The 72,089-nt window shown below is 44.7% G+C and overlaps 2 long non-coding RNA genes and 2 pseudogenes across 2 annotated transcripts; 2 read left to right on the top strand and 2 right to left on the bottom strand.

The window, feature by feature from the left end:
* Positions 1–213: 213 nt before the first annotated feature.
* On the bottom strand, positions 214–18,157 carry LOC116537115. The gene is made up of 3 exons (XR_004262958.1): positions 18,072–18,157; positions 6,996–6,999; positions 214–225 (listed from the first exon to the last, which is right to left on the bottom strand). It is a non-coding gene; the product is annotated as an uncharacterized LOC116537115 (long non-coding RNA).
* A 17,259-nt stretch (positions 18,158–35,416) lies between these two features.
* On the top strand, positions 35,417–51,532 carry LOC116537114. The gene is made up of 4 exons (XR_004262957.1): positions 35,417–35,428; positions 44,450–44,455; positions 48,379–48,382; positions 51,352–51,532. It is a non-coding gene; the product is annotated as an uncharacterized LOC116537114 (long non-coding RNA).
* Positions 51,533–65,690: 14,158 nt separating this feature from the next.
* LOC116536978 lies at positions 65,691–67,160 on the bottom strand (annotated as a pseudogene).
* A 3,058-nt stretch (positions 67,161–70,218) lies between these two features.
* On the top strand, positions 70,219–71,688 carry LOC116536977 (annotated as a pseudogene).
* Positions 71,689–72,089: the final 401 nt, after the last annotated feature.

Genomic DNA, 72,089 nt, shown 5'->3' with positions numbered 1-72,089 from the left:
TATGGCAGTGAAGACATACAGAGAGACCAGTGGAATGGAATACAGAGTGCAGAAGGAAACCCTTACACATACGGTCAAATGAGTTCAATAAGGATGCCAAGACTTTTCAATCAGGGAAGGGACAGTCTTTCAACAAATGGTGTGGGAAAACTAGATATCCACAGGCAAAAGAATGAACTTAAAGCCTTACCTTATATCATGTTTAAAAAACAAACAAAAAAACACCTCAATGAATCAAAGGCCCAAGTGTAAGATCTAAAATTATACAACTCTTGTTTTTTTGAGATGGAGTTTCACTCTCTCGCCCAGGCTGGAGTGCAGTGGCATGATCTCGGCTCACTGCAACCTCCGGCTCCCGGGTTCAAGCAACTCTCTGCCTCAGCCTGCCAAGTAGCTGGGATTACAGGCACCCACCACCATGCCTAGCTAATTTTTGTATTTTTAGTAGAGACAGGGCATCTTGATCAGACTGGTCTTGAACTTCTGACCTCATGATTCACCCACTTCGGCCTCCCAAAGTGCTGGGATTATAGGCGTGAGCCACCATTCCAAGCCAACAACTCTTAAAACATAGAAGGAGAGCTTCCTTTGGCAGTGATTTCTTGGATGTGACACCAAAGGCCCAAACAACAAAAGGAAAATTAGACAAATTGGATTGCATCAAAGGATACTATTAACAGAGTGAAAAGGCAACCTGCAGAATGACAGGACAGAAGTGCAAATTACATGTGACAGAGTTCCCATCTAGAATACATAAAGAACTCTCACAATGCAACAACAAAAACCCAACTAACGAAGTTCAGAAATATGCAAAGGATGTGAATAGACAGTCCTCCAAATAAGAGATGCAAATGGCCAATCATCACTTAAAAAGATTCTCGCCATCACTAATTATTAGGGAAACAAACCAAAACCACACGGAGAGGCTGGGCATGCTGGCTCATGCCTGTAATCCCAGCACTCCGAAAGGCAGGAGTTTGAGACCAGCCTGGCTGACATGGTAACACTATGAATCTACTAAAAATAGAAAAATTAGCTGGGTGTGGTGGCACGTGCCTGAAGTCCCAGATGCTGAGGAGATTGAGGCAGAAGAATTGCTTGAACCTGGGAGGTGGAGGTTGCAGTGAGCCAGGATTGGACCACTGCACTCTAGCCGGCTGACAGAGTGAAACTCCATGTCAAAAAAAGAAGACAACCTACATGGAGAGGCCACCTCAGACTCATTAGGGTGGCTGTAATCAATACAGAAAATAACAAGTGTTAGTGAGGATGCTGAGCAGTTGAAACCCTTGTGTACTCTTACTGGGAGTTTAAATGGAGCTGCAGCTATGGAAAACAGTATGGCAATTCATCAAAAAGGTAAAAATAGGCCAGGCATGGTGGCTTACACTTGTAATCCCAGAACTTTGCAAGGTCAGGGCAGGTGAATCACTTGAGGCCAGGAGTTTGATACCAGCCAGGCCAACATGGTGAAACCCTATCTCTACTAAAAAACACAAAAATTAGCCAGGTTTGGTGGTGCAGGCTGTAATTCCAGCTACTCAGGAGGCTGAGGGATAAGAATCACTTGAACCCAGGAGACAGAGGCTGCAGTCAGCCAAGATTGCACCACTGCATTCAAACCTGGGTGACAGAGTAAGACTCTGTCTCAAAACAAAAAATTACCATATAATCCAGCACTTCCACTTCTGGGTGTGTACTCCCTACAATTCAAAGGGCCTCACACATTTATACACTGACGTTCATAGCAGCGTTGTTGAGAGCAAATTCTGATGTGTGTGAGAAATCACATTGTTTGCTGAGAAATCCTATAGAGAGTGGTGGCAAGGAAAACCTAGTCAGCCCCCAAAGCAGAAAACTGCTCAAAATACTATAAAACAGTAACCAATATAAATATATCTCATGCCAGATGAATTAGTTCTTTGAACACAGTATATATGACCCTTTCCTTTGTTCCCTTGTAAAGAGCACTTTCTAATTTGTCTTTAACCTATCTATAGTAAACACACACTAGCTGCCTGGTTAGTTTACTGTTAACCAACGAAAGGACACAGAGCATCCGCTTGTAAAAGTTGTCACTGGAAAGTCAAGAATAAACACGTAGGTCAGAGTTTGCTCTGGACTTTCAGCTGGAAACGCTGTGAGACCCCTGGTACTCCACTCTGAACCCACCTTTGTTCTCTATCTCTGTTTCTTAATTCCTTCAGCACCACGTGGGTTGGGGGTCTCCATGACTGAGCTGGTCTCCTTATTCACAGCAGCCAAAAAGACACCAGCAACCCAAGTGCCCACTGACAGATAAACAAATGTGGTCTCTCTGTACAAACATTATTCAGCCTTAAAAAGGAAGGAAATTCTGACACATGCTAACACATGGAGGAAACTTGAGGACGTTATGCAAAGTGAAATAAGCCAGTCACAAAAAGAGAAATACTGTATGATTCCACTTATGTGAAAGACCTAGAGTAATCAGATTCACAGAGACAGAAAGTAGAGTGGAGGCAGCCAGGAGCTGGGAGAGAGCAGTAATGGCTTATTTAATGGGGAGAGAGTTTCAGTTTGGCAGGATTTAGTGAGTTCCAGAGTTTGGCTGCACAAAAATATGAATGTACTTACACTGAAGTATGTACTTTAAAATGGTTATGGTAAATTTTTTGTGTTTTACCACATTTAAAATTTTTGACATTGGAAATGTATATTTATTGAGCACCTCTGTGCTGGGCATGATGATACGATTATGAACACCATAGTTATAAAAAACACTCTTAGGGAGGTACAATTCTAAGTGTAAAAACTAGCACAGACAGACAATAATAGACACAGACCTACAGGACTCAGATAGGAGGCTTATTAGACAGAGATTATAGATTTCAGAAGGGAACTAGAAATTATTAAAATTACTAAATTTACTAAAATAACTAAATTTGTTGTTCGGTAATTAATTTAGCCAATTAGCTAATTTACTAATTACTGAAAATTACATACTGAAAAAGAACCAGAATGTAGTAGAAAGAGATGGCAGAAAAGGCCACCTAAAGCCCATCTTTTAGACAGTTCTCTTAGCAGATGAGGGATGGAAGGGCACTTCCTGGCCAGGCGTGATGGCTCATGCCTGTAGTCCCAGCTACTCAGGAGGCTGAGGCAGAGAATCACTTGAACCCATCAGGCAGAGGTTGCAGTGAGCTGATACTGTACCACTGCACTCCAGCCTGGGCAACAGAGCAAGACTCGATCTCACAGAAATTAACAGCAGGGTGCAGTGGCTCATGCCTGTAATCCCAGCACTTTGGCAGGCCGATCACTTGAGGTCAAGAGTTGGAGACCAGCCTGGCCATACCCATCTCTATTAAAAATACAAAAATTAGCTGAGTGTGGTGGCAGACATCTGTAATCTCAGCTGCTCAGGAGGCTGAGGCAGAATTGCTTGATCCCAGAGGCAGAGGTTGCAGTGAGCCACTGCACTCCAGCCTGCATGACAGGGTGAGACTCCATCTCAAAAAAATTAAATAAATCCCATCTTTTAAGCAGTTCTCCTAGCAGATGAGGGGTACAAGAACTCTTCCTTACCCTGGTAGCTCTGAGTGTTCAGTCTGTGCCCTCGACTACCACACGTGATGGGGAAAGAGTAGAGCAGCCTCCACTGCAAGCTGTACTGAAGATCCCACCCACACAGTGAGAGTTCCCTTTAGCCTGCACTTTGGGTTGGATGCATCCTGAGCTCTCAATGCATCATGTGCTAAGGTTCCACCCTCCCCTGGGCTGGGAAGTATGTCTTGGTCTTCTGTCTCCAGGGTGCTGGTGACAGAGCCTGACATGGAGTGAGTGCTCCATAGATGCTTGTTCAATTTCCTAGGAACTCAGCAGGCTGGGCCTAACACCACTGCCTGCAAAGACCTGGCAGGTGTAGGGACTCATCAACCCATCCCTGCTGCTCTTACAGAAAGGGGAGAGGGAGATGGGTGGGAGTGGATGGAAAGTTGTCCTTTTAATAAGGAGGGCCAGGGGCTGTAATAGGAGCCCCGGCATAATTTATTTCAGAAAACAGCAGGGGCCCCCTCCTCTGGGGGCCATAGCCTGGCCTTACTTCTCTCTTCTTTACAGTTTGAGATTTTGTCTAAGCCAGCCCTAGGCTGCCCAAGACTTCAAACTCCTTCACCTTCTACTCTAATTCCAGCTCCTTGATAAGAGCAAGATTCTTGGCTGGGATAGAATAACCAGCATGGAATGCTGGGAAACTCAGAATGGCATGTGCTTCAAATGCAGGGAAGAAGAGCTATTTGCCATTGGGCTCAAAATACTTCTGAGGACGTGAAACTCTCCCACTGGTCTGGGTAATTCCCCTCCCTTCCTCCACATCTCCACTGTAAACCAAGAGACAGCATGGCCAGCGTGTCCCAGCCCTGCAGAGAGAGCTCTATCCGGCTCCTGTTCATGCCCAAGGTATTTATTCACTTATTCAACAGCCATGTGGGAAGCCACCACTTCAGAACGCTGACTGTGTGGAGGGGGACAGGAAGCCATGTTCTCAGCTGCCTGGTCCTAGCATTCCCTGCCTGATCCAGGGATCTCCTGAGGCAGGAAGTTCTTTGAGGGGAACTGATAGCTCTTCAGAAGCCCAGGCAGAGAGCTGCTCTCTTTGAGATAGACACACTGAGACTGAATGCTTTAGAGGGCCTCTGTTTTGGTAGGGGCACCTGAGAATTCAGGCCCCCATGCTAGAGCATTCAAAGTTTTTAAAATTTCTTTTGGAACATAACCTTTTTCTTTGAGTTTTCAACTGAAAAATAAAGCTAGCAGAATCCAAGAATATGTCTCTGGATTGCTGGGGCTGATCATCCATCCACTCAGGAAATGGGGAGACGTGGGCAGCTACGGAATCTTCTCACCAATAGAGGGTGCCCTTGAGCCCTCTTTGGGCTGAGACTTTGGTAGGAGATTGTAGGGTCCAGATTCCAGAGCAAAGGGTCAGGTGTCAGCCACGGGGACTGAGGCAAGCTGAAGGCCAGACACCAGACTTGGCTGTCCCTGACCTCCCCACCCATGAATCCCAGGTGCACAGCAGGTGCTAGATGAAGTTCAGAAGAAAGAACTCCAGGGTAAATGGGAATGAGAAGGTTGGTCCTCCATATTCCCATGCTGGAGGGAAGAGAAGGGAGGGTGGCTGGGATCTGAGTGTTTGCTATGGTTACAGCCTAAAGACCCCAAGCCCAGGCACTGCTCCCAGTGCCTTGAAAGATGTTTGATCTTAAGCCTTACAATAGTATAATGAGGAATGGATGATCTCCTTAATGAGGGAAGAAACAAAGGCTCAGAGTTGAGGGGATTCCCCCAAGGTCATATAACCTACAAATGGCCAGGACAGTGCTGATGCGGGCCTGTCTGCCTCCCAATGCTGCCCAAGCTCAATCACCCCCCACCACTTCTGCTTTTGCAATAATAGCCTTATGCCACATATTCTACCAGTTACTTTATGAAAGGAAGTCAAGTAAACTTTAGCCATATCCCCAGCCACAACAGGTAGCTCCTGTTCAAAATACCCTGTAAATCAGGTCATGCAAGATCAGATATGCATCCACAGCTGTGACAGGTGCTGTGCTAGCCACTGTTTTGGGGAACTCAGCCTAGGAATATGAGTGAAAAGACAACTCACAAAGAAAAGAAAATCACTGGCATGCAGGGGGCCCTGAACAATTCAGAGTCAGAGGCAACTAGAGTGTGCAGCCACCTGACCTTCTGGTTTCCCAATATGCTTAATGGATCCATGATGTGGGGTCCACAAAGGAAATGCAGAAGCCTTCCCTTCCTGCCTCCCACACTCTGTGGGTCAAGTATTTACCAAAAACACAGCAGTGGACTGGACACCAGCTGAGATACAAAGAGGGAAAAACAGTTCTCCCTTCTCAAGGCAGGTTGGACAATATCAATATTGTGCAGTTAGGATGTGAGGGTGGAGTGTGTGTGCATGCCCAGAATTTAAAGACAAACAGATGGGAGAGGGAATGATTCCAGCAGAAAGGCCAATAAATATTCACATCTACAACGTACACTGAACTGCAGCCTAGACAACATAGCAAGGCTCTGTCTCTATGAAAAATTTAAAAATTAGCCAGGTGTGGTGGCACATACCTGTAGTGTCAGCCACCCAGGAGGCTGAGGCGGGAGGATCACTTGAGCCCAGGAGTTTAAAATTACAATACACTGTCATCACATCACTGCACTCCAGCCTGGGCATCAGAGCAAGGCCCTATCTCCCCAAAAAACCAAGACATTTACATAAAAATCAATGTATAAAAATCCAAAATAAAATATTAGCAAATAAACCCCACTGGGGCTTAAAAAAAACTTACCTAAACCAAGAGAGACTTGTACAGTGTGCAAAGGATGGCTCAAAATTAAATCTTTACATTTTATTTATATTAATATGTTGAAAATCATAATCATCATAGATGTTGAAAAGGCATTTGACAAAATTCACTACAAAATTTAAAAAAGAAACTTATCAAATTAGAAAGAGTGATACTTCCTTAAGTTACACACAATAAAGGAAATTAAACCCAGACACACACCCATCAAGCCAAAGCCCAGCATCATTTGTAAGGCATGGAAGCAATAGAAGCTTCCATCAACCTTCGGAACAAAAGAATGCCCTCTGTTACCACTATTATTTTGGAGGCCCTAGCTGATGCAACTAGGCAAGGAAAGTAAGACATTAACGAAAAAAGTAGAAGGTGAAATAGTTATATTTACTCTGAAAAGTGAGGCAGACAGATTTTGCTAAGGAGTTAGGTACAAAGGAACATACTAAACAGCCTTCCTTTTTCTTAATTTTTAAACTATAGAGATGGGGCCGGGCACAGCTCATGCCTGTAATCCCAGCAATTTGGAAGACCAAGGCAAGTGGATTGCTTGAGGACAGGAGTTTGATACTAGCCTGGCCAACATGGGAAAACCCCAACTCTACTAATAATACAAAAGTCAGCCAGGTGTGGTGAAACACACCTGTCATACCAGGTACTCGGGATGCTGAGGCATGAGAATTGCTTGAACCTGGGAGGTGGAGGTTGCAGTGAGCTGGAACTGCACTACTGCATTCCAGCCTGGGCGACAGAGCAAGATCCTGTCTCAAATAAATAAATAAATAGATAGATAGATGATAGATAGATAGATAGATAGATAGATAGATAGATAGATAGATAGATAGAGATGGGGTCTTATTATGCTACCCAGGCTGGTCTCAAACTCCTGGGCTCAAGCAATCCACCTGCCCCAGGCTCCCAAAGTGCTAGGATGACAGACCTCTGATAGTCTTCCTATGTACAAAACAAGCAGTTAGAAAAGAGAAGAAAATATCCCATTTGCAACAGCACACACCCAAAAAAACAAAACTCTCAGAAATAAATATGCAAAAATATGCACACACCATCCATATGAAGAAATCTTTCAATGAAACACTTTGAATGCAAAGAAAGCCATGCTGCACATGTTATTGAGAAAGGTCCAACATTAAAAAGACGTCACGGCCAGATGTGGTGGCTCACACCTGTAATCCCAGCGCTTTGGAAGGCCGAGGTGGGCGGATCACAAGGTCAGGAGTTTAAGACCAGCCTGAGCAGCATAGTAAAACCCTGTTTCTACTAAAAATACAAAAAAATTAGCTGAGCATGGTGACCTGCATCTGGAGTTCCAGCTACTCAAGAGCTGAGGCAGGAGAATTGCTTGATCCAGCAGGCAGAGGTTGCAGTGGGCAGAGATTGCGCCACTGTACTCCAGACTGGGTGACAGAGTGAGACTCCATCTCAGAAAACAAAAAGATGTTACTATCAAGTAAGGGTGTGTGGAAATGGAGCCTTTACACATGCTGGGGGAACATAAGACAGCATGGCCACTCCAAAAGAGTTTGGCAGTTTCTTAAAAGGTAAATATAAATTTACCTTATGGAGTTGGATGTTGTGGCTCAGACCCGTAATCCCAGCATTTTGGGACGCCAAGGTGGGTAGATCACCTGAAGTCAGGAGTTCGAGACCAAACTTGGCCAACATGGTGAAACCCCATCTCTTCTAAAAATACAAAAAAGTAGTCAATGTGGTGGGGGTGCCTGTAATCCCAGCTACACAGGAGGCTGAGGCAGGAGAATAGCTTGAAAGTGGAAGGCGGAGGTTGCAGTGAGCTGAGATCACGCCTCTGCACTTCAGCCTCAGTGACAGAGCCAGACTCTATCTCAAAAAAACAAGCAAACAAAATGGTGTGGTGGCACACGCCTGTAATCCCGGCTACTCGGGTGGCTGAGGCAGGAGAATGACTTGGCCCTGGGAAGTGTAGGTTGCAGTGAGTCAAGATCATGCCACTGCACTCCAGCTTGGGCAACTGAGTGAGACTATCTCCAAACAAACAAATAAATAAAGTGTCAACATCAGTGGTTCTTTGTATACTCACAGAATGGTGCATCAATCACCACAATCTATTTTAGGACATTTTCATTTCCCCGACAAGGAACCCTGCTATCCTTGGTCATCACCCCTCCCAATTCTTCCTTCCACCCCCAGCACTAGGTAACCAGTAATCTGCTCCCTGTCTCTCTGGATTTCCCCATCTGGGCATTTCATATAAATGGGATGATACCGTATGTGGCCCTTGCTGACTGGCTGCTTGGGCTTGGCATAAAGCGTCAGGCTCACCCACATGTGGCCCATGTCTGTGCTTCATTCCTTTTCGCTGCCTTATTGCCCAAGTGGTGTCATAAGCACTACAGGTGAACTGTGAAAAGTTAGGGTGTGTGTTGTAATCCCTAGAACAATTGCTAAAGAAAGCATATATAACTAAAAATATAGAGCAAAACGATACAGCAAAAAAGCCACTAGAGTTGAAAGGATATGCGAAGAATCACTCCATTTATCCAAAAGAAGGCAGGAAAGAAGGAACAATAAACAAAAGAGAAACAGGCCAGGCACGCTGGCTCACTACTAAAAATACACACACACACACAAATTAGTGAGGCACAGTGGTGCACACCTGTAATCCCAGCTACTTGGGAGGCTGAGGCAGGAGAATCGCCTTAATCTGGGAGGCGGAGATTGCAGTGAGCCAAGATCACGTCACTGCACTCCAGCCTGAGAGACAGAGCAAGAATGCCTCAAAAAGAAAAAAAATAAAAAAAGAACACAAATGGCATAAGTTAGAAATTCCGTTGAACTGTAAGTGAACTAAACATTCCAAATGAAAGTGAGATAGTGAGAATGAATTTTAAGAAACAGAAAAAAAACATGACCCACCTATCTAATGTGTAGAAGAGGCACCCTTTAAATACAAAAACACAGCTAAGATGAAAACAGCAGGATGAAAAAAGGTATCTATGTAAACATTAGTTATAAGAAAGCTCTATTAACATTAGATAAATAGATAAGTAATATGTGGGCTTCCTATTTCTTTGACAGAACAATTAAAAACTGAGAATATGAGGTTGGTGCAGTGGCTCAGGCCTGCAATCCCAGCACTTTGGGAGGCCGAGGTGGGCAGATCACCTGAGGTCAGGAGTTCAAGACCAGCCTGGCCAACATGGTGAAACCTTGTCTCTACTAAAAATACAAAAATTAGCCAGGCACAATGGCACGTGTCTTTAAACCTAGCTACTCGAGAGCCTGCCATGGAAGAATGGCTTGAATTTGGGAGGCACAGGTTGCAGTGACCTGAGATTACGCCATGTACTCCAGCCTGGGTGACAGAGCGAGATGCCGTCTCAAAAACAAATACCAGAGAATGGTACACTTTAAACTGCTGCATTTTGTGGCATGTGAATTACATGTCAATTTCTTAAACGACTGGTAGGAGAAGGAAGGCACTGAAAATTATATTTTGGTTTTGTAATTAAACAAGAGATTTATTCCTCTCTCCCCCAAAAAAGTCCTCTTTCAGTTTCTGCAAACTTCCTCCTTCCCTCCCCTATCCATCCATCCAGAGGAACTTTTATCTGTTTCCACCCAACCAGATTAGAAACCTTTGTCTTTTGAGGCCTGGTAGGTAAATTAGAAGTCCCAAGTCAAGAAAGAGAGGCCTGTTCCATCTGAGCCTCCCTGCCCCATGACTCACTTTACCCCATAACACGCCTCTCCTCTGGCTTACCATCCGAAAGAAAGAATAAACTTATTTTTCTTATTCACCAATAATTTATATAAACCAAAAACTGCAAACAAGGATGTCCTTAGCAGCCTGATCTCATTCTCTTCAAATGCCAATTGCTCTCCAGCAAAGGGACTGTCTTTCCAGACAAAATCAATTCACTTGGAAATCTCACTTAAAACAGAAAAGTTAAGGTCTTCAAAGGTTTGCTGTGGGCAAAGCATTTGCAGGAATGCATGGGGCAGAAGGTCAAAGGCAAAGAAAATAAGGCATAAATTATTTTGCTCTCATTTCATTTGTCCGTTTATGCCATGGTTAGTGATTAGCGCAGTGACAAAAATCTGCTTTTGAAGGTTTTTTTTTTTTGAGACAGAGTCTTGTTCTGTAGCCCAGGCAGAAGTGCAGTGGCACAATCTCAGCTCACTGCAATCTCCATCTCATGGGTTCAAGAGATTCTCCTGCTTCAGCCTCCTGAGTAGCTGGGATTACAGACACCCATCACCATGCCTGGCTAATTTGTGTGTTTTTAGTACAGGCGGAGTTTCACCATGTTGTCCAAACTGGTCTCAAACTCTCACAGGAGAAAGATGATGTGATCTGCCCACCTCGACCTCCCAAAATACTGGGATTAGAGGCATGAGCCACCTCGCCTGGCCAGGTCAATTTTGTTTAATGAAAGTAACAAAACAGGTATAATCCAAAAATCACAGATATATCAAAATGTTAAAACGGTGTTGGAGGTCAGGGGCAGTGTCTCATGAGTATAATCCCGACACCTTAGGAGGCCAAGTCAGGAGGATCACTCGAGACCAAGAGTTCAAGACCATCCTGACCAACACAGCGAGACCTCTTATCTATAAAACATTTTTTAATGATACAAGAAAATGCTCACTTGGGTAGTGGCAGTTTCAATGCATCATTGCCTGGTCTTCTGGGTTTTGCTCTGAACCTTGTGAGAGATGATTAAGTCATGTGTCCAAGCTCAGGGACTTCCTGTTGTACACAGATGATACTCCCTGGAGCACCCCACTCCAATATCCCTCCCTTCAACTTGTCCCAGTGTATCATATTCAGCCCAGACCAGGGTAAGCCCCACTCATGTCATCAGCCTTGCCTAGGCCAACGGCCTAGAAAAGATCCCCATCAACCCCCACAAAGGGCAGGGTGACTCAGTTCACACACATGGTGCAGGCCAGCTGCCTGCCTTGAACTGTCTCCAGACCTGGACCAGTGTACAAACTACACAGCCAGGGGCCTGTGCTCAAAAGGACCCCTAATGCTTGCTTGAATGCTCTGCTGCTTTAATCTTTTTTTTCCTTTCTTTCTTTCTTTTTGAGACATAGTCTCTCACTGTCACCTTGGCTGGAGTGCAATGGCATGATCTTGGCTCACTGTAGCCTCCACCTCCTGGGTTCAAATGATTCCCCTGCCTCAGTCTCCTTAGTAGCTGGGATTACAGGCACCCACCACTATGCCCAGCTAAGTTTTGTATTTTTAGTAGAGATGGGTTTTCACCATGTTGGCCAGGCTGGTCTCGAACTCCTGGCCTCATAATCCACCTGCCTCGGCCTCCCAAAGTGATAGGATTACAGGCATGAGCCACTGCACCCAGCCTACTTTAATCTTAATTTCTCAAAATTATTGATTTTTGTTTTGTGCTGATCCCTGCAAATTAAGTAGCAGTTCCTGCTTCAAAGCCACTTAATGAAGATTCTTGGGTAGCTAGAGTAGGCCAGGATTTAAAGTAAGGGGCTGGCCAGCCACAGAGCCCCTCCAACAGGGAGACCTTTCCCTTGCTTTCAAGTAACCCTCTCAGAGCCATTTCCTAATGGAGTCTGAAAGAGCCTGGTGACCTGCCCTAACTGTTTTAATCACTGGCTGTCCCCCTCTTCAAGAGGGGGTGCATTTCACATAAGTGCATAATTAATACTAACAAGAGGGGCTGTGCCCATGGGCTGGGGTCCTGTCATGGGCGTTCTGTGTTTGGGGTCCCTGGGAGGCACAGGACCCAGATTTGTCCTTAGAGTATGACAATAGATCACTCTTCAGTGCCCTGTCCTGAGTAGGACAAGACCTAGCAACCCTTTCGGTCAATGTTGAAACATCTCCCAGGCATGAGCAGTGGTGGCATTTGCAGGATGCTTGGCAGCACTTGGCAGTGGGCCATCTGTGCCTCGGCGGCTCTGGTGGTTCAAACCCACAACCCAGCCAACTCACCCTGGGCTCCAACCGGCATGGCTAACTGGGAACAGCCATTCCCAGCTTCACTCAGGAATCTGAAAGACCCTTCCTTTCCCATGAAGCCTTTTGCAGGATGTTTCAGGAAGGAAATGGAAACAGTAAGGGGAAACCACAAACCCATATAACTCTAATAGCATCACCTCTTGGTCCATGGGGGTAGGGGGAGGGTGCTTCCTATGTTGAATTTCATCCTGACCCCAGCCTGGTGGGGGTAGGAGCAATGCCATTTGCTTCATCTCACAAACAAGATTGCATCAGCCCTCCAAGAGATGAAGCCAGGGACTGAGACTAGCTAGCAAATCCAGGATTGGGACCGACTGGGCCTCTCTGACTTTGGAGCCTTAGGGCAGGCTGTCGGTGTCCACAGATTCTGGCCTAGTGTAGCCCGTGTGATCAGCCGGGGCTGAGGTTCCCTCTGCTAACAGAGCTTTCCCTCTTAAGGATACTGGTGGGGTCGTGGCCCCGTCAGATCGTCTGTCCCTGGGAACACTCTTTTCCAGAGAACTCCAATGAGGAAGAGAAAGTGGGTTCACTGACCTCCGTGTCTCTGAAAATAACTTTGTAAAAGTACATAAGGACCCAACACTGCACTTAGACAGTTCGGGACCCTCCGCTCTGAGAGCATCAACACTGGCCATCTCCTTTTCCTGTTTGGGTCTCAAACTCTGCCTCTGGAACTTTGTTTGAAAGGCTAAGTTTCCAGCCGGAACAAGTGCCCACGCTCAGCTCTCCCAACCCCATGTTCCTGCCATAGCCTGGAAGGCTGAGGACAGACATTTACTCCCCTAGACAGAGCTGGCCATGACTGAAGGACCCTCAGATGCAGGCAGAGCCCTTTGTCCATTTTTGTCACAGTGCTGACCACCTTGGGAGCTGATTATGCTCCTTTAACCTTCTGGGAACACTTAAGCCCCCAACACTGCAAAAAGGATTAAGTCAACTGAGATGAGACATGTTTTTTCAATTAGTTATAAACCACCCATGTTGGAGTTTTTGCAAAACTGGCTGGTTGCTTTCTCGTTACCCAAGATTCCTCATTCTTTCTTTCTGTATAAATAATTTCACAAGGTTTTCAAGTAAATTCAGTACTAAAGGCCCATGACCATGAAATAAACAGGACACTCACAGCGAAGTGCTAAAGCCAAAATTTTCTCTTCCATGTGCCATGCTATGTGAAAGGAGATGGAAATTAACTTCCACCTGCCAAACTTCCCTACCTCAGGCTTCTTAAGACACACATTAAGAGGTGCAACTACATTTGTGTTGGGAGATGCATTTTACTATATATGTGTACCTTTAAAAAGACTTTTCCTGGCTGGGTGCGGTGGCTCATGCCTGTAATTCCAGCACTTTGAGAGGCTGAGGCGGGCAGATCACAAGGTCAAGAGATCAATACCATCCTGGCCAACATGGTGAAACCCCATCTCTACTAAAAAATACAAAAATTAGATGGGTGTGGTGGCATATGCCTCTAGTCCCAGCTACTCGGGAAGCTGAGGCAGGAGAATCACTTCAACCTGGAAGACAAAATTGCAGTGAGCTGGTATTGTGTCATTACACTCCAGCCTGGCAACAGAGCAAGACTTCTCAAAAAAAAAAAAAAAAAAGATTTTTCCCACGGACATTTATTTCTCATGCCAAGTCGGGGCCTGCTGCCAAACTGGAGATACCAAGATCCCAGAGACAATGTGCTCACTCTCCTTAAAGGGCCATGACACCAGCCAGAGAGGCGGAGAATGTGGTAAAGGCAGGGAAAACACTGTCTCACACTTAGGAATACAGAAGAGGTCTTGCAATGGGCAGGGCAGCCCTGGGAGCAGGTTATTCATCATAGCAGGAATAAATATTACAGCAAGTGCATCAACACATGGGAGGAATTTATCAAGGCTATTGTTTTTTTGCAATGGAGTCTTGCTTTGTCACCCAGGCTGAAGGGCAGTGGTGAAATATTGGCTTACTGCAACCTTTGCCTCCTAGGTTCAAGTGATTCTCCTTGCTCAGCCTCCTAAGTAGCTGGGATTACAGGCATGCACCACCACACCCAGCTAATTTTTTGTATATTTAGTAGAGATGGGATTTTTCCATGTTGGTCAGGCTGGTCTCGAACTCCCGAACTCAGGTGATCCACCTGCCTTGGCCTCCAAAAGTGCTGGGATTACAGGTGTGAGCCACTGCACCCGGCCAATACATTTTTTTTTTTTTTAAAGCTCCTAAGTTTCTGGCAATTCATTACACAGCATTACCAGCTCTGACCAGAGATCTCAAGCAACAACCCCGGCTGTCATACCTATGGAAAACACCAAGTCCTCACATGCCTCTCCAGGCCTCCAAGAGACCTCCTGTGGTCCCATCAGGCTCCTAAAGTCCCCTTAGGGCACTGTCACTACTCTCTGCAGGAGCCACATGAGGGCAGTGAGGAGAGGATTGGCTGTGGAATGTGAAGCTTTTAAGTCCTGGCCCCCCAGGGCCTCAGGTGTCTTACCCGGGTGTGCTATTAACGTGATGTATTACTTGACGTTAACCTTGGCTGGCTGGCTGGGGCAGTCTGTCAGGTTTTGCCACTGTAAAGTTACTCTTTTATCCCCCTTTCCATTCTGGAAGCAAGTTATTGTGCACAGCCCACACTGATGAAGGAGGCATCCTCAAATTTTATTTACTGAGTTTGGCAACCCTGCCTGTCACACCAGCACATTCCAAGTACTCCATAGCTCCATGAGGCTGCTGACAATCACATTAGACAGCGCAGCTCTACTCTAGAATATCAAGGAAGAGCAAGTACCCACACATCAATCACTCAGGTACCACTGCACTATTGTTTACTTAACAGTTTTCTGTAAAAGGGCTCACTTTTTTTTTTTTTTTTTTTTTTGGGATGGAATCTCACTCTGACACCCAGGCTGGAGTGCAATGGAGTGATTTCACCTCATGGCAACCTCTGCCTCCCAGGTTCAAGTGACTCTCCTGCCTGAGCTTCCCGAGTAGCTGGGATGATAAGCTCACACCACCACATCCAACTAATTTTTGTATTTTTAGTAGAGATGGGATTTCACCATGTTGGCCAGGCTGGTCTCAAACACCTGACCTCAGGTGATCCACCTGCTTTGGCCTCCCAAAGTGCTGAGGTGTGTGAGCCACTGCACCCAGTCACAGGGCTTTTTAAAAAGGGAACTTGATATCAGTACCTTGCAACGGCCCAGTATCAAGTATGGCACTGGATGTCCACGAGGTAGAGCCGCTCTATTCCTCCACATGGGCTTTTTCCAGGCTTCCTTTCTTCTCCTCCTCAGAAGGCTGGGGCATGCGGGGACCTCTTGGTCCTGGTCCCCTGGGCTCCAGGGTCCCCACTCGAGGGAGCCTTCACCAGTTCACAACCAGCATCGCAGGCATCACCTCCTGTGCCCCAGGCATCTTTGGGCCAGAAAGCTGTAGATCTGTGGCTGCCAAACCTGGTTGATGACGAGACTCACCTGAGAGCTTTCTAAGAGCTTAGATTTTCTCGAGCCCCCAGCACGTGCATCCTAATTGAAGATATGGGTAGGGACCAGGCAAAAACAGCCCAGGTGGAGCTGATAATTAGCTACATGCTGGAGTCCTACAAGCAGGACAACCAGGCTTAGCTGTGCTCTGGGAAAATTTTCACCTGCAAGCAATGCACAGCTGTCTGATGGAAGACTCCAAGGCAGGCCCTGACTCCGACTCTCTTTTTTCTTGAGACAGAGTCTCACTCTGTGGCATAAGCTGGAGTGCAGGGTCACAATCTCGGCTCACTGCAACCTCCGACTCCTGGGTTCAAGTGATTCTCCTGCTTCAGTCTCCTGAGTAGCTGGGACCACAGTCGTGTACCACCACGCCTGGCTAATTTTTGTATTTTTAGTAGAGATAGGGTTTTGCCATGTTGGGCAAGGTGGTCATGAACTCCTGGTTTCAGGAGATCTGTCTGCCTTGGCCACCCAAAGTGCTGGGATGACAGGTGTGAACCACCAAGGCTGGCCTGACTCATTTTCTAAAATGGCCAGTACCCATGGAAGGACAGTGTCTAGCCCGGCCTTCTCCCAGGCTCACAGGACATGAAATTAGGTGTTGACAGACCCTTTGGAGAAACTCCTTTCCCTGTCCTCTGTGACAGGAGGAAAGGAGGCTTAGTGGTCTGGTATTTCTGGGTGTACAGCCTCTTTGTTGCTTCCTTATCTTTCTTGCCCATATCACATATCAGGTCCCTTGGATCAGGGACAGAACTAGATTGTACCCCTCTGGGTGGCCACTCACTACACTTTAGGGCCAGGTAACTGGTTTAGTGAGTTCCACATTCACAGAGGGAGAGGAACTGCTCAGGATGGGTCATCCCCAGAGCCTTCTCCATGCCGGATTGAGGTGATTCAGGTGACAAGATTTAGAGCAGATTTTGGACTCCTGACTTGATGTTAAAATGGGATGAGGCCTTGGGCCAGGGTGGATGTATTTTGTATTGGGGATGAACACACATCTCAGGGTCTAGAGGGCTGACAAGGTAGGCAGACTGTCCATCCCCACACAACAATGTCCATGCCCTAATCCCTAGAACCTCTGAATATGTCACCTTATGTAGCAAAAGGGACTTTGCAGGTGGGATTAGCAAGGAGTTTGAGATGGGGGATTGGCCTGGATATCCAGGTGAGCCCAATCTAACCACACACATTCTTAAAAGCACAGGACTTTCTCAGGCTTAAACAGGAATGATAAGGAGGAATAGGAGGTCCAGGAAATCACCACGCCGCACAGGGAGCAACCATGTGTTTCGTTCACCTTGTGTATCCCCAAAGCCTGGAACCCAGCAGGTGATTGGCCACAGAAAGGCCAATAAAGTGAACTTTTGTGGTTTCTTTTTGTTCTTGAGATGGAGTTTTACTCTTGTTGCCCAAGCTGTAGTGTAATGGTGCAGTCTTGGCTCACTGCAACCTCTGCCTCCCGGGTTCAAGTGATTCTCCTGTCTTAGCCTCTCGAGTAGCATTTGCCACCACACCTGAATAATTTTTTGTATTTTTAGTAGAAATGGGGTTTCACCATGTTAGCCAGGCTGGTCTTGAACTCCTGGCCTCAGCTGATCTGCCTGCCTCAGCCTCCCAAAGTGCTGGGATTACAGGAGTGAGCCACTAAAGTGAACTTTTAAGTACTGGATTCCAGCTAGCAGCCATGTGGGTGAATTATTTAACCTCTCTGACCCCATGTCACCCCGTTTCTATGGATATTAGAAGGACAGTGAAATAACCCACCCAAGGTCAACCAACGAATGAACAGTGGGGCTGGCCCCACTGCAAGCCCTTCAGAACCCATCTGGTTGCCAAATCCAGCAGCCCTCGATGCCCACCTCAGCCTGGCCATAATGGGCAGAACTCCTGGGTAAACAGGAGTGAAGCTTCTCTTGGTCCCATTTCGTTCCTTTGCTTCATTCTGTGCCTTTGTTTTCTGGTGACTGGTTGTCATCCCATTTCCCGAGCACAGACCAGCAGAGGGTGCCAGTGCCTGTGCAGAGACCTTCAGCTCCCAGAGCTGCCCTGGGGAAGAGCTGCCATACGGAAGGGCCTGGTCCCGGCCACCCAAAACCACAGAGTGTCCTTAATGATGAGGGGCACATACTGGTTCATAACCTGGCTCTGTGACTGGACAGAGCCTCTGGACAAAGAACTTCATCTCCATGGCTGCAGTTTTCACAGCTGTGAAAGGGGACAGGGGAAATGAACCTCCCAGGGGTACTGGGACAGTAAAATGAAGCAACTCATGAGACGACTTCTAGCACAGACCCTGGCACTTAATTCTTTGTTGAACTTCCATTATTTTTGTTTTGTTTTGTTTTGTTTGAGACAGAGCCTTGCTCTGTCGCACAGGCTGGAGGGCAGTAGCGCAGTCTCAGCTCATTGCAACCTCTGTCTCCTGGGTTCAAGCGATTCTTCTTCATCAGCCACCCAAGCAGTGGGATTACAGGTGCCCCCCTCACCACATCTGGCTAATTTTTGCATTTTTAGTAGCGACGCAGATTCGCGATGTTGGCTAGGTTGGTCTTGAACTCCTGATCCCAGGTGATCTGCCAGCCTCAGCCTCCCAAAGTGCTGGGGTTACAGGTGTGAGCCACTGAGCCCCAGCTGAATTTGCATTCTTTATGAAGAGTCAATCTCAAAGGTCTCTCATTTCAGATTCTGCCAAACCACATGAATCATTTTTTGAACTCAGTCATCTAGCTCCTTTTCCTCCATCTTTTTATGTCTTTACCAAGTCTTCCCTCTGTACTTAGCCATCACTCTCAGGTTCACTATAAACTATACAGGGGGCCCAATTCAAAAGGCCCTCCTAAGCAGGGGGCTCCTTTCATTTGAACACTGCTGCAGGCCAAGTGTAAATTCAAGACACTGTGCCTTTGCTTGTATATTTCCACTGTCTTCCAGCCTAAAACCCAGCCAGTCCTAATATTGACAGACTGCCCGTGCATGTTATGTAAGACGCCATGCTGGGCAGGGATACTGAGTTAAGTAAAACACGATCACACATCACTGGAAGCACCTCCAACAGAGACAGAGATAGCAACAGATGATTTCAGAACAGCGTATGTGCCTGTCTACAGACACCCACTCTCAGGAGGGGAAATCTAATTCAGTTCCCAAGAACCTACCAGGTACCACCCTTCGAAGGAAGAATGTCCTCCACTTCACAGACTGACTTTCAAGGCTAAAGACAGACAGGAACCGGCAGGACCAGGACTGGATCCCAGGTTTGGCTGATATAACTATCTCCCTTATCACAAAGAGGCAGAGGCCCTTGGAAGATGTCCTTTTGCACGAGCTCCAATGTATCTACTAAATGTAGGTCACTATGGCTGAAAATGCATTTTCCCCTTGTCCTTGCAGCTGCTCTGTAAGTTTGGACTGTAGCCTGATGTTCATCTGCCCCAGCCCTAGCCAACTGCTGACCAAAAGATCACAGGGTTGTGACTCTTGGAATTGGAAGGCATTCTACACACAGTGTCTCTTCCAGGTACCTTTTCTCATCAACCATTAAACCACAAACAGGCCAAATGACAAAGCACTTAGTTCCTTCACACGGTCATTCCTTCCCCCTCCAGCTTCACCTGATGCAGAATTTGTCAGTCAAACCTGAGCATTACAGGAATATGCAACAGAATTAGGGAACTCAGCAACCTGAAAGCTGCTAAATGACGGTTTTCTGCATTTTGGGGAGTAATGTAAAGCAGTTCCAAGAAAAGTGAAGTCACAGGCTCTGCAGCTTATTTTCAGTTCTTAGAAAAGAGCCAGTGTCAAAGGGGAAGCAGCTCTGCTCCAGCACACTGACTCTATTGTCTGGTGGGGGGTATTGGCTGATAAAACAGCTTGGATTTGACACCAGAAACTGAAAATGTCTGACATATGTTTTCATTTGGTGATATCAAGGAGGAAACACAAGCCAAAACAGTGAAAGTGACTAACATTCAGAGAAACCACACAGCTCAGCTAACATGCTGGGGTGATATCCACCAGCACCAAGCCACCAGCAGTTTTGAGGTGATGGTCAGAAAAAACACAGTGGCCTCCTTTTCCTACCCCACCCCAGCCCCACATTCCTGAGATGTGTTATTGCTCAGGCCACCATGTCAGCCCAACCAGCATTTTTCAATGGCCATTATCTACCAGAAGTTGGGGGAGGACAAATGGGGCAGGATGTGGTACAGCTGGTTTTCGGCAGCTTGGGTCTGTTTTCTGGCATACAAACGGGTTTTGCCATACTAGGGCAGACTTCAGGTTAAGATCTCGGGAGTCTACTACACATACAGCTCAAGGGCTACTACCTGGTGCCTTATAATAATTTTGTGAATAAGGTTTGCCTTTTTTTTTTTTTTAGACAGAATCTGGCTTCATCATCCAGGCTGGGTTATGGTCACATGATCTCAGCTCACTGAAACCTCCGCCTCCTCGGTTCAAGAAATTCTCATGCCTCAGCCTCCAGAGTAAATGGAATTACAGGTGTGTGACACCATGCCTGGCAAACTTTTTTCTATATTTAGTAGAGACAGGGGTCTCACTATGTTGCCCAGGCTGGTTTCAAACTCCTGGCCTTCAGTGATCAGTCTGCCTCGACCTCCCAAAGTGTTGGGATTACAGACATGAGCCACAGCACCCAGCCGTTGTGACTAAATTTTAACCTAAGAATTCTGTAACAGAGATCTCATCATCTGCACCAAAATTTAATTTCAATGTAATCAAAAGAAACTCATCAAGTGACCCAGCCAGGGAGACTGCCTAAGGAGAAATGATGAAATGGAATGCAGTGTCTCAGATGGGACCCTGGAACAGGAAAGGACGTTAGGAATAACCCCAAGAAATCTGAATGAAGTACAGACTTGGGTTAATAAAAGCATCTCAATATTTATTCATTAATTTTAACAAATGCACCGTACTAATGTAGATGTTAATAATAGGGGAAGCTGGGTACAGGTACATGGGGACTCTTGGTACTACCTCTGCAATTTCTGTGTGTGTGTGTGTGTGTTTGTGTGTAGACAAGCAAGAATGTGCTAATCCTCCCAGCAACAATGATTTGGTGCCTACCAAGTGTCACATACCATGTAAAAGTCATCTACACATATCTTCATTTATTCCTCACACTGGTGCTATGAGCAGGGCATAATCTGCATTTTACAGATAAAAAAACTGAAGAACAGAGAGGCTAGGTACCTTGCTCATAGTCACATGGCAAGGTTGGTGGCAGATAAAGGGCTCAAATTCAGGTTCACAGGACAGCTCAGCAATATTGCCTCAAAAATCCCAAACTGTGAACATAAAACAGTTCAAAACAAGCTTCATGTGGGCAATGAAAACAAGGTACACCTTCCAATCTGCCCCACTTTAAAAAGAAGAGTTTAAAAGCAGAGCACAGGCCAGGCACAGTGGTTCATGCCTGTAATCCCAGCACTTTGGGAGGCTGAGGCAGTCGGATCACGAGGTCAAGAGATTGACACCATCCTGGCCAACATGGTGAAACCCCATCTCTACTAAAAATACTTTTTTAAAAAAATTAGCTGGGCATGGTGGTGTGTGCCTGTAGTCCCAGCTACTTGGGAGGTTCAGGCAGGAGAATTGCTTGAACCCGGGAGGCAGAGGTTGCAGTGAGCCAAGATCATGCCACTGCACTCCAGGCTGGCAACAGAGCAAGACTGTCTCAAAAAAATCAAACAAAGAGCACAGCACACCCAAGACACTGACAACACCCAATGCTGGAGAGGATGACTGTATAAGTCCACCAATATCACCATACATTCTCATTCTGTGCAATCAAGAAATTTACTTGAATGGGGGTGGGGTGGGATCCTGTGTGTAATTCCAGCACTTTGGGAGGCCAAACACCGGTGGATTACCTGAGGTCAGGAGTCTGAGACCAGCCTGGTCAACATGGCAAAACCCCATTTCTATCAAAAATACAAAACTTAGCCTGGCGTGGTGGCACACTCCTGTAATCCCAGCTACTGGAGAGGCTGAGCCAGAGAATCACTTGAACCTGGGAGGGGGAGGTTGAAGTGAGCTGAGTTTTTGCCACTGCACTCCAGCCTGGGAGAAACAGGGAGGCTCCCTAAAAAAAAAAAAAAAAAAAAGAGGGGGGCCAGATGCAGTGACTCACATTTGTAATTTCCGTACTTTGGGATGCCTAAGTGGGTGGATCACCTGAGGTCAGGAGTTCAAGACCAGCCTAGCCAACATGAAGAAACCTAATTTCTTCTAAAAATACAAATATATACATATATATATATGTATTTTAGCTGGGCAGTGCCACTGCTACTGCATTCATCACCAATTTTTGTTGATGTCTTTTTTTTTTTTTTTTTGGAGATGGAGTCTAGCTCTGTGGAGACTCCCAGGCTGGAGTGCAGTGATGTGATCTCAGCTCACTGCAACCTCCACCTCCTGGGTTTAAGCAATTCTTCTGCCTCAACCTCCCAGGTAGCTGGGACTACAGGCATGCACCACCACACCTGGCTAATTTTTGTATTTTTTGTAGGGATGGAGTTTCACCATGTTGGCCAGGATGGTCTCGAAGTCCTGACCTCCAGTGATCCATCTGCCTTGGGCTCCCAAAGTGCTAGGATTACAGATGTGAGCCACCATGCCTGGCTTTTTTTTTTTTTTTTTTTGAGATGGGGTCTCCCTATGTTTCCCAGGTAGTCCCTCAAGCGATCATCCCACCTCAGCCTCCTGAGTTGCTGAGATTACAGGTGAGTGTCACCTTGCCTGGCACTAGAAGCATGATTTTTTCATGGCAGACCCCTCTCATTCCCTTTCATAGGAAATCACTGAGCACCAGAGAAGCTTGATCCAAGAACTAGGGAAGCTGATATTTGAATGCATTTCTGTTGGGTGCCAAACTTCTCTGTGCCTCTTTCTGTGAAAATTGGAGGAGGGAAGATGCAGTGGCTCACACATATAATCCCAACACTTAGGGAGGCCTAGGTGGGTGGATCACCTGAGGCCATTGCACTCCAGCCTGGACAAGAGTGAAACTCTGACTTGAAAGAAAGAAAGAAAGGAAGAAAGAAAGAAAGAAGGAAAGAAAAAGAAAGAAAAGAAAAGAAAAGAAAAGAAAAGAAAAGAAAGAAAGAAAGAGAGAAAGAGAAAGAGGAAGGAAGGAAGGAAGGAAGAAAGGAAGGAAGGAAGGAAGGAAGGAAGGAAGGAAGGAAGGAAGGAAGGAGAGAGAGAGAGAGAATCAGAGGATTTGGTTCCTTTGTCTGCCACATTCTGGAGTAATTGTGTCCCTGCTTGAATGTGATCTCCTTGAGGCAAAGTCTGGGTATCCTTCCTCTTGCATGCCTGCCCTGGCCTGTCTGTCTCACACTAGCTGCTCAGTGAAGGCCTGCCCATGTAGAGTATGGGTTTGAGGCATCCCAAGACTTGGAATTGTAGAAGATGCGAGTGAGAAGCCTTGGAATGCTCTGCCCATCAGGAAATGAGTCTATCCCAGAGTTCAGCTGAGAAGCTGTGCTCCCTCTGATGCCAGTGCTCAGAGCTCCCCTACCCAGGGTGGAACCTTGGATGGCCAAGTACATTGGTTCATTATTAGCCTTGAGTAGCTGGGTACAGTGGCTCCAGCCACTGTTGGATCTGTAATCCCAGCAATTTGAGAGGCAGAGGCAGGAGAATAGTTTGAGGCCAGGAGTTCAAGACCAGCTGGGGCAACATGGTGAGACCCCATCTCTGCAAAATATTTAAAAAGTAGCCAAGAAGCTGAGATGAGAGGATTGCTTGAGTCCAGGAGTTTGAGGCTACAGTGAGCTGGTATCATGCCACTGCACTCCAACCTGGGTGGCAGAGCAAGACCTTATCTCAAAAAAAGAAAAACCCAAAAACCAAAAAACAACAAAAATATTTGCCTAAAAACTAAAGACCACGGAGGAGAATGGGGTGCCCATTTTGGCAAATGAGAAAACTGAGCTCAGAGTAGAAACAGACCAAGAAATTGACTCATGTGAAAAAGGCAAAGCTATTCATGCAGTTCACTCCTTCATTCATTCATCACTTAGTCCCCAGCATGGACTGACTATGCCCTCAGGTCCAGCCCTGTGGTTGGGGAACAGCAAGGAATCAGACCCAGCCCCTGCCTCAGGGAGCTCATGGTGGGCTGGAGGGACAGACATGAAAGCACTGAGGGACATGAGGATGTGCCTGGGGCAGTGGCACTGGGGTGTGCGCACTCAGAGTGGGTCCTCATGGCCTGAGCCTGGGTAACCCCTACCACACTTAAAAGCAGAACCTGGGGTCCGGACTTTTGAGCAGGGGGATTCTTTGGGAAAGTGGATCCAGGGAGCTGACTGAGGGGCTGGGAGGGTAAAGGAGGAGAGAGAAAAGCAAGAATGGGGCGTGCCACAGAGATGGCCACACTAAGGGCAATCATGGCTTAACCCAAAGGGATTGTAACTGCCCAACGGGTTCACTTTGCCTGCTGCCTAGAAAGAACTGACTTATCAGGACATGGGACTTGCAATGGAGGAGTAATTCATGCAGAGCCAGTTATGCGGGAGACTGGAGTTTGTTTGTTTGTTTGTTTTGAGTTTAAGTTGTGCTTTGTCACCCACGCTGGAGTGCAGCAGCATGATCTCTGTTCAATGCAACCTCTGCCTCCTAGGTTCAAGAGATTCTCCTGCCTCAGCCTCCAGGGTAGCTGGGATTACAGGTGGGCACCATCATGCCCAGCTAATTTTTGTTTTTTGTTTTTTGTTTTTTTTTGAGATGGAGTTTCACTCTTGTTGCCCAGGCTGGAGTACAATGGCGTAATCTCCACTTACTGCAACCTCTGTCTCCTGAGTTCAAGTGATTCTCCTGCCTCAGTCTCCTGAGTAGCTGGATTACAGACATGTGCCACCACCCCTGGCTAATTTTGTGTTTTTAGTACAGACAGGATTTCTCCATGTTGTTCAGAGTAGTCTTGAACTCCTGATACAGGTGATCCACCCTCCTCAGCCTCCTTAAGTACTGGGATTATAGGTGTGAGCCACCATGCCACAGTGGAGTTTGATTATTACTAAAGTCAGTCTCCTAGAGCAGAAGATTCAGGGATCAGAGTTTTTAAGGATGGCTTGGTGAGTGGAGGGTGCCAGTGAGTCGGGAGTGCTGATTGTTGGGTTGGAGATGAAGTCATAGGGATTGGAAGGTATTCTCTTGTGCTGAGTCAGTTCCTTGGTGAGGCCCACAAAATCGTATGTGCTAGTTTATCCATCTGGGTGGTGCCAGCTGATCCATCGAGTGCAGGGTCTGCAAAATAGCTCAAGCACTGATTTTACATTTTACAATAATGATGTTATACCCAGGAGCAATTTGGGAAGGGTCAGAATCTTGTAGCTTCCAGCTGCATGACCCCTTTAGAAACTACAGTTTCTAATCTTTTGGCTAACTTTTTAGTTCTACAAAGGCAGTCTAGTCCCCAGGCAAGAAGGTGGTTTGTTCTGGAAAAGGGCTGTTACCATCTTTGTTTCAAATTATAAACTATTAACTAAGTTCTTCCCAAAGTTAGTTTGGCCTATGCCCAGGAATGAACAAGAACAGCTTGGAGGTTGTTAGAAGAATGTTGATGGAGTTGGTTAGGTCAAATCTCTTTCACGGTCTCAATTATAATTTTGCAGTGGCAATTTCAGGATTCCCAGGGACTCATCTAGAAATGTATTATAGGCCAGATGTGGAGGCTCAGACCTGTAATCCCAGAACATTGAGAGGCTGAGTCTGGAGGATGACTTGAGGCCAGAAGTTCAAGACCAGCCTAGGCGATATAAAGACCCCAGCTTGTATTAAAAAAAAAAAAAAAAAAAAAAAAAAGAAATTGTATCATAATTGTCTGCCTGAGCAATGAATGGGTGAATCACTTAGACCCAGTTTCCTGTCTCCCATTCATTGAGGGTTTCTCTTGGAGCAGGGCAGGACATGAGGGAAGCATGAATCAGGTCAAAGCCTACCTGGACTGTTTGCCAGGGCTGTGGCTGGAATCTAATCAGAGGCTGAGACCATGTGAGGCAGAAGACAGAAATTGGCTAGCCTCTTCCCCAGACAGGTCAAAGGTGGCAGTGGGGTCAAGGAAAATTCTCCAGACTAGGTGTCTCAGCTGTACCTTCTGAAGTGGATGGGGTGGGGTGGGGTGTGGCGGCTCAGGCCTGTGATCCCAGCACTTTGGGAGGCCGAGGCAGGTGCATCCCTTGAGGTCAGGAGTTTCAGATCAGCTTGACTAACATGGCAAAACCCCATCTCTACTAAAATTAGAAAAACTAGCTGGGCGTGGTGGTGCATGCCTGTAATCCCAGCTACTCGGGAGGCTGAGGGATAGAATGCTTGAACCTGGAAGATGGAAGCTGTAGTTAGCTAGATTGCACCACTGCACTCCAGCTTGGGCAACAGAGCAAGATTCCATCTTAAAATAAAATAAAATAAAACAGACGGAGAGGCTGGGCGTGTGTGGTGGTCCATCCCTGTAATCCCAGCACTTTGGGAGTTTTAGGTGGGAGGATTGCTGGAGCCCAGGAGTTTGAGACCAGCTTGGGCAACATAGGGAGACCCTGTTTCTACCCCACTCTGCCCCCTCCCCACCACACACACAGAAATTAAAAACATAGCCAGGTGTGGCGATGCCTACCTACTTGGAAATCTGAGATGGGAGAATTGCTTGAGCCCAGGAATTTGAGAATCAAATTGGCTGCACTATTGCACTCCAGCCTGGGTGACAATGTCAGACACTTTCTCAAACAATAAAACAAGTAAATAAATAAAGCAGGAGGATAACAGTGAGATGTGGAGAGAAGGCCTGTTAGGCAGGGACCCCCGTAGGCAAAGTCCAAGAGACAAGAAAAAGCCAGTGTGCAAGAGAAGATTCCTAGAACATTAGATGTCAGAGAGAGCTGGTGCAGGACTCCACTGGTGGACAATCTGGGCATGAATCTTCTACCAGGAAAATAAATGACATTTTCTTCTTCCGGCTTGTGTCAGATGGAAGAAAGCATTTTCTTCTTTTCCTTTCCTTTTTCTTTTCTGAGACCGAGATTTGCTCCTGTTGCCCAGTTCGAAGTGCAATGATGAGATCTCGGCTGATCGTAACCTCTGTCTCCTGGTTTCAAGCAATTTTCCTGCCTTAGCCTCCCGAGTAGCTGGGATTAAAGGCACCCACCGCCGCACCAGCTAATTTTTTTTTTTTTTTTTTTTAACTAGACCTGGGTTTCACCATGTTGGTCAGGCTTGTCTTGAACTTCTGACATGAAGTGATCCATCTGCCTCTGCTTCCCAAAGTGCTGGGATTACAGGCATGAGTCACTGTGCCCGACCAGCATTTTCTTAAAGAAAGTGAAACCATGAACTGGGTATTGAAAGAGAAAAGAAAGGTAGAGAGTGAATCTTGGTAGGAAAAAGAAGAAAAGCAAAAGGAAACAAAAACTGTCAGCTGTCTGGCTTGGTGTTTACAATATTTGCCGGTGTCTTGCTTAGATCAGTGACATGTGACTGAGAGGAATCTGTGTCACTTTTTTTTTTTTTTTTTTTTTTTTGAGACTAAGTCTCACTCTATTGCCCAGGCTAGAGTGCAGTGGCATGATCTCAGCTCACCACAACCTCTGCCTCTCAGGTTCAAGCAATTCTCCTGCCTCAGCTTCCTAAGTAGCTGGGATTACAGGTGCACACCACCACACATGGCTAATATTTGTATTTTTAGTAGAGATGGGGTTTCACCATGTTGGCCAGGCTCATCTTAAACTCCTGATCTCAGGTGATCCGCAGGCCTCAGCCTCCCAAAGTGCTGGGATTACAGGCATGAGCCACTGTGCCTGGCCACCTGTGTCACTTTTTATCAGAAACTTTCAGAGTCAGCAAGTGGCTGGGCATCTCTTCTTTTTGCCACAGGACTCTTGATGTTTCCAATGCAGATGAATCCGTTAGACTGCTGTGGGTGTGTGGTGTGGGACAGAAATCAACCTTGGTTGTTGTAAGTTCTTGATAATAACAGTGGCTCCTGCCTGTAATCCCAGAATCTTTGTTATACTCCAGCGAGTGAAGGAATGCACCACACTCGGAGACTGAATTTTGAGTTCTTCGTTTTAGCTGGTGACTGAGAGGTGGCTAATGCCCAAATTTCTCTTGGTGTCTAGGAAAAAGTTAGGTGGTCTTTTATACCCTAGTTTTAAAAGGGAGGGAGAACCTAGCTGAAGCAAATTTTTCACAGAAGTGGAGTAAGCAAAAAGTTAAAAGATAAACTAGTACATGAGAAATAAAACAGTGCCAGGTGCAAGGGGTAAAGCTGTCATGAAAGACATACGACTTATAGGTAATGCGGACTCTGGGGGCTCGACAGCACCTGCATTCCCAGGCTCTGCTGGTACCACTTAACTCAGTCTCTTATCAACAAATGCATTCCTGGAGGTGCCCAGTGTCAGACTGTCCAGCTACATACTACAGTTACATACTTAATGGTGGGAAAATAACTAAAATGAAGAAGGTAAGATGGAGTCTGCCCGGCTCAAGAAATTAATATGAAGCCTGAACAGCTCTCAGTCTGAGAAAGAGAGAGTCAGTTTAGATGACAAAAAGCAGGTTATCAGATTTTGGGAGGCCAAGGCTAGAGGATCATTTGAGGCCAGGAGTTCAAGACCAGCCTGGCTAACATGGTGAAACTCTGTCTCTACTAAAAATACAAAATTTACTTGGGTGTGGTGAGGTATGCCTGTAATCCCAGCTACTCAGGAAACTGAGGCAGGAAAATTGCTTGAACCGGGAGGTGGAGGTTGCAGTGAGCCAATGTCATACAACTGCAATCCAGCCTGGGTGATAGAGAGAGACTTCATCTCTAAAAAACAACAAACAGAAAGAAGAGAGAATGGAGGTTGCTTGCTATTGCCTCATAATCTTGTTTATCCTGATTGATGCATTAGAGGAATAGTTTCCTGAGACACAGTTTACTGACCATGAATTTCCTGCAAATCCTGGAAAGCAGGCTTCTCAGGAGGAGGCTCAATGTAGAATCCCTTTCCAAGGAAGACCCTGGTTCAAGTTCCAGCTACAAACCCTCACCACCTGTGAGACCTTGGGCAGCTCACATCCCCTCTCTGCTGTTCAGTCTGCTCAGTTGTAAAATAGGTTAAATCCCAAAAGATCAAAATCCCTCACATCTAAAATATCAAAAATTACAATCCCCCAAAATTTAAATCTGTCATGTTGAAATCCTGAGCGATAAATTCTGGGGAAAGGATGAGTGTGTTTTTGGCTGTATGCCAGATAGTTGCATCATGTTAGTTGAATCATGACAGGTGAACCATTACCTTGTTATTTATTTGTAAATTATGCATGGGTTGAGGAGATAGAGAAAGGTGTCTTGTTGACAACGGATGGGCTTGGGGACTTAATTTTAGGTGTCAATCAGGCAAGGTGGCTTATGCCTGAAATCCTGAAATCCTAGAACTTTGGGAAGCCAAGGCAGGCAGTTTGCTTGAGTCCAAAAGTTCAAGACCAGCCTGGCCAACATGGCAAAACCCTGTCTCTACAAAAATTAGCTGGATGTGGTGGTGCCTCCCTGTAGTCCCAGCTACTCCAGAGGCTGAGGCAGGATGAGAGCATGGGTGGTCAAGGCTGCAGTGAGCTGAGTTCCAGACACTGCACTCAAGCCTGGGTAAGAAAGCGAGACTCCATCTAAAAAAAAAAAAAAAAGCCAAAATTGTAGGTGTCATGTTGACTGAATGAAAGAACAGGTGGAAACCAGGTAAAAGATGATTTTGGGTGTGCCTGGGAGGGTGTTTCCCAAGGAGATGACTGTATGAGTTTGAGTGGACTAGGGAGGGAAGATCTGCCCTCAAGTTGGCAGGCACCATGCATCAGCCAGGGACCCAGAGAGAACAAATCCAGAAGGCAGACCAGTCTCCTAGAGCTGGGGCAGACATTCCCTCCACTGCCTTGGACATCAGATACGTAACTCCACAAAAGTGCATTATCAAAATGTTAACTTAGTTTTTTGAGAGGGAGTCTCTCTGTCACCCAGGTTGGAGTGTAGTGGCACGATCTAGGCTCACTGCAACCTTCCCCTCCTGGGCTCAAGTGATTCTCCTGCCTCAGCCTCCCAAGTAGCTGGGATTACAGGCACCTGCCACCATGCCTGGCTAATTTTTGTATATTTAGTAGAGATGGGATTTCTCCACATTGGCCAGGCTGGTCTCAAACTACTAAACTTAAATGATCTGCCTGCCTTGGCCTCCCACAGTGCTGGGATTACAGGAATGAGCCACCACACCCAGCCTCACAACGTTCACTTTGTATGTAAGCATTGGTATGTAAAAAACATTGAAACTCTCTCAATAAATGAAGAGATGTCCTTTTTGTACATCTGCATTTGTGAAAGACATTTCTCTAGATCATGGCTACTTGGGTGACTGCATATGCAATGGAGACCCATTGAGGTTTTTGTTTGTTTTGATGCAGGGTCTCACTCTGTCACTCAGGGTGGAGTGCAGTGGTGAGAACATGGCTCACTGCAGCCTCCATCTCCTGGGCTCGAGTGATCCTCCTGCCTAGGACTCTGAAGTAGCTGGAACTAGAGGTGTGTACCAGCTGTAATTTAAAAAACATTTTCTGTGGCTCATGCCTATAATCCCAGCACTTTAGGAGACCGAGGCAGGCAGATCACCTGAAGTCAGAAGTTCAAGACCGGCCCGATCAACATGGTGAAACCCTATCTCTACTAAAAATCTAAAATTAGCTGGGCATGATGGTGGACGCCTGTAATCTCAGCTACTCAGGAGGCTGAGACAGACTTGCTTGAACCCAGGAGATGAAAGTTGCAGCGAGCTGACACGGTGCCACTGCACTCCAGCCTGGGCAACAGAGTGAGACTCCATATAAAAAAAAAAAAAAAAAAATGGCTGGGTGTGATGGCCTGCCCCTGTAATCCCAGCTACTTGGGAGGCTGAGGCAGGAGAATCACTTGGACCCAGGAGGTCGAGGTTGCAGTGAGCCAAGATCACACGGCTGCACTCCAGCCTGGGTGACAGAGCAAGACTCTGTCATAAAAGAAAAAAAAAATGCGCCTAGATAGAGCAACAATAACAAAGAACAAAACCCCCAAAACGGTAAGAACAACGGTTTCCAAGACATTTCCTCATTAATTAACTAATTTTTTTTTTTTTTGAGACCAAGTTTCCCTCTTGTTGCTCAGGCTAGAGTGCAGTGGTATGATCTCAGCTCACTGCAACTTCTGCCTCTCAGGTTCAAGCAATTCTCTTGCTTCGGCCTCCTGAGTAGCTGGGATTAGCGGTGCACACCACCACGCCAGACTAATTTTTGTATTTTAGTAGAGACAGGGATTCTTCATGTTGGCCAGGCTGTTCTCCAACTCCTGACCTCAGGTGATCTGCCCCTATGCCCAACTGCAGCTCGCACCTTCTTAAGAACAGTTTCTTTCTGGATTCTTCCTAAGCTTCTGATTTCTAATCCTTCCTAACCCAGGTCACTTCCCCCAACCCCAGCCCTCCATTCTGCCTCTCTTTCTTAGGAGATGGAGGTTGCAGTGAGCCAAGATTGCACCACTGCCCTACAGCCTGGGCAACAGAATGAGACTCCATCTCAAAAAAAAAAAAAAAAAAAAAGGTATAAATCAACACTGTTTTAACTACATGTTATAAAGACATTATCTTAATTTTATGGATTTTCTTTGTTTTGCTTCATCTCACTTAGCAGTTTTGAACACTTCAGTTTCCTTATTAGAGTTCTAGAAATTGTTTTTTAGTTTATTGATTTTTATTTTTATTTTTGAGATAGTGTCTCAATCTGTCACCCAGGCTGAAGGACAATGGCACAATTTTGGCTCACTGCAACCTCTGGCTCCCAGGTTCAAGCATTTGTCATGCTTTGGCCTCCCCAGCAGCTAGGATTACAGGCATGCATCACCATGCCCGGCTAAGTTTTGTATTTTTAGTAGAGACGGGGTTTCATCGTGTCAGCCAGACTTGTCTCAAACTCCTGACCACAAGTAACCTGCCCGCCTTGGCCTCCCAAAGCGCTGGAATTACAGGCATGAGCCACTGTGCCTGGGCCTTTGATTTTTTTAAAATTTATTTTTAACGTATTGAAGGGGTGTACATGTGAGTTTCTGACATGACTATATCACATAGTGCTGAAGTCTGGGTAGTTCATTGTTGTGAGTTATCAGAAACCTGTGTTCAAGAGGACATGGGAGAGTTTTTTCCATGAAAAGCAAATTTGGAGGCCAGGCATGGTGGCTCATGGCTGTAATCCCAGAGCTTTGGGAGGCTGAGGTGGGTGGTGGATCATGACGGCAGGAATTTGAGACCAGCTTGGCCAACATGGTGAAACCCTGTCTCAACTGCCACCAATTAGCTGGGTGTGGTGGTGGGTGCCTATAGCCCCAGCTACTTGGGAGGCTGAGGCAGGAAAATCACTCGAACCTAGAAGGCAGAGGTTACAGTAAGCAGCGATGGTGCCACTGCATACAGCATAGGTGACAGAGCGAGATTCCATCTTAAAAAAAAAAAAAAAGAAAATTTGGACTGTTGCTGATTACAGATATTTTTAGAGAAGAATTTAAAACAGTAAATGTGGATGATGGAATTCATAGTTATGATGAAAATCTGCTAAATGTTTCCAATCCACAAGGAAATTTAGTTAGTAGTCTTATGTGCAGCATTTTAAGAGAGTAACCAGTATCCTGACTGACAGCATCACATCAGGACCACCAGACTTTTATAAATTTCATATCATCCTCCAAATACATTATTAACATTTTTTGTTGTTCTTTTTTGAGATGGAGTCTTGTTCTGTTGCCAGGCTACAGTGCAATGGCACAATCTCAGCTCACTGCAACCTCCACATCCTGGGTTCAAGAAATTCTCCTCTCTCAGTCTCCTGAGTAGCTGGGACTACAGGCATATGCCACCATGCCAAGATAATTTTTGTACTTTTTTTGTTTTTATGATGGATTTTCACTCTTTTTGCCCAGGCTGGAGTGCAATGGTTGTGATCTCAGGCCACTGCAACCTCCGCCTCTTGGGATCAAGTGATTCTCCTGTTTCAACTTCTTGAGTATCTGGGATTACAGGTGCCTGATACCACACCTGGCTAATTTTTGTATTGTGAGTAGAGGTGGGGTTTCATCATTTTGGTCAGGCTGGTCTTGAACTCCTGATCTCAGTAGATCCACCTGTCTCCATCTCCCAACATGCTGGGATTACAGGCATGAGTGACCATGCCTAGACATCAATAACATGTTTATACAAATATAACTTTGGCAGATATGTAGCATAACAATCAAAATTACAAATCGTAACATATTCAATTTTCATAAATGTATATAATTTTTGGAACATGCATATCAATAACATACTCATAAATATAACTGAGATGAGATCTAATGTCACCACATTTGACAATGCCCTCCCACACAGCATCACCACATTTGACAGTGACCACCCATACAATCTACCAACTAAATTGAATCATTTCACATCTTTACAAGATGAGAAATACATTCTTTAGACTCCCTGAGGGACCCAGCTGAAAAATTCCAAGGTTAATTTTAAGCCAAAAAGACTTGATTTAGGATTTTGATGCTGGAGAAACCTGTCAAAGATGTCAAGTTTGAAAACACTTGATCAAAACAAAATCACAGGTCACTATTAGAAGAATATTCATTTAACCAGAGACTTCAAAAGCAATACAGAAAGTTCCATGAATATAAAACCTTAACTCTTTATATATATATATATATATATATATGTGTGTGTGTGTGTGTGTGTGTGTGTGTGTATGTGTTTGTGTATGTGTGTATGTGTGTGTGTGTGTGTACAGAGTCTTTCTCTGTTGCCAGGCTGGAGTGCAGTGGCATGACCTCAGCTCACTGCAACCTCTGCATCCCTGGTTCAAGCAATTCTCCTTTCTTAGCTTCCCGAGTAGTTAGGGCCACAGGCATGTACCACCATGCCCAGCTAATTTTTGTATTTTTAGTAAAGATGCGGTTTCACCAATTTGGCCAGGATGGTCTCAATCTCTTGACCTCCTGATTCACCTACCTCAGCCTCCCAAAGTGTAGGGATTACAGGCACGAGCCACCACACCCAGTGAAACCTCAACCCCTTTAAAGCTCAGTCTTGCTTAGTATTCAAAAAGGGTACTTGAATTTCATCAGACAAAGGAAGTGTACAGGGTTATGGGTGTACACACATAATGAAATTGGACATATCTCCATTGGCCACATGATTATACATTAGAATGGCATCTTTAGTGACCAGAATGCCAGTGTTCTAGAAGGCATAGGAGGCACTCTTGGACTTGAGACAAGAAGATTGTTGTGTAGAAATTTCATTGATTGTGTTAAAATTATTCTCCCTGGGCCGGAGAACACACAGCATGGCCTTTAGAATGAGATGGGCTTTGATTGGATGCAAGGTCTCAACACTTACTAGCTGAGTCACATTAGACAAAGCGCTTCACCATTCTGAGACTCAGTCTTTTTGTTTGTTTTTTGAAATGGAGTTTTGCTCTTGTTGCCCAGGCTGGAGTGCAATGGCATGATCTCAGCTCACTGCAAACTCCACCTCCCAGGTTTAAGTGATTCTCCTGCCTCAGCCTCTTGAGTAGCCGGAATTACAGGGATGGACCACCACGCCCGGCCAATTTTGTATTTTTAGTAGATACAAGGTTTCTCCTTGTTGGTCAGGATGGTCTCTAACTCCTGACCTCAGGTGATCCGCCCACCTCAGCCTCCTAAAGTGCTGGGATTACAGGCATGAGCCATCATGCCCGGCCTAAATAACATGTTTTTAAAAGTCATATTATCCTACAATATCCATTTCTCTTGTATATTTAGGAAATTGAGTTTTTTTTCCTAAAACATGCTGACATATGGGAAATAGGATGTAAAATGTGCACGAATGTTTTAGACACTGTTTGAGGTTTCCAAGAGATTTTGTGCTGGTGAGGCTGCTTGCTACAAGCTTCCAAAGCTCTGGGAGGACGTAGTATTCATCCTCCCTCAGCAGAGGCTGTGAGGAGAGAAGCCTTGGCAAGCCTCTGAGTTTTGGCCTTTTAGCATAGAGTGTTCAGGTGTTTATATTTGAACCCATGGCACAGAGAGGTCATGGGTCTCTGGCTTTCTGTGACCTTTGCCTTCTTTGCCAAAAGAAAATGTGATCCTTCAAAGCAAGAAACTTGAGGGCATGTGTTACCCCCGCCCTGGCATCTGCCCAGAGCTTGAGAAGGAAAGAACAATGGTCCACCAGCTACTTCACAGGGCTGGCATGGGCAGTCACTGCCCTGTGTGGATCACCCAGCTGTGTTGGGCAACCTAAACCCCTTCTGCGGGAATGCGAGGAGGAAAATACAAAGGTCTTTACATGAGCCCTGAGAAGGCAGATGCAGCAGAAACCTCCAGGAGGCAACTACCCAGTCTTGTACCTATGGTGGAGAGCATACTGGTGATCATGTGTACTTACACTCTAGAGTCACCAGGTGGCACTATGACCTCATCTGTGGCTCTGAAAAGGATGATTTGGAAGGAATTCATCACAGCTAATATTTAACAAGAATGGGAAAAAATTTTTGCAGTTTACCTATCTGACAAAAGCTGATATACAGAATTTACAAAGAACTAAAACAGATTTACAAGAAAAAAACAAACAAGCCCATTCAAAAGTGGGCAAAGGATATGAACAGATACTTTACAAAAGAAGACATATATAAGGCCAACAAACATATGAAAAAAAGGTCATCATCACTGATCATCAGAGAAATGCAAATCAAAACTACATTGAGATACCATCTCACGCCAGTCAGAATGGCGATCATTAAAAAATCTAGAGACAACAGATGATGGAGAGGATGTGGAGAAATAGGAACACTTTTACACTGTTGGTGGGAGTGTCAATTAGTTCAACCATTGTGGAAGACAGTGTGGTGATTCCTCAAGGACCTAGAAATAGAAATTCCATTTGACCCAGCAATCCCATTACTGGGTATATATCCAAAGGATTATAAATCGTTCTACTATAAGGACACGTGCACATGAATGTTCATTGCGGCACTGTTTACAATAGCAAAGACCTGGAACCAGCCCAAATGCCCATCGATGATAGACTGTACAGGGAAAATGTGGCATATATACACCATGGAATATTATGCAGCCATCAAAAACGATGAGTTTGGGTCCTTTGTAGGGACATGGATGAACCTGGAAACCATTATTCTCAGCAAACTGACAGAAGAACAGAAGATCAAACACCACATGTTCTCACTCATAGGCGGGTGTTGAACAATGAGAACACATGGACACAGGGAGGGGAGCATTACACACTGGGGTCAGTTGGGGGGAAATAGGGGAGGGAGGGTGGGGGGTGGGGAGCTGGGGGGAGATAGCAAGGGGAGAGATGCCAGATGTAGGTGATGGGGAGAAAGGCAGCAAATCACACTGCCACGTGTGTACCTATGCAACAATCTTATATGTTCTTCACATGTACCCCAAAACCTAAAATGCAATAAAATAAATAAATGGGGGAAAAAAAACAAAACCAAACCCCTACTGTTTGCCAAATCACTCACCCCTGGCAACAACCTAAGGAGCTGGGGATGCTTGTTATATGTCTTTTATAGAGAAGGACACGGAGACATAAAGACATGAATTATCTTGCCCACATCACTCAGCTAATAAGTGATGGAGGCCAAATAGGACCTAACAGTGTGGCTGTGGGGCTCACATGCATTGATTGAACAAGTGTGTATGGAGTAGCTGCCATGTACAAGGCCTTGTGTGATTAAATAGCTATGATTAATAATATGACAATGACAAATCACTGACACTTTGTAGACATAAGATTTTCTCTTTTGTAGGTTTCAGGCATAGAACTGTATATCTGATAATAGTGAAATTGATCCCACTAGTTATGACAGAAATGATGATATATTTAAATGAGTTGGGTGTTTTAGAATCCTTGACAGAAACTGAATGAGGAATGAAATTGTTTCCATTTCACACAAAAGGAAACTGAGGTGAAGAGCAGTAAATTAATTTTGCATGGCATGAAGTAGAAATTCAAAGTATAGGAATTTGAACTTGACCACTACAGACTCAAGCATCACCTTGTTTTTCCACTCATTCAAGAAACTTTTTTAAACATTTATTTATCTAATAGATTGTCACTCATCATGAGCTTCTGTTCCTATTCTGCAGGAGGTGAAGCCGTCTATTGTCCTGACCCCACAGTTCCTGTCCCATGACCAAGGCCAGCTCACCAAGTAGCTGCAGCAGCACTTAAAGTCTGTGCCGTCCCCCATGTGAGTACCTGAGGAAGGTGAGTGAGTGCAGACAGACTGGGCCCGGCACCCTTGAACAGTGTCTGGGTCTCTGCTGCCCCACGTCTCACAGGGGGCCATGCTGGGGGAAGCATGGGCAATCATGGTACTGGCTTTTTCCGCCTTTTTCCTTTCATGCAAGTAGCTTAGGGATGGGGTAGAGTACTTGACTTATTTGGATAAAAACCACTATCTCGGTCAGAAACTCAAAAAGAATAATTGTTGTCATGTTAACATAAAGAAAACCAGGCAAGTGCCCAGCAGTACTTCAAAAGGCTATATATTATCCTGAAAAATTTAGACAAGTGTTGTGGCTCATGCCTGTAACCCCAGCACTTTGGGAGGCTGAGTCAAGTGGATCACCTGAGGTCAGGAGTTCAAGACCAGCCTGACCAACGTGGAGAAAACTCCTCTCTACTAAAAACACAAAAGTAGCTGGGCAAGGTGTCACATGGCTGTAGTCTCAGCTACTTGGGAGGCCGAGGCAGGAGAATCGCTTGGACCTGGGAGTCAGAGGTTGAAGTGAGCAGAGATAGCACCACAGTACTCCAGCCTGGGTGACAGAGGGAGACTCTGTCTTTAAAAAAAAAAAAAAAAAAATATTTATTATAAAAAATATATATAAACACACACACACACATACATATATATATATATATATATACACACACACATATATAGAAAATTTAAACAGAAATCAAAATCAGCAGCTTCTAAACTATTTTAACATGATTCATAATTAGAAATACATTTTATATTATATATATAGTTCTATATTTTTGAAAATAATAAAATCACATTTATTTTACAACGTGTAATACTTTTTTTTATTCTCCTTCATTTGTTTTAAATGCTCTGTGCAATCTACAAAAAGTCCAATAGTAATAATTAAATTATTCAATAAACATTATCTTGTCATTTAAAATGATTTCATAAATGATCACTTGTTTTTTAGATTATATGTGTGTGTATATTTATATGTACACGATCTTGGCCCACTGCAGCCCTCACCTCCCAGGTTCAAGTGTTTCTTTTGCTTCAGCCTCCCAAGTAGCTGGGACTACAGGTGCATGCCACCACACTTGGCTAATTTTTGTATTTTTAGTAGAGAGAGGGGTTTCACCATATTGGCCAGATTGGTCTCAAACTTCTGATTTTGTGATCCACCCACCTTGGCCACCCAAAGTTCTGGGAGTACAGGCATGAGCCATCATGATGGGCCCAAGATGAACAATTTTTAGCAATATCCTATTAAGAGAAAAACGCTGGATATGAAAGAATATTCATAGTTTTATCATATCTGTTTAAATAAAGATTGAAAGAATACATATACAAATAAGTTTACATTTTTTTGGTAATACTTTGCTGCACTGTCTGAATATTGACAATCAATATGCATTATGAAGTTCCATGGCTAATATCAAGTACTCAATGTGTGTGCTAGGACCTGGGCTCAATGTTCTACATGCATTTTTATTTCATTTCATTCCCTCCACAACCTGAAATAGTATAACGAACCCATTTTACAGAGTTGAAACCGAGGCTCAGAGACTGAAAGTTAAATGCCTGAGGTTGCAGTTAATAAGAGGCAGAGCTGGAACTAAAACTTACATGTGTCTTACAACCAGTTTATGTTCTGACGGTAGGCTAGTTGGCTTCACAGAGCATGGAATAGATGGTATATGCCTGCTAGGATGAACCAGGTATCATTGTAGGTAATAAACAGCCCCCCAAAATGGAAATTTACAACACTGAAGGCTCTTTGTCTGCTCATGCTGCACATCCTCCACGGTGCTCCTGGGCCCTGTGCTCCACATCCCCTCATCTGCCACCAAAATAAAAGAGCAGCCTCTATATGGGACCTATCAGTGGCTCTAAGAGATGAGGGAAAGGGTGGCCAGTCTCAATGGCTTCCAACTCATTTGCCTCGAGGTGACACACTTCACTTCCACTCACATTTCCTGAGTCAAAGCAAATCCCATAATTGCCTCCATCTTCAAGGGGCCCAGAGGAGAATCACTTGGGGCCACCATATGGTGTCAGACTGTGTGGGAGACTGTGGGGGGGCAGAGGAGGAGAGTGGGGGAATTGATGGGAAATGACAGCAGGACAGGTTCACCCTCAGTTTTGCTTTATCCTCAACCAGGTAGAGTTTGTCCCAGAGCTGCACAAAATCAGCAGCAGCATGATCAAACAGAGTAAACATCAGAAAAAGCAGTTTGTTCAGATGTGATCAGTAGAGAACTCAGAATCAGCTGAGTGACATTGAGTTAGTAAATCTCTGACTGCTTCAGTTACCTTGTATGATAGTGGTGAAAATGGGAGAATTGAGAGAGTTGATTTGGAAGTATATCAGGAGTATGAACATTCAACATTTTGGTTCCTTTAAGTTAAATCCAGGCACTGTCTTTCCTGCAAGTCTCCTGTTTCTTTCAGATTGCACAGGTGAGAGTGCTCAGATTAGGTCTGGAGGTCATAAAATATTGGCCCCCACACCAATAGTTTCCCTGTGTCGTGCATGCATTCTGTGCATTTTCCTGTGCTAAACACGGTCCCAAAACATTGTGGGGCCTGATTCTTCCTCCTTGTTCCAGTGGCCCTGGGTGACTTAAGTGCCCATTCAATGACCAGGACACAGAGATCTTAGAGTGATGCTCTGTGAGGCCCCAGGTGCCAGCCACTGCCCTGTCAAAGTGTAAGGCAAGGGACAGGGCATCATCTGTGGGGATGGGGTCAGCCAAGCTTTGTGACTCTACTTGGTGGACAGATGATCCTACACTTGCCACCTGCGATGGATCCACTGCCTATGTGGCTGTTTGTCCTGCTGATGTTCCAGTGGCTGCCCCAGCATCCCTGCCTAGGCCCAGTGCCACTGAAGACAGACCTGGCCCCTGGGGACCCAGGAGTCCTACAGGACTCACTCAGCTGTCCCCAGGAGTCCCCAGACTCTCATTCTTATCAAGGACCTAGGAGCCCTATCCCCTGGCCCTCCCTCAACAGCCATAAATGATTTGCCGCTGTTATCATCATCACTGCCTTTAGTGGCCAAGGACCTTCCAAGGTGCCAGCTCTGGAAGGAAAGATGATGTTCTTGGTAGGTGATGACATTTGATACACAGGTGCTCAACAGGTTGCTTCCTCCTATCCTCAGACAGTCTTTGACACAGCCATTGACACTCACACTGAGTGGAAGGAAAGCAGCCCTGGGTCACACAGCTGGTCTCGAATCTAAGGTGCCTTGCTGTGCCTCCATGAGGGACCTGCCAGCAAGGGAGATCAACCCTGGCTATGGGGAGCCTTTCCTGGGCTGCATGAATCACCTCCCCTGTTTGAGGCCCCAAATTCTGCTCACATGTCCTTCCTTGCCCTGTCTCTGCTTGGGCTATAATCAAGGTGACCCCAGCAACCCTTCATGGACATGAGGGTACTCTCTGCCATTCACTTTTGGGCTAATCTGACTTCAACACCCACTTACTTGGTCTCTCCTTTTACAACCAAGACAACCCAAATCTGGGGCTCTTTATGCAGGTGACAGCATATGAATAGAATTGAATGCCATTAGTTGTGTTATCCCTGTTTCGTTTTTGTTTTCCTTGTGTCTCAGGGTTATTTTTCTATTTATGGTAAAGGCATTGGTTTTCCATTTGTAGCATGAATAGAATATTTGCAGTTTACAATAACTTTATGTCACAGTAAATTGTAGGGAGATTTAAAGAAACAGTTTTCAGCTGCAAGAGGCCTGAGTATGTTTGAGCACTCTGTGTGATTAGGCAGAAGCAGGCTTTTGGAAGGTTTAGCTGAGGATGGGTCCAGGAAAGATAATGGAGAGTGGGGGTCTGACCTGGTCACCAGATCCCTGGGTCCTGCTCACCAGCTTGGCACTCCCTAGCCATCACTCATGATGCTGCCAATCCCTCTGGGTATCGTGGCCAAATCCCCCAGGAGAGAGGCTGATGAACTTTGTCTCTTGAAATGCACAGATTATTTGGACATCACTTGGAGCTCAACCATGAGAGTCAACTTGGTTTTATCCCCCTCATTAGGGCTCAGAATTAAAAGTCCACCTTCACAGGCAGTAAGATAATATAGATAAGTGACACCATCACCCTGTTTCAGATGTTAACATGTATAGGTGTGTTAGGGGTGATTTGAGACCACACAACTTTGTGCCACACAGTGGAATTCCTGGGCCAGAGGGAGACATTTGATTGCCATGTTATGATCTTCTCGCTGAGTGTAAAGGCAGCCTTGCTTGACTTTGGATTCTTTCTTCTGTTGATATCTTATAAGGGCACTTTGAATTTCCAAGTATATAATAATTTTTGGTTAGCTTTTACTCATTGACTTCTAGCACAATTCTGTGATCAGAAACCTGCTGTGTGATTGGATTTGTCTGAAATATTGAGATTTGCTTGATGAATAAAATAAGTTGGGTTAATTTTTGTAAATGTGCCATGCATGCCTAAAATCAGTGTAGCTCCAACATTTGTTCCTGAGATACAGGATGATGGATGGATGGCCCCATGGATGTAATGGAGATGGTTTACTACTGGGACCTTCTGCATCCTTCTGATGTTTTGTTGCTTAGAATATGAATGGCTGAGAGGGGGCTGTGGAGCTCCCACTCTGCTTGCGTGTGAATTTCTTCCTGCTGTCCTGCCATCATTTGTTTCTTATGTTTTGCAGCCAAGACTGACCATAAGAAACCCTGTAAGCTCAGGAAGAAAGGAGCCACCCAGAAGCAGGGACAGGGAGCTGGTGGAGAAGACCAGAAATCAGGTCTACTAAGGTTCCAGAGAGCCTTTGGAGGCGCGTGGGGGGCTGAGATGGGGTACGGGCATTGGAGGACACAGATTCTCTGTGGAATATCTGCTGTTAGGTACCACATTCCAGGGCCAGGGATTGGTGGAGAGGGAGTATAAAGCCCCAGGGTTGCTTAGGCAACTACCAGATAGGAAAAGGTGTGGTGGAAACCAGAGCCCTTGCCTCCCTCTAATTGCTCCTGAGCCTCCTGCTTTCTAGCCCCGTGTGTCCTGTGGCTTCCCTGATAGACTTTCTTCATGAATTGTAGCTAAACCTCCCACTCACCCTTGAAGACTTAGTTTGAACCGGATCCTTTCCCAGACCCCTCCTCTAGGTGTCCAACATCCCCCCTTCCCCTCCCTCCCATACCCTCCCATCCCCCTCTGCAACTCAGATCCCACCCCATCCCCATCCCCTTCCCTCCCCAGTCCTAAGCCACCCCCACCTCTGTCCTGGCCACCTCAGGGTGCCCTGAGAGCACCAGGACATGTGGGTGCCGTGGCTGCTCTTTTGGCTCCTCCTTGGGTTTTCCAACCATCAATCCACCCATAGGAGTAGGCTCTGGACCCGTGGGGTTTCTTCTTTGTTATTGGGCTGTGTCACATGGTGAATTACACAGTGCAGGCCTGTAATTTCAGTGCTTTAGGGGGTTAAGGTGGGCAGATCACCTGAGTCCAGGAATTTAAGATTACCCTGGACATCAGAGACGAACCCCCTCTCTATAAAAGATTCCAAAAAAGATTAGTTGGACGCCTACTGCACTCTTGTCTCAAACGGAATAAACCAAAACAAAGTGAAATATCATTTGAGTTTTGTGTCATCTGGTTTGATGACTTTTAGGAACTTCTGAGTCATCCATGTCTTCTGCTCTTGTGGGCTGCCTCTAGGGAGTCTGTGTCCAGTCAGTGTGATAGGAGCTGAGAAGCCCATCAGATGGAGAGGAAAGGGCTGCACCTGCTGGGAGGTTTGCAATATGGGAGTCACTAGGAGTGACATGACCAGGAAGTGAATGAGGACTGTATTGTCCTTTGTTTTGTAAAATGTGTGTGGTGCAGATCATTGATTGACCCAAGGGAGAAAGGGTCTTCAAGTCCTTATGTTATCCAAATATAAAGAAATGACAGGCCAGGTGTGGTGGCTAATGCCTGTAATTGGAAGTCTGAGGCTGGCAGATCAGTTGAGGTCAGAAGTTTCAGACCAGCCTGACCAACATGGTGAAACCCTGTCTCTACTAAAAATATGCAAAATAGCCAGGCATGGTGGCAGTCGCTGGCAATCCCAGCTACTCAGAAGGCTGAGGCAAGAGACTGGCTTGAACCCAGGTGGTGGAGGTTGCAGTGAACCAAGATTGCACCACTGCACTCTAGCCTGACTGACTATTCAGGACACTCAAAAAAAAAAAAAAAAGATTATTTTTGTGATTATTATTATTATTTTTTGAGACAAAGTCTCCTTCTTCTCTCCCAGGCTGGAGGGCAATGGTAGGATTTTGGCTCACTGCAAACTCTGCCTCCCTCATTCAAGTGATTCTTCTGTCTCAGCCTCCTGAGTAGCTGGGATTCCAGGTTCCTGCCACCACACCTGACTAGTTTTTATATTTTTGGTAGAGACGAGGTTTCACTATGTTGGCCAGCCTGGTCTGGAACTCCTGACCTCAGGTGATCTCCTAGCCTCAGCCTCCCAAAGTGCTGGGATTACAGGCATGAGCCACCATGCCTGGCCTTTTTGTGATTTTTTTTAGATCATCAGCTATTGTTAGAGTTAATGTATTTTATGTGTGGCCTAAGACAAGTTTCTTTCTTTTAATATTGTCCAGGAAAGTCAAAAAAGAGGATATGCCTGCTTTACATCAAAAAAAAAAAAAAAAAAAAAAAAAAAACCCCCTTTTTTAAAAAAAAAAAAAAAAAAAAAAAAAAAGACACTCTACATTTGGAATACCTAAAAACACTACCAGCCATGCAAAAACCATGAGACTGGTAACTTCCAATCTTTTTTCAAGCAGTGGAATACTCTGGTGATATCTGAGGGGAGTGGTTACCTCTTGGAGAAGGTTGATGGTTTCTAAAGATTATCATTTTTTACTGAAATATTGTAAATGTCACTGACCTTTTCATTATTTCAACTATTAGTATTCCAGGCCATCAGTTTTCCACCTGATTATTTGTATCCTGGGCATAACTTTCTTGGCATTCTGTGGAAGCTTATCACTCTTGTGTTTCTGGGCATTTCTACAGTTGGCCTTTTCCTCCAAAAAATTAGCTTGTGTGAGAGTATACTAACTTCCTGTAAAGCTGTACTTGTAATCACACATAAGAAAAAATTATTTAAAACAATTAATGGTTCTGGACTTTATTGTGAATATTGGGTTTTGCCAAAAACATCAGGGAAATGATTTATTAGCATAAGAATTATAAAAATATCTGCTATTTACATTACAAAAATTATATAAGTTGGTGTTTAATAGAATGTCAACAGAGCTTTGGGTCAAAAATAAGTTTTTCTTTTTTTTTCCTTTATGCTCTTTATCAGAAATGGAGTATGAAGTTTTGACGCCTAAATGAGAAATTCTGTCTAAACTTTTCTCCTTTCTAATTCTATTGTATGGCTGGAAGGAAAGCTTTTGCTTTACTCTCTAAAGGTTCACTGCAGAAATGAACCAACAGAGGGCTTAACAGGAGAAGAAAAACATAGAACAGGCACAAACATGGGAGCCCACCAAAAAATGAGACTGCAAGAAGGGTCAGATGGCTGATGCTTAATGAGTGCTGTCTTTTCAGGAGAGAGGGAGATAGATGGAGATGGAGGCAGTGTTTAGGGGAAATGAAAGAGCCCAGGGAACAGTCCTTCTGTTTTCCACACATAAATTGCATCACACACACAAACACACACACACACACACACACACACACACACACACAGTCATGCTTACCTACCTCTCAGAAAATTGCACCGATTCAACAAGAACAAATAGTAATTAATGTGTTCCTTAACGGCTAGTGAATAATAGTATTAACTAAAACAAAAACAAGTATTATTTTTAAACCCACTATTGCCCCCCACCAAATATTTAAATCATGAAGTCTAAACTGACAGAAGAGCAAATTAATACAGTCCTTTGGGAGGGAAATCTGGTGATACATATTAGAAACCAATCCTGTTATTTGTTGCTTTTAAAAAAAAATGACAAAAAAGTAATTATAAAATGCTGTTTTATAAATCATAGTATATTCTTACAATGAATACTATGTAAAAACTTTAAAAATGAGATGCCTGTGTGAGAACTAGCTTTGAAGGAGACACATGGTATTTACAAATTATTATATTGAATAATACCTAGTATTTGTGGAACACCTATGTACTAGGGCTGTGCTGACTGATTGCACACCTGCTATTTAATTTTATAATAACCTTACAAGGGAGGTGGCATACTAAATTCATTTAACAAATAAAATGGAAGCAGAGACTTAAGTTTATTATCTAGCATCACTGAAGGAGAACATAGCAGAATCAGGATTTAAAACCATGAAAGCTTGATTTCAGAACCTATACTTCCACTCACTGTGCCAGTGTGTCATAAAGTATACATACTTTTGAATAAATCATTATTTAACATGCATGAATGTTATATATTTCTTAATATACAGCAATTTACATAAAACATCAATGTTATGTATTTATGTAATATATGTCAATGTATGAGTTCACAGCTCTTATCACTAAGGATTTTTGGATTTCTTTAGTAAATTTTAAGAAGACTGTTATGAATTAACAGTACAGGTGATACAAATATATGGCAAAAGTAACAAGGAGGCACGTCAATGACTGAAAGTTTGGAGAACAAAACTCTCGCCTTCTCAAAAGGCACTTTCTTCTTTATATGCTGCAATATTGTATGAAATTTCCATAACAATTACATATGACCTCAAAGAGGTTTTTCAAAAAAATACCCCCCCAAAACATTTTTCAAATAAAACAAGAGTAAAGGCACTATCTTAATGTGTACTCTCAGAAACTAGAAACATCCTTCTTATCTAACACAAGAGTTAAGTACAGTTATCAACTTGATTAAATAGTCCTTAATCATTACATAAATGACAATAAGAAAAAGAGACCATACTATAATGCCAATTGTTACAAGAGCCTGAGTATACACGTGACATATAGCATGATAAAGTCTCTTCAGACCCAAAATTAAAGGTGAAAAGAGAAATGAAAACAGGGAGAGATAATATGAGGCTTTTCCCTCAACTAATTTACTCTAATACTATCTTTGTAATACATGCGTTTAGAACAAAACAGTGCTACAATGACCATCTAGGTTAAACCGTTATCAGAGAGGCAACACCAGAATAAACAGATACAGTGTGCTCCTTGATGGAAAGACCTGTTAGCGAGAACTGACTTCTTCCCATATTTATCTATAAATTTAGCACAATTCTAATCATAATCTCAATGGGATTTGTCTTAAAACTCATCAAAATAATTCTAAAATTCACCAAAAACAGTAAATTCATGGGAATCGCTAAGAAAAATTTGAAAACGAGCATATTTGCCCTATCAGATATCAACCTCTGTAAAGAGCCACAGGGGAGGGCAGGTAATGGAATAAACACAGACAGACCTGTCACTGGAACAGAGCTGAGAATCCAGAAAGAGGCCTTATGGATGCAGGAAGACACAAAAGTAAATTCCATACAAAGTAAATGAGCTCAGTGTGAAAAAAAATTTTTCATATAAAATATATGAAAAAATTTTAAAGATAATCTTGGGATGGTAGATATTTTGCTAAATAACAATTTTAAAAAGCTATAAAGAAGGGAAAGATTTTGAAGTTGAATAATAAAGAATTTTTAAAATGAAAGATCTGACCACATAAGTTAAAAACTTTTATATAAAGACACAATAAATAAAATTAAAAAGACAAGTAACAAATGAGGAGAAAATATGTGTAACACATATAACAAACGATTAACCATTGTGATATCTAAATAATTCCTATAAGGCAGTAAGAAGAAAAGATAACCCAGAAGGGGGGAAAATGGGCAAAGATATGAACAGGTAATATCCTGAAGACTAATGTAACACCTAGTAAACTACAATCTAGGGGGCTAAGGAAGTAATGTTTTATAAAACTAACAAATTACACATACTTACATGATATCAGAATGGGAAATGCCCTTCTAAACTTGAATCTACAGATAAAACGACCAAGAAAAATCTTTAAAATTTTCATAGACTTAAAAAGACTTTGGACTAGCATTTGTCTAAATCAATGTGAAAAATTCTAAGGTTTATCTAAACAGGAGAAGAAACACAGTTAATAAAAACGTGAAAACGTCATTATCAAACAAGGTGATTATAAATTAAAAAAAAAACTTTTTTAAAATGTGGAAACCATTAAACCTCACTGATGCTTGGGAAAAATGCGAATCAAAACAATGTCATGACAGTTTTCATATATCATATTGGCAAATATATAAAAAGTAAGAATGCCCAATATTTGCAAGGGCACAGGGCACCCAATATTCTCTTACATTACTGGTGGAATTTTTCACAACATGGGAAAATAGTTGTGATTTTTTGTTTGTTTGTTTTTTTCTTGAGACAGAGTCTCACTCTGTCACCCATGCTGGAGTACAACGGCACAATCTTTGCTCACTGCAACCTCCACATCCCTGGTTCAAGCAATTCTCCTGCCTCAGCCTCCCAAGGAGCTGGGATTAATTTTTGTATTTTAGTAGAGACAGGGTTTCACTATGTTGGCCAGGGTGGTCTCAAACTCCTGACCTCAGATGATCCACCCACCTCAACCACCCAAAGTGCTGGGATTATGGCCACCGTGCCCAGCTGTGATATGTTAAGTGATGAAAAGACATATTAAACGTAAAGTAAGATCTCAACCATATTCTAAAATAATAATAACAATGTTTTATGAGCACCTTTATGCCAGGGACCAGGACTGTTTACCTGTACTAGTGCACTTCATATTCACAATAACCCTATGAGTTAACACTACTAGTACCTTCATTTTATGGAGGAAGAAACAGACAAGAGATCAAATGACAGAGCCAAGACTTCAACTCAGGTTAACTCTAGAGTCTCAGACCTTAACCACTAGCACAATGTACAGAAATTCATAAAAATCTTTAAACACAGTGGAGTTGAGCATACTGTCTACTTTAATTCCCTATTTTGTCATAGATTTTCTACTACTGTACTTCTCAAATACAATGATTTTTAAAAGGATCAATAATCACAGGACAGCAATAGTGTCCCTGGAATTCCCCTAGAGATGCTAACTACAAAATAAAACTTATAAATCATAATCCAATAGCTTTTTTATGGTTTTTTTTGTTTGTTTTTTGTATTTTTGTATTTTTATTTTTTTGGAAATCTTCCATCAGAGATTTGTCCTCACTGGAATAGACACTCCGGATATGGGTAATCCAATAGCTTTAAATATTTTAGTACAAGAACATTTTTCTAAATGAATTTCACGTGGAGCTATAACATAAGAAACAGATTAAAGCAGTATTTTATTCTGTCAGTGTATTTTAAAGCTCAAATGTGGCAGAGTACGGTGGCTCATGCCTGTCATCACAGCACTTTGGGAGGCTGAGGTGGGCAGATCATTTGAGGTCAGGAGTTTGAGACCAGCCTGAACAACATGGTAAACCATGTCTCTACTAAAAATACACACACACACACACACACACACACACACACACACACACACACACACACACAGAGTTAGCTGGGCATGGTGGCATATACCTGTTGTCCCACCTACTCAGGAGGCTGAGGCAGGAGAATCACTTGAAGCTGGGAGGAAGTTGCAGTGAGCTGAGATTGGGCCACTGCATTCCACCCTTGGCCACAGAGTGAGACTCCGACTCAAAAACAAAACAAAACAAAAACAAAAAAATCTCTAATGTAGAACATGTATAATGAGAACAATAAAACTCTTCTGATGAACACAATCTTTAAATTAGGGATGATTAGGCAGTCTTATGTCAAATTTGTTTTGTTTTGATTGCATGGTATCAAGAAAAATCTGATTCACAAAGACAAGCAGATGATAAAAATTGTTTTGCAAATGATAAAGAATGTTTTCTGTGTGTTTTTAAAATAGTACATTAATGCTAAGGATTTAATTACACCTGTTGAGAAGTTTTAAAAGTAGAACATTTCTAAATTAATTCTGTAATAATGTTAAGGAATGTGAATACTCGGTAGTTGTAAACTTTTTGGTAAAAAATAAAACTTTACAATATGTACTAATGCTGATATATGCATAAGGCAGTCACATCATTGCATAATGCAGTTAGTTCTGATAGTACTGAATGTGTTCATATAATGTTACAGGGGTAAACAAGCACAACCTAAAGTTTTAAAATATCTACATCAAACTACAGTCTTACTAATCAATAGGATTTTTATACTTTCTGAAGAGAAAAAGAAAAAAAAAACAGTTTTAATTAAAAAAATAAAATGGCTTTTTATTTTCCCCCTGAGACAGTCTTGCTCTGTTTTCCAGGCTGGAGTGCAGTGGCATGATCTCAGCTTACTGCAAACTCCACCTCTCAGGTTCAAGCGATTTTACTGCCTCAGCCTCCCAGCAGTAGCTGGGACTACAGGTATGTGCCACCACACCCAGCTAACTTTTGTATTTTTAATACAGAAGAGATTTCACCATGTTGGCCAGGATAGTCTCAAACTCTTGACCTTGTGATCCACTTACCTTGGCCTCCCAAACTGCTGGGATTACAGGCATAAGCCACCGCACCCAGCCTAATACATAAAATAGCATTTTAAGTTTCAAGTCTATACACAAAGTGAGAAACTCTATTCCAAGGATTGTTGTCCTGGGTTATAGACAATTTACATTTTCTTCCTTTTTCTTATTTTTCCTGAAATACTCTAAATGCATTGCTTTTTTTGTTTGTTTTGGCTTTGCTTTTTATTTTGAGACAGAATTTTGCTCTGTTGCCTAGGCTGGAGTGTAGTGCCGCAATCTCAGCTCACTGCAACCTTTGCATTCCAGGTTCAAAGCAATTTTCATGCCTCAGCCTCCCAGGTGGCTGAGACTACAGGTGCACACCCCACCATGCCTGGCTAATTTTTGCATTTTTAGTAAAGACAGGGTTTCACCATGTTGGCGAGGCTGGCCTTAAACTACTGACCTCAGGTAATCCACCTGCCTCAGTCTCCCAAAGTGCTGGGATTACACGTGTGAGCCACCATGCCTGGCCAACTTTTTATGTTAAAAATACTATAATTATAAACCACAGAAATTTACAAAAAGAACACAGGGAGGTCTCAAGTATGCTTGCCCAAAGTCCTCCAATGTTGTAACTTATGTGACTCTAGTATGCTGTCACCATCGGGAAACTGACCTTGGTACAATCCCAAGTTTATTCAGGTTTCAACAGTTTTGTGTGTAAAATGGGACTTGAGAACACTAGGATTTGTATGCAGTACATGTGTGTGTGGTTGTATGAAATTTTATCACATTTGCAGCTTTGTATAATCACACTTGAGACAGAGAACTGTTCCATCCCTACACAGCTCCCTCATGCTACCACTTTACAACCACACCACCCCTCACCTCTGATTCTGAACTCCTAGCAACCACTAAATATGTTCCCCATGTCTGCAGTCTTGTTATTTCAATAATGTTACATAAATGCAATCATACAGTATGTAACCTTTAACTCTCTCATTTATTTATTTATTTAGCTTTTGAAATGGAATCTTGCTCTGTCAACCATGCTCGTGTGCAGTAATGCAGCCTTGGTTCACTGCAATCTCTACCTCCTGAGTTCAAGTGATTCTCCCACCTCAGCCTCTCCAGTAGCTGGAATTACAGGTGTGCACCACCATGCCTGGCTAGTTTTTGTATTTTTTGTAGAGACATGGTTTTATCATGTTTGTCAGGTTGGCCTTGAACTCCTGACTTCAGGTGATTCATCCACCTTGGCCTCAGAAAGTGCTGGGATTACAGGTGTGAGACACCATGCCCAGGCTTCACTCAGTATAACTCTCTTGAGGTATCCTGGTGGTACAAATCAGTTGTCCTCATATATTAAAATTTAGCATGATATGCACTTGAGTATATATACACATTTATAACATTTTAAAGTTTAAAACATTAAAATGTGAATCAAAGGTATATGAAATCCCTGTTTCACTGACACAGAACAAGGATTCTGAGATACAAATTTTGAAAACTGGTACTCTAATACATGTCTAGCACAATCCATTACAGGTTGAGTATTCCTTATCTGAACGCTTTGGAGCAGAAATCTTTGGATTTGGAATTTTTTCAGATTTGGGAATATGTGCATTATATACTGGTTGACCATCCCAAATCTGAAAGTGCAAAATCCAAAATGTTCCAAAATCCCAAAACTGTGAGTGCCAATATGACACTCAAATGAAATGCTCACCAGGGAATTTCAGAGTTTGGATTTTCAGATTAGGGATCCTCAGCCTGTATAAGCACTTTATAGAAGAAAGGCCCAGGGCTCAGTGCTATGTCTTACCAGTGTTTACAAGAGTACATGCTTTACAAGAACACCTGGTTTTGCTCTTTTTATGGCCAAGTTCTGGATTCCGGTTCTTTCCCAACCCAGTTGAGTATGTTACATTCAAATATGACCACTTGCTCTTCTTCTCAAATGACCACAGTTTGCTACCCTTTCAAGTTCTTCCTAATGATTGAGAAAATGAACTCCTCTTAAATTTCCAGATCCGTGTGGTCCTTTAGCTAGCACCACACCTCAAGTCCAATTCTCCCGTCTCTGTGTACAGCAGGTCCACGGGACAAGGCCTCCCTCAGAAAGAGCTACCCCAACCTAGGACAGATTCAAACAAACTCTTCTCCCTCTCCCTCCCTCCAGGTACCTAGATTCCCTATCTCCTTCCTCTGTAGGCTAACCAGCTAAGTCTTCTGGATAGCTCACCCCCACTGCCTATCTGTTAGCTAACTGGGTGTGACAAACCAAGTCCTCACATCTTTTGATTTAGAAAGCAAACACTCCAGGAACTTACTTCTCAAATACCAATACCTTCACAGTAATTTCCCTGCCTTTCCAAAGAGTGCTCTAAAAAGGTAAAAGCTATAATAAAACTCTACATACTTCTGTCATACAGATACCAAAAATGGCAGGATTTTTTTTTTTTTTTTTTGCAATTTTAAGAATCTTGTTGATATGGTTATCACTCTAACCATGTTAGATCTAAATGAAATTTGAAGTAGTGGCAAAAGGCTGGTTGTGGTGGCTCACAACTGTAATCCCAGCACTTTGGAAGGCCAAGGTGGGAGGATCGCTTGAGACCAGCCCAGGCAACAAAGTGAGACCCTGCCACTACAAAAAATAGAAAAAATGAGCTAGGCATGGTGGGGTGTGCACCTGTAGACCCAGCTACTTGGGAAGCTGAGGTGGGGGGATTACTTGCTGTGGAGAGGTTGATGCTGCAGTAAGCCATGATTGCACCACTGCACTCAGCCTAGGGAGAGAGTGAGACAGTGTCTGAAAAAAATAAAGAAAGGAAAGAAAAGAGAAAAAGAAAGGAAGGGAGAGAAGTGATGGAAGGGAAAGCAGGAAAAAGGAAAGGAGAGGAGGGGAGGGAAGGAAAGGAAAGGAAAGGAGAAGGAAGGACAGAGAGAGGGAGGGAAAGGAAGAAAAAAGAAAGAAGGGAAGACAGAAAGACAGAAAGAGTAGTGGTAAAGAGCTTGGACTCTTGAGCCAGACTGCCTGGGTTAGAATCAGGCCTCTGCCACTGTACTACCTGGATCAAGTGTCAGTCAGTTTGTGTGGCTCAGTTTACTCATCTGCAAAATGGTGATAAAAGCTACCTGCCTCATGGGACGGTTGTGAGACTTTAATAATATATGTAAAGCATTTAGACCACTGCCTAGCACATAGTATTATCTGTAAGTATTAACATTTATCTCTACTACAGTCCAGATTCACTTCTTTGTGATATTTCTCTATTTCTCTTGGACTCTTTTCAGTTCAACCTGCTTCTAAAATTTCCATACCAAGAAACAATGACAATATTAGGAATTTTATTTCTTAAATTCATCCTGGCTAGTCAAAACGAATTCTCTTTTATGTCCTAGCAGTTACTAACATTCCACCGCATATAAATGCTAGCATTTAAAGTACAGGAGTAATGGCACAAATGCCAAGCCAAAGCAGGCTGTTTATCAGAACACATACGGGACACTCCCCTGTTAAAAAAAAGAAAAGGAGGAATAATACGGTCATTTAGATGTTTATCTATGTGTCAAATGGCTCTGAAAAGTTTCACAGCAGCCTACTGACAGAACTGTCTGTTTAGGGGAAGGGATGTGACGACTTTTCACCATACACGCCTTGTTATCTTTCAAACCTGAAGCAGCAAATGCATCACCTAGACAAGATTTAATTTTTAAAATGGGGGTGCAGAGGTGACTCTAAATAAGTACGCTGGAAGCCAGGTATCAAGTCTCAATTTGCTACTACCTGTGTTATCTTGGGCAAGTTACTTAACCTCTGAGTCTCAGACAAAGCAAGGAGCAATAAATACTTCTAAGTTCTTTTTTTTTTTTTTCTTTTTGAGACACAGTTTTGCTCTTGATGTGCCGGCTGGAGTACAATGGTGCCATCTCAGCTCACTGCGGCCTTCACCTCCTGGGTTCAAGTGATTCTCCTGCCTCAGTCTCCTGAGTAGCTACTTGGGAGGGTGAGGCAGGCAGAATGGCTTGAGCTGGGGAGGTGGAGGTTGTGTTGAGCTGAGATCCGGCCACTGCACTCCAGCCTGGGCAACAGAGAAAGAGTCCATCTCAAAAAAAAAAAAGTACAAAAATCAGCCAGGCATGGTGGTACATGCCTGTAATCCCAGCTATTTGGGAGGCTGAGGCAGGAGAATTTCTTGAACCCAGAGTTGGAGGTTGCAGTAAGCTGAGATCATGCCACTGCATTCCAGCCTGTAGGACAGAGTGAGAGTCCATCTAAAACAAAAAATAATAAATAAATAATTTTTATTTGCAATTCTGAGTTTGGCAAGAAGAGTAAACTGTGGCCCAGTGACTGGCACACACATTTTAGTGTTCACAGTGTGCTCTCTCGGAAACTGTTTTAGCCAAAATTGTGTTATCATCTCAGGCCGCTCACTTTATTCAAAAAACTTGACTTAAAATGACTATTTATGGAAATCAGCTTCAACTCTACCCTCAAAAGACAAAAGCACTGTAGTTCTAAAAATATTCAAAACAAGGTCATTAAGTTTATTAAAAAGCAATGAAGGTCCCGGCACCATGTCTCACACCTGTAATACCAGCACTTTGAGAGGCTGAGGCAGAAGGATCACTTGAGGCCAGGAGTTTGAGACCAGCCTGGGCAACATGGTGAGACCCTTTCTCTACAAAATAAGTTTAAAAATTAGCTGAGCATGGTGGTGTGTGCCTGTTGTCCCAGCTATTCCAGAGGTTGGAATTGGAGGATGACTTGAGGCCAGGAGTTTGAGGTTGCAGTGATCCTGGATTGTACCACTGCACCCCAGCCTGGGTGACAGGGAGAGATTTCACCACTTAAAAAAAAAAATAAAGAAAGCAAGGAAGAACTTCCACTCCAAATACTCTGACATCATTTAGGGCAATTACAAGATTCTAGAAATCATGGAAAACCTACCTTGAGTATCTTTTTGGATGTATGCTTATAAGAAAACAAATCACTTTAATTAACTGATGGAAAGACTAAGAGGAAAGGATTCTAGGGGACATGTGGTTTTATTTCCCTATTAAATTTAATTAATTAATTAATTAATTAAGATAGAGTCTCACTCTGTTGCTCAGGCTGGAGAGCAGTGGTGCAATCTCAGCTCACTGCAACCTCCACCTCCCAGGTTCAAGAGATTTTCCTGCCTCAGCCTCCCAAGTAGTTGAGATTACAGGCACCTGCCACCGTTCCTGGCTAATTTTTTTACTTTTAGTAGACACAGGGTTTCACCATATTGGCCAGGAAGGTCTTGATCTCTTGACCTCATGATCTGCTCACATTGGCCTCCCAAAGTGCTGGGATTACAGGCGTGAGCAACGGTGCCTGGCTCCCTAATTTTAAACATGAGAAAGTTGGGTACCAAAGAGTGAAAGTAACTCACCAGGTAGGAGAGAAGAGCCTCTCTTACCACAGGGGGGTCTCTCATTGGAAAACCGGCACATCCTGTTCCCTGCCTGAATTCTCCAAGATCTTAGCCCAACATAGGATAGAAATGTCTCCACTTTAGGGGACAACCAGTTTGTCCTTTGCCTTTTACACCTTTTTCAGCAAGCAGTGTTTCTCAACTTTGTGCAAGCTCTTGAGCAGCACAAACTCCTGAGCTAAGAGCCACTCCACTCTGTTTGCAGTTGAGGGCAAAGGCTGAGATCCTTGGGCACAACTCCAAATGCCTTTTCCAGAAGTCTGGGGTGACAGAAAAAAAAGCATTAATTAATTAATTGATTTTGAGACAGAGCCTCACTTTGTCACTTAGGCTGGAGTACAACGGTGCCATCTCAGCTCACTGCAACCTCCACCTCCTGGGTATGAGCTATCCTCCTGTGTCAGTCTCCCAAGTAGCTGGGATTACAGGTATGCACTTGAGGTTAGAAGTTCAAGACCAGCCTGGCCAACATGGTGAAACCCCATCTCTACTAAAAATACAAAAATTAACCAGGCATGGTGGCTGGTGCCTGTAATCCCAGGAACTCGGGGGAGTCTGAGGCATGAGAATTGCTTCAACCCAGGAGGCAGAGGTTGCAGTGAGCTGAGATCGCTCCACTGCACTCCAGCATGGGGGATAGAGCAACCCTCTGTCTTAAGAAAAAAAAAAAAAAAAAGGAGAATTGGAAAGTTGTATCTAGAGGCATTCAATGAACTTTGATGTTAAGACACAAGGAAAGGGAAATAATGGAGAGTGAAGAAAAGCCAGACTTCAAGAGTTTAGCTGATGTTTTCATCAGAGATAATGTTTCTTGGACTCTTCCCCATTAAAAAAGTGGCCAGGTATAGACTCACTCTTGTAATCCTAACACTTTGGGAAGCCAAGGCAGGAGGATCGCTTGTGGCCAGAGAGTTCAAGACGAGGCTGGGCAGCATAGCAAAACTCTATTGCTCCAAAATTGATTTTTTTTTTTTTTTCAGATTAGCCAGGTGCAGTGCTGCACACACACCTGTAGTCCCAGCTACTTTGTGGGCTCAGGTGTGAGGATCACTTGAGCCTAGGAGGTGGAGGTTGCAGTGAGCCAAGATCTCACCACTGCATTCCAGCCTAAGTGACAGAGCCAGACCCTGTCTCTAAAAAAATTTTTTTTAATTGCCCTTGGAATTATGATTCATATATACTCCCTATGGTTTCCAGGATATCAAGAAGAAAAAAGGAGGCAGAAAGAGAGAAGAAAAGGAAAAATTGAGCAAGAATGGAAGAAGGGCGGGGCGCAGTGTCTCACACCTGTAATCCCAGCACTTTGAAAGGCCTAGGGGGAGATCATCTGAAGTCAGGAGTTTGATACCTGCCTGGCCAACATGGTGAAACCCCATCTTTACTAAATTTGTAACTATCTTGAGCACACATATCAGGAGAAACAGGTCATTGTCTCCAGCATCAAAGGAATAAGCCAAGATGTTGGTTTTGAAGAGCCAACACTTTCCCAAGAAGCCTCCACAGTGTGACCTCACAGGGCCTCCACCAGCACTGAGTGTCAGAATTAATGCATCTGAGGCTGGGGCACATTCTTGCAGGGGCCCCGCTCAAAACATGGCCTGGAGTGATCAAAAGGTGTTGATATGGCAGCTCCTCACCAGATGTCCTGCTCCCACTCTTGCCCCTCCATCTCCTGCAACTTCTGCCTCTGGGTTCAAGCAATTCTCTTGCCTCAGCTTCCCAAGTAGCTGAAATTACAGGCAACTGCCACCATGCTGGGCTAAGTTTTGTATTTTTTAGGAAGACAGGGTTTCACCATGTTGGCCAGGCTAGTCTTGAACTCCTGACCTCAGGTGATCCACCCACCTCATCTTCCCAAAGTGCTGGGATTACAGGTGTGAGCCACCGTGCCTGGACTTTTTGTTGTTGTTTGTTTGTTTTGTTTTGTTTTTAGAGATAAGGTGTAGCTCTGTCACTCAGGCTGGAGTGCAGTGGTGAAATCGTGACTAACTGCATCCTCTATGTCCTGGGCACAAGTGCCCCTCCCACTTCAGCCTCCTGAGGAGCTAGGACTACAGACACGTGCCACCATATGTGGTTAATTATTTTTTTCAAGATAGAGTTACTCTTGTCCAGACTGGAGTGCAATGGCCTGATCTTGGCTCACTACAAACTCTGCCTCCCAGATTCAAGTGGTTCTCCTGCCTCAGCTTTCTGAGTAGCTGGTATTACAGGCATTCACCACCATATCTGGCTATTTTTTTGTATTTTTAGTAGAGATGGAATTTTGCAATGTTGGCCAGGCTGATCTCAAACTCCTGACCTCAGGTGATCCACCCACCTCAGCCTCCCAAAGTGCTCAGATTATAGGCATGAGCCACTATGCTTGGCATATCTAGTTAAATAAAAGTTATTTTTGCAGAGACAGGGTTCTCGGTATGTTGCCCAGGCTGGTCTTAAACTCCTGGCCTCACGTGATTCCCCCTTTTGGCCTCCCAAAGTGCTGGCATTATGGGCATGAATCACCATGCCCAGCCTCATTTTTTTTAAATTAACTTTCAATTTCCTCTTATAGAAATACCATCAAATAGAAAATGTCAATGTTAAGTAGGATTTCCATGAAAAGTTGGCAAATCACAAAATGTCCCTTCCTTGATGCTTATTCATACATTTTACCTTTTTTTTGAGGTGGAGCCTCACCCTGTTGCCCAGGCTGGAGGGGAGTGGCACAATCTTCGCTCACTGCAACCTCTGGCTCACTGAAACCTCCACCTCCCAAGTTCAAGCAGTTCTCCTGCCTTAGCCTCCTGAGTAGCTGGGGTTAGAGGTTTGCACCACCACACCCAGCTAATTTTTGTATTTTTAGCAGAGACATGTTTCACCATGTTGGTGAGGCTGGTCTTGAACTCCTGTACCCACCTTGGCCTCCCAAAGTGCTGAGATCATAGGCATGAACCACCTTGACCAGCCCCTTAATACTTGTTCATTCTAATAACATTTATTGTGTGCCTACAATGTGCAATTACTAGATTAGGTTCTGAGAATGAACAAGATAAGACTCCTGCCATAGGGAGCTTCTGTTCTGATTCGGTGTGAGTTTGGGAGGAGAACATGAAGTCAAGGAATTCAATAAATAAAAAGCTGATTTCTGAGTGTGATATCTGCTTTGAGAGAACGAGGCAGGACGAGGCAATGCAGAGGAGGATGATTTCCCCTTCACAGGATGAGGGAAAATTTCTCTGCAGAGGTGATGTGTGAGCTGAGGTCTGAAACATGAGATAAATCCAGCTGTGGCAGGAGGTGTGGGAAGCCCATTTCGGGCAGGGAAGAGCATGTGCAGTGGTCCTGAAGAGGGAAACCGTTTGGCATGTACAGGAGCAGAAAAGAAGCCCAGATGCCCGATGTATAATGAGCAAGAGGAAATGAATAGAGGTGGCAGGCAGGGGTCAGGTCATGCTAGGATTGGTTTGTTTTTTAAAGAGACATGGTCTCACTCTGTCACCCAGGCTGGAGTGCGGTGGGGCAATCATAGCTCACCGCAGCCTCAACCTCTTCTGGGACCAAGGGGTTCTGTCATCTCAGCCTCTCAAGTAGCTGGGACTATAGGCATTAACCACACCAGGCCTGGCTAATTTTTTTCATTGTTAGTAGAGACAGGAGTCTTGCTGTGTTGCCTAGGTGGGTCTGAAACTCCCATACTCAAGTGATCCTCCCATCCTGACCTCAAAAAGCACTGGAATTACAGGTTTACACACTACATGTGGCCAAGATTGGGGGTTTAAAAATGCTTTACTTTTAATTTTTGTGGGTACATAGTAGGTGTATATATTTATGGGGTACATGAGATGTTCTGATAGAGTCATACAATGTGTAATAATCACATCAGGGTAAATGGAATACCCCTCACCTTAAGCATTTATGCTTTCTTTGTTTTATAAACAATTCAGTTATGCTCTTTTCCTTTTTTCTTTCTCTCTTTCTCTTTCTGTCTCTCTTTCTTTTTAAGATGGAGTGCAGCTCTGTCTCCTGGGCTGGAGTCCAATGGTGTAATCTCGGCTCACTGCAACATCCACCCCACCCCACCCCAGGTTCAAGTGATTCTCCAGCCTCAGCATCCTGAGTAGCTATGACTACAGTCACACACCACTGAGCCCAGCTAATTTTTTTATTTTTAGTAGAGACAGTGTTTTGCCATGTCAGGGTTGTCTTGAACTCTTGACCTCAGGTGATCCTCCTGCCTTGGCCTCCCAAAGTTCTGGGATTACAGGCATAAACCACCATTCCTGGCCTCTTTTATCTATTTTAAAATATACAATAAATTATTGTTTACCATTGACACTCTGTTGTACTACCAAGTACTACATCTTATTCATTCTAACTGTATTTTTGTACCCATTAATTATTCCTGTGCAGTCCCTCCAGCCCACTACCCTCTTCAGCCTCTGGTAATCATCATTCTACTCTCTACTTCCATGAGTTAATTGTTTTAATTTTTAGCACCCACAAATGACTGGGAGCATGCAAAATTTGTCCTTCTGTGTCTGGCTTATTTTACTTAACAGAATGACCTCCAGTTCTACCCATGTTGTTGCAAATAACAGGATTCTATTCTTTTTCATTGCTGAATAATATTCTATTGTGTATATGCACCACATTTTCTTTATCCATTCACCTGCTAATGGACACTTAGATCGCTTCCAAATCTTGGCTACTGTGAATAGTGTTGCAATAAATATAGAAATGTAGATATTTCTTTGATATACTGATTTTCTTTCTTTGGGGTACATACCCAGCAGTAGAATTACTGTGTCATAAAGTAGCACTCTTTTTAGTTTTTTGAAGACTCTCCAAATGGTTCTCCATAGTGGTTGCACTAATTTACATTTCCACCAATAGTGTACCAGTGTTCCATTTTCTCCACATCCTCATTAGCATCTGTTACTGCCTGACTTTTGGATATAAGCCATTTAAACTGGGGTAGATAATAGCTCATTGTAGTTTTAATTTGCATTTCTCTGATGATCAGTGATGTTGAACACCTTTTCATATATTCGTTTGGCATTTGTATGTCTTCTTTTGAGAAATGTCTATTGCTCATTTAAATCAGATTATTAGAGCTTTTTTTCTATTGATTTTGTTTACCCTGAGCTCCTTATATACTCAAGGGTTATTGGTCCCTTGTCAGATGGATTCAGGATTGGGCTTTGTCTCTATTTTACACTCAATTCTAAACCATTAAATACTGTCAACTGGAGAAGTGACATCATATTTACATTGGAAGATGACTTTGTGTATTTGCTACCTATTGCTATGTAACATACCAGCTGGGCATGGTGGCTAACGCCTGCAATCTCAGCAGCTGGGAGACCAAAGCAGGTGGATAATGAAGTCAGGAGTCAGAGACCAGCCTGGCCAACATAATGAAACCTCATCTTTACTAAAAATAAAAATAAAAAATATTAGCTGGGCATGGTGGCATATGCTGGTAGTTCCAGCTATGTGGGAGGCTGAGGTGGGAAGAATTTTTGAGCCGAGAAGTTTGAGGGTGTGGTAAGCTATGATGACACCACTTTGTTCTATAACCTAGGTGATACACCAATACCCTGTCTTGAAAGAAAGGAAGAAACGTAAGAATGGAGGGAGGGAGGTAGAGTGGGAGGGAGGAAGGAAGAAGGGAAGGAAGGGAGGGAGGGAAAGGAGAGAGGGAATGAAAAAGAAAGAAGGAAAGGAAGGAATGCAGAGATAGGGAAGTACATAATCAGTAGTCAAAGGGCACACCATATACCCGGAAAAACTAATACAGGATGACTGGCCTAGAGCCATCTGGCTCAGCTATTGAACTTTAACAATAAAGAAAAATACTCCACTGGCCTTTTGACAGGAAACTATAACACATATGTAGAAGAACCTCCAGCCAGCCTCAGACCTTCCCATAGCCCCAGCCAGAACCAGATGACAATAGAGTCAGAACTTAAAGAAAGAACTAAAAACACGGAAAATGAATCAAGAATATTCTCCCAAGAAAGATGTCATCCGAGTATACACACATTAAACAGAAAATCTCAAATATGCACCAATTTCAAATATACAAAATAGATTTTGAAGCAACTATGGGTGAAAATAGAAAGTGCAGATTAGAAATAATGATGACACTTTAATCTTTTTTCATAATTTTAATGAATGTTGAATGAAAAGATGTCACTTGCACATAGGCATTTATCTGAAGTTCAGAAATGTTGCCACCTTACTTCAGCTTCTGTTTCTTGAGCTTCCATTGTATCAAGCAAAATAAAATGTATATATATTTAAAACACATACAAAATACGGAGTTATTTTTAATGTATTTATTTATCTAACTACCTATTTGCACAAAAAAAGGTTTTAATTAATTATCACCTTGTTTTTTGTTTTTGTTTTTGAGACAGAGTCTCACTCTGTTGCCTAGGCTCAAGTGGAATGGTTCAATCTCAGCTCACTGCAACCTCCGCCTCCCAGGCTCAAGAGATTCTCGCCCCTCAGCCTCTTGAGTAGTTGAGATTACAGGCACACACCAAGACACCTGGCTAATTTTGGAATTTTTAGTAGAGATGGGGTTTTGCCATGTTGGCCAGGCTGGTCTCAAACTCCAGACTTCAAGTGATCCACCCACCTTGGCTACCCAAAGTGCTAGGATTGCAGGTGTGAGATATCGTGCCCAGGCATAATTTCATGATTTATTACTTGCTTTTCTGTACTTTCTCTCTCTCTCAGACAGGATCTCACTCTGTTGCCCAGGCTGAAGTCTCAAACTCCTGGGTTCTAGTGATCCACCTGCCTCAGCCTCCCAAGGAGTTGGGACTACAGGTGCACATTAAAATTACTGGTTTTTAATTTTTGATAGAGATGGGATCTTGCTATGTTGCTCACTTTGGTCTCAAATTCCTGACTTCAAGTAGTCTGCCCACCTCGGCCTCCCAAAGTGCTGAAATTACAGTCATGAGCCACCGTGCCCAGGCTCTTTGTACTTTTCTATAGGACTTGGATTTTATATAATAATTACAAATATTTTTTACAAAAGCCTTTGCTATTTTAAACTGTTAAAAATTAAGCAGTGATTAAGAATGAGCTACAGAAAACAGTATTCAGCACCTATTCTATACTAGATATTTTGCATGTAGCAGACCACCTAATTGACATATCAAGGCAGGAATTACAATCTTTATTTTCCAGGAGACAAAACTGAGGCTTACAATTATTTCTCAAATCTAGAGTTACACAGCTGCTGCCAAAACAAGTGCCCCTCCCAGCAGCCTCCCCCTTCCGGTTTTATCAAATTCAACCCCCTACTTCTACCCCCACATCTGTGTGTAAGAATGTTCACACACACACACACACACACACACACACACACACACACACACGCTTCTGCAATATTCCATCTGCCTAGGCCAGGAGCCTGTCATGACAAACCAAATGCAATAACTATTTCCTGACCAAATCTCTTATTCAATATCTCTATGATTTGGGAAACAGTTTCTGATTTCACATTGATGAGGGCCACACTGAGGTCTCAAGAGAAGTAATAATTACAAAGCATCCCCCTCTATGTGAAAGGGTATGATGTTCAGATATATTCAGCCCTTTGAGATGCTCTGCTGGAAGGTGATTGAGGTGGAAAGTACTATTGACTCATGGTCATCTTGGTCCATGGTCTTTAATAATGATAACTTGTACTTCTTTCATGTCTGTGCTAAGGGTGCTTTCAAAAGCTGGAAGAAGCTTATCAATTTCTAGGTATGGAAATATCTCTTTGACAATGTATATGTGGGAGTGTGTGTATGCCATGTAAATATATACATACATATATTCACATATAAGTATATACACACATATCTACATATATACGTATAGTATACTAATTAAAAGGTAAATTCTTAATGATCCATGAAAAGAGAATGGCAGGTCAGGTGTAGTGGCTCACACTTGTAATCCAGTACAGTGGGAGGTTGAGGGGGGGAGGATCACTCAAGCCCAGGAGTTCGAAACTGGCCCAGGAAACATGGTAAGACCCCATCTCTACCACAAATATAAAAATTAGATGGGCATGGTGGCATGTACCTAGGGCCACAGCTACTCAGGAGGCTGAGGTGGGAGGATGACTTAAGCCAAGAAGGCAGATGTTGCAGTGAGCTGAGATCATACCACTGTGCTTCAGCCTGAATGACAAAGCAGTAGCTTGCCTCAAAAAAAAGATAAGGAAAAAAGAAAAGAAAAAAAATTGGTATCCCAGAAAAGGTTTAAAATATCTATATATTCACAAATGTATATAATCATAGTATATTAATCAAAAAGTAAATTCTTAATACTTCATGGCAAGCAATGACAGACCACAGATGATGACTCATGCTTGTAATCTCAGCATGTTGAGGTGCCCAGGCAAGAGGATTGCTTGTGTCCAAAAGTTTAAGACCAGCCTAAGCAACAGAGTGAGAACCAACCTCTCAAGCAAAATCGGAAATGAGTGAGGGATGGTGGCATATGCCTGTAGTCTGTGCTACTCAAGATGCTGACTTCGGAAAATCAGTGAAGGCAAAAAGGCCAAGGCTGCAATGGTGCCATTATCACGTGACCACACTCCAGCCTGAGTGACAGAGCAAAACCCTCAGGAAAAAAAATTAACTGTAAAAAATATTATAAAAGAAGACATGAAATGAGAAGCTACCAAGTCCATGGCAAAGACAAACAGCCCAAGCAGAGGCCCATTCCCCTCTGAACCCCCAGAAGACAAGAAAAACCATGAGACACTAAATAAGAGACATCACTGTAAAAAGACACAGACAAATTACTACAAATCTGTCAAAAATACACTCTTCAGGTTAAAAGTAGAGACAGGTGTTTAGCCAAGGCACACTGCTAAAAAGTGAACAAATGAGAGTCCAGGGAAGCTTTGGGCTTTTTGATGCTGTTGACCATCAAAGACCTATAGAGCTGGATCCAGAAGAGGCCACTGTGAGGCAAGTGCAGGGCAGAAAAAAACCACCATGAGGCGGGAGATGAGCCTGGAGTGTCCACTAAGAGGCAGAAGATGAGCCTGCAGAGGCCATGGTGAGGCACAAGCTGGAATATGAAAGGCCGCTGTGAAAAGAAAAGCTGAATCTTGAGAGGCAGATGTGACACTGAGGATGGGGCTGAAGAGACCACTGCGAGGCAAATGAAAGCCCTGCCAAAATGGCTGAAAACAGGTAGTAACAAGGCCAGAAAAGGCCCATAGAGGGAATAGCCGTGCTGAAGAGGATGTGGTCAGGCAGGAGCTGGATCTGTCCGGGCCACCAGTAGGCTGAAGGAAGGACTTCAAAGCCTGACTTGAAAAATACTAAAGTCTACAGAGGCTGCTAGGAGCTGGGCAGGAGGTGGGACAAACGTGGTTGTTGTGAGGCAAGAGTTGAGCCTGTAGACCCAGCGAGGAAGAAGAGCTGGGCCTGGGGAGGCCGCCATGAGGGAGGCAGAGGCCCAGCCTGGAGAGGCCAGACAGGAGGCAGGAGCTGGCCCTGGAGTGGCCCACATCAGAAAGTTTTGTGCCCAGTCAGGCCCCTGGAAAGGCAGGACCTGGCCTGGAGTGGCCGATTTCCGGGCCATTTAGGCCTGCCGGGACCACCGAGAGAAGGCCAGAGCAGGGCTGAGAGAAGCAGACTTGAGGAAGTTTTGGGCCTGGAGGCACCATTGGAGGGCAGGAGCTGAGCCTTGAGGGGACACCATGAGGCATGAGCTGGGTGGGCCTGGAGAGCTTGACTTGAGGATCTTTCAGGCCTACAGAGGCCGACCGGAGCTGGGCGGGAGCTGACTGAGTCCACAGAGGTTGTTTCAAGGTGAGGCAGGAGGTGGGCCTGTAGACACAGCCAGGAGGAAGAGCTGGGCCCAGAGAGGAATCCAGGAGGCAGCACTTCAGCCTGGAGAGGACATGAGAGGCATGAGCTGGGCCTGCAGGGGCCAACAAAAGGCTTCCAAGAACTGGGCCTGGAAGGCCTCTGTAAGGAGCAAGCTGGGCCTGCAGAGGCCACTCACTGGGATGCAGGAACTGGGACTGCAGAGGCTGCCATGCCCATACCTCCCCAGCCTGGCCCTCCTTGTCTCTCCATCCATACTCTGCCCCTGCCATCCATGTACCAGGCAGTGGCAGGCTGGTCTTTCTACAGCAAACTGGACTAGGGCTCTTCCCTGCCCACAGCCCTCAGAGCTAAAGTTGGAGTCAAGCCTCACATGGTTTGGCTTGGCATTGAGAGCCCTTTCCCCCTCAGCACTGGCTCATCCAAAGCACTCAGTGCAGGGCAGGGCAGTGCAGGGAAGGAGCCCCCTTATTCAAATGTGGGTTTGGTGCAGAACTGGGTATGAGATGGTGATTTCCCTAAGAAGAAACAGGGCTGAGATGGGGGAATTTTCTGGGTTCAGAGTTAGACCTCCAAACAGTACGCTTCCTTTGAGACACCAAATGGAGGGGTCCAGCTGGCAGCTGGCTCCTGGTCTGGAGCTTCAGGGAGAGGTCTCAGCTCAGAGCCACATTCGAGAGCCAGCTTAAATGCAGCCTCCTGCAGGGAACCCTGAGAGCTTCCACAGCCTCAGATCTGCCCCTCTGCATACTCCAGATCTTTTGCCAATAGGCGTTTGGCTCTTCATGTCATCTCCCTTCCATGCCTGGGAGTAAAGGTGAGGTGCAGGGACTTAAGCTTGTGTACTCTGGTGCCATCGGGGAGGATGTGTCAAGTAGAGAGGCGGGGCTTGGACAGAGGGAGACGCCGAGGAGAGTCAAGGACATGTGAGCACTTGAGCCTGGGAGCAGGAAAAGAGATGAGAGTGAGCAGAGGCAAGTGCTGGGGCAGGGGAGCAGGTGGAGAGTCGGGGAATGAGGGGGCTGGAGATATGGGGGTGGGGATGTGGGCAAGGGGCTGCCTGGCTGTCCAGGCTCAGGAGTCTATTACATCCTCCCACAAGAGCCAGCTCACCCGGTCACCCCAAAGCCCTTCCTCTGTGGGTGGGCCCAGAGCACGGATGACTCAATTGAGCAGGCCTGAGTTGGACTTGGGTGGCTGCTGGGCTGGACTCCTGGCCGTAGGGAGCAGCCGCCACCCTGCCTACTGCATTCACTTTCCAGCTGGCTGCCTCTCTGAGCAGATGCAATATTGGGTGCCTTGTGAAACATGCTCCTAGTGCACCTGCTGCCTGCTGCACTTCCGGGACTGCCCTGGGCTCTCCAGAGGGAGTTCCTGCTTAGGCTGGGCCTAGATTTGGAGCTCTGCCTCTCTTACCTTGTTCCTTTCCTCCAGAGGCCAGCTGCTTGAGTACCGTGGAAGCCAGTCTATCCCCAGGGTACAGCTGGGTTTGTTCCACAGCCCTTCATGGTGTATCTATCTGGACTGACTGCTGATTTCATAGAGAGGGGTGTGTCTTGCCCCAGCTCACCTGGCACATCTACAGCAATTGTGGGGGCAGAATCTGGAGCTCCCAGCCCCCAGCCCTGCCACATTAGGGGAGACTGAACCCCACATCTCTGAAGTCCCACTGGGCTGGTGTGAGTGGGCTCCCGACTCCAGGGCTGCTCTGCAGGCTGTGGGGCTCACTCTCCAGCTCCAGGCCCACCTGATGTGCTCAGGCTGCTCACCTTTGGGCCTGTCCTGCTTCTCAGCTATTCAGCTGACCCCGAGGGCCTCTCCCTCATCTTGAGCACCAGCTATGGGCTCTGACTTAGAGGTTCCAAGAACCTTAGACCATTTGGCTCAGCCCCTCATTTCTCAGCTGGGGAAACTGAGACCAAAGAGGGGAAGCAAACTTCTCATGGACCCCCAGCAAGTCAGAGGCAGAACTGGGTCTAGGAGCCTCTTTCTGACAGAAGTCCTCCCTGACCCCTGTGCCTTCTTTAGTGTCTGATTAACTTCCGCATAAGGAGACCGTCCTGCTGAGGCTGGAAATGGTGCTGTCCAGGGCCGTGTGTGCCCATGACTCTGCCTGTGTTTGTACTTGTGAGTGTGTAGGGGGGCGGGGATGAGGGGTGGGAATAAACAGCAACATGCTAGGGGCTGGAATGCACTCCAGCTCACCCCCAGAAAAAGGCAGGGTGAGCCCTGCCCAGCACAGCACATGCTTAGGCTTTCCAATCTGCTGAATGCCTGTGAGGCTGGCTGGGCTAACAAGACAAAGGACAGGACTTTCCCCCACAGATGGCAAGCGTGGTCCAGGATGGGTAGAAGCTTCTGCAGCAGTTTTGGGGGTCACATTCCAGCCCATCGGCTGACAGTTAAGCAGAGAAGCCACCTCTAGGGGTCAGTCATGATCTAGCGATTCTGATGAGGACAAGTGAAACCTTGGCTAATAGGAATACAAAAAGTTAGCCAGCTGTGGTGGCAGGTGCCTGTAATCCCAGCTACTCGGGAGGCTGAGGCAGGATAATCCCTTGAACCTGGGAGGTGGAGGTTGCAGTGAGCTGAGATCACGCCACTGCACTCTCCAGCCTGGGCAACAAGAGCGAGACTCTGTCTCAAAAAAAAAAAAAAAAAAAGAAAGGATGCTGGAGGGTGGGAGTCTGCTGCTGATCTGTGTCTGTATCCCTGGCTTTGTGGGGTGTATACCTCCCCAGTATCCCCGGGACAGGAGCTTGCAAATGCTGTAAAACCTGGAGGCCACAGCAAAACTGTAGAAGTCAGGCTAGCAAAGGTGATAGGATGGAATAGGCTTTTATAAAAGTTTGATGAGTGTTTGTACAATACAAGAAAGAAGATCTATCTAATTTTCTATTGAGACTAATACAATCTTGGTGCAAAACTGGAATGAGGATGTACAAGGGAAGTTCACAATAGAACAGTCTGAATGATGGGTCTTTGTCACAGGGAGAGGGTGCAGGGCAGTGCTTAGTGCACGGTCTCTGGAGCCAGGCAATCCGGATTTGTGTTTCTGCTGCCACTACTTACCTTCCCTGTGACCTTAGGCAAAATGACTTGCCTTCAGTACCTCATATATAAAGGGGAAATAACCTTTACAATAAGCCTTCTAGGATGAAATGAAATACTTCAAGGAAAGTAACTTAGTAATATCAAAAACATAGAAAACCAAATAGAAGTTAGCTATTACTAACTTTTATGAGCATGAATTCCAAAATTTTAAATAAAATAATACCAAGTCAAATACAGCAATGTACACACACACGAATAATGCATCATGGTGAATTAGATTGCATTATCGTAAAGCAAGGGCAGAGTCAACATCAGATAATGTACTACGAGCAAGCTAGCATTCTTTATTTTTTTCTTGAGACCAGATCTTACTGTCACCCAGGCTGAGGTGCAGTGTCACGATCCGGGCTCACTGCAACCTCCATCTCCCTGGCTCAAGTGATCCTCCTCTCCGCTCACAGCCTTCCCAAGTGTTGGGATTACAGGTGTGCAGCACCACACCTGGCCCTATCTTCCTGAATATATAGTAATTGTCTACTCTATAATAATTATCTGCCATATAGTAATTATCTACTATATAGTATTTTTCTACTCTATAGTAATTGTCTACCATATAGTAATTACCTACTATATAGTAATTATCTACCATATAGTAATTATCTACTATACAGTAATTGTCTACCATATAGTAATTATCTACTATACTAATTATCTACCATATAGTAATTATCTACTATACATTCAGGAAGATAGGGCCAGGTGTGGTGCTGCACACCTGTAATCCCAACACTTGGGAAGGCTGTGAGCGGAGAGGAGGATCACTTGAGCCAGGGAGATGGAGGTTGCAGTGAGCCCAGATCGTGACACTGCACCTCAGCCTGGGTGACAGTAAGATCTGGTCTCAAGAAAAAAATAAAGAATGCTAGCTTGCTCGTAGTACATTATCTGATGTTGACTCTGCCCTTGCTTTACGATAATGCAATCTAATTCACCATGATGCATTATTCGTGTGTGTGTACATTGCTGTATTTGACTTGGTATTATTTTATTTAAAATTTTGGAATTCATGCTCATAAAAGTTAGTAATAGCTAACTTCTATTTGGTTTTCTATGTTTTTGATATTACTAAGTTACTTTCCTTGAAGTATTTCATTTCATCCTAGAAGGCTTATTGTAAAGGTTATTTCCCCTTTATATATGAGGTACTGAAGGCAAGTCATTTTGCCTAAGGTCACAGGGAAGGTAAGTAGTGGCAGCAGAAACACAAATCCGGATTGCCTGGCTCCAGAGACCGTGCACTAAGCACTGCCCTGCACCCTCTCCCTGTGACAAAGACCCATCATTCAGACTGTTCTATTGTGAACTTCCCTTGTACATCCTCATTCCAGTTTTGCACCAAGATTGTATTAGTCTCAATAGAAAATTAGATAGATCTTCTTTCTTGTATTGTACAAACACTCATCAAACTTTTATAAAAGCCTATTCCATCCTATCACCTTTGCTAGCCTGACTTCTACAGTTTTGCTGTGGCCTCCAGGTTTTACAGCATTTGCAAGCTCCTGTCCCGGGGATACTGGGGAGGTATACACCCCACAAAGCCAGGGATACAGACACAGATCAGCAGCAGACTCCCACCCTCCAGCATCCTTTCTTTTTTTTTTTTTTTTTTTGAGACAGAGTCTCGCTCTTGTTGCCCAGGCTGGAGAGTGCAGTGGCGTGATCTCAGCTCACTGCAACCTCCACCTCCCAGGTTCAAGGGATTATCCTGCCTCAGCCTCCCGAGTAGCTGGGATTACAGGCACCTGCCACCACAGCTGGCTAACTTTTTGTATTCCTATTAGCCAAGGTTTCACTTGTCCTCATCAGAATCGCTAGATCATGACTGACCCCTAGAGGTGGCTTCTCTGCTTAACTGTCAGCCGATGGGCTGGAATGTGACCCCCAAAACTGCTGCAGAAGCTTCTACCCATCCTGGACCACGCTTGCCATCTGTGGGGGAAAGTCCTGTCCTTTGTCTTGTTAGCCCAGCCAGCCTCACAGGCATTCAGCAGATTGGAAAGCCTAAGCATGTGCTGTGCTGGGCAGGGCTCACCCTGCCTTTTTCTGGGGGTGAGCTGGAGTGCATTCCAGCCCCTAGCATGTTGCTGTTTATTCCCACCCCTCATCCCCGCCCCCCTACACACTCACAAGTACAAACACAGGCAGAGTCATGGGCACACACGGCCCTGGACAGCACCATTTCCAGCCTCAGCAGGACGGTCTCCTTATGCGGAAGTTAATCAGACACTAAAGAAGGCACAGGGGTCAGGGAGGACTTCTGTCAGAAAGAGGCTCCTAGACCCAGTTCTGCCTCTGACTTGCTGGGGGTCCATGAGAAGTTTGCTTCCCCTCTTTGGTCTCAGTTTCCCCAGCTGAGAAATGAGGGGCTGAGCCAAATGGTCTAAGGTTCTTGGAACCTCTAAGTCAGAGCCCATAGCTGGTGCTCAAGATGAGGGAGAGGCCCTCGGGGTCAGCTGAATAGCTGAGAAGCAGGACAGGCCCAAAGGTGAGCAGCCTGAGCACATCAGGTGGGCCTGGAGCTGGAGAGTGAGCCCCACAGCCTGCAGAGCAGCCCTGGAGTCGGGAGCCCACTCACACCAGCCCAGTGGGACTTCAGAGATGTGGGGTTCAGTCTCCCCTAATGTGGCAGGGCTGGGGGCTGGGAGCTCCAGATTCTGCCCCCACAATTGCTGTAGATGTGCCAGGTGAGCTGGGGCAAGACACACCCCTCTCTATGAAATCAGCAGTCAGTCCAGATAGATACACCATGAAGGGCTGTGGAACAAACCCAGCTGTACCCTGGGGATAGACTGGCTTCCACGGTACTCAAGCAGCTGGCCTCTGGAGGAAAGGAACAAGGTAAGAGAGGCAGAGCTCCAAATCTAGGCCCAGCCTAAGCAGGAACTCCCTCTGGAGAGCCCAGGGCAGTCCCGGAAGTGCAGCAGGCAGCAGGTGCACTAGGAGCATGTTTCACAAGGCACCCAATATTGCATCTGCTCAGAGAGGCAGCCAGCTGGAAAGTGAATGCAGTAGGCAGGGTGGCGGCTGCTCCCTACGGCCAGGAGTCCAGCCCAGCAGCCACCCAAGTCCAACTCAGGCCTGCTCAATTGAGTCATCCGTGCTCTGGGCCCACCCACAGAGGAAGGGCTTTGGGGTGACCGGGTGAGCTGGCTCTTGTGGGAGGATGTAATAGACTCCTGAGCCTGGACAGCCAGGCAGCCCCTTGCCCACATCCCCACCCCCATATCTCCAGCCCCCTCATTCCCCGACTCTCCACCTGCTCCCCTGCCCCAGCACTTGCCTCTGCTCACTCTCATCTCTTTTCCTGCTCCCAGGCTCAAGTGCTCACATGTCCTTGACTCTCCTCGGCGTCTCCCTCTGTCCAAGCCCCGCCTCTCTACTTGACACATCCTCCCCGATGGCACCAGAGTACACAAGCTTAAGTCCCTGCACCTCACCTTTACTCCCAGGCATGGAAGGGAGATGACATGAAGAGCCAAACGCCTATTGGCAAAAGATCTGGAGTATGCAGAGGGGCAGATCTGAGGCTGTGGAAGCTCTCAGGGTTCCCTGCAGGAGGCTGCATTTAAGCTGGCTCTCGAATGTGGCTCTGAGCTGAGACCTCTCCCTGAAGCTCCAGACCAGGAGCCAGCTGCCAGCTGGACCCCTCCATTTGGTGTCTCAAAGGAAGCGTACTGTTTGGAGGTCTAACTCTGAACCCAGAAAATTCCCCCATCTCAGCCCTGTTTCTTCTTAGGGAAATCACCATCTCATACCCAGTTCTGCACCAAACCCACATTTGAATAAGGGGGCTCCTTCCCTGCACTGCCCTGCCCTGCACTGAGTGCTTTGGATGAGCCAGTGCTGAGGGGGAAAGGGCTCTCAATGCCAAGCCAAACCATGTGAGGCTTGACTCCAACTTTAGCTCTGAGGGCTGTGGGCAGGGAAGAGCCCTAGTCCAGTTTGCTGTAGAAAGACCAGCCTGCCACTG

This window comes from Sapajus apella, unplaced genomic scaffold (genome assembly GCF_009761245.1).
Source record: "Sapajus apella isolate SASKATOON/1434 unplaced genomic scaffold, GSC_monkey_1.0 scaffold106, whole genome shotgun sequence".
NCBI lineage: Eukaryota > Metazoa > Chordata > Mammalia > Primates > Cebidae > Sapajus > Sapajus apella.
The sequence above is the reverse complement of the archived record's forward strand: the minus strand, read 5'-3'. Positions and strand labels throughout refer to the sequence as shown.